The sequence below is a fragment of the Triticum dicoccoides genome, chromosome 2B (genome assembly GCF_002162155.2).
Source record: "Triticum dicoccoides isolate Atlit2015 ecotype Zavitan chromosome 2B, WEW_v2.0, whole genome shotgun sequence".
Lineage (NCBI taxonomy): Eukaryota > Viridiplantae > Streptophyta > Magnoliopsida > Poales > Poaceae > Triticum > Triticum dicoccoides.
The window spans coordinates 800,033,737-800,104,728 of NC_041383.1; the positions used below are offsets into that span (position 1 = coordinate 800,033,737).

General features: G+C 39.8%; 7 protein-coding genes and 3 pseudogenes across 7 annotated transcripts; all 10 read right to left on the bottom strand.

The window, feature by feature from the left end:
• Window positions 1-317: 317 nt before the first annotated feature.
• Window positions 318-1,998, bottom strand: LOC119368873 (probable indole-3-pyruvate monooxygenase YUCCA10). The gene is made up of 4 exons (XM_037634003.1): window positions 1,300-1,998; window positions 799-1,032; window positions 591-713; window positions 318-497 (listed from the first exon to the last, which is right to left on the bottom strand). The coding sequence occupies exons 1-4, from the start codon at window positions 1,996-1,998 to the stop codon at window positions 318-320; spliced, it is 1,236 nt and encodes a 411-aa protein (XP_037489900.1).
• A 4,677-nt stretch (window positions 1,999-6,675) lies between these two features.
• On the bottom strand, window positions 6,676-8,450 carry LOC119368874 (probable indole-3-pyruvate monooxygenase YUCCA10). The gene is made up of 4 exons (XM_037634004.1): window positions 7,752-8,450; window positions 7,251-7,484; window positions 7,043-7,165; window positions 6,676-6,949 (listed from the first exon to the last, which is right to left on the bottom strand). The coding sequence occupies exons 1-4, from the start codon at window positions 8,448-8,450 to the stop codon at window positions 6,770-6,772; spliced, it is 1,236 nt and encodes a 411-aa protein (XP_037489901.1). The 3' UTR covers window positions 6,676-6,769.
• A 4,617-nt stretch (window positions 8,451-13,067) lies between these two features.
• Window positions 13,068-14,905, bottom strand: LOC119368875 (probable indole-3-pyruvate monooxygenase YUCCA10). The gene is made up of 4 exons (XM_037634006.1): window positions 14,207-14,905; window positions 13,706-13,939; window positions 13,498-13,620; window positions 13,068-13,404 (listed from the first exon to the last, which is right to left on the bottom strand). Exons 1-4 carry the CDS (start codon window positions 14,903-14,905, stop codon window positions 13,225-13,227), a joined length of 1,236 nt encoding a protein of 411 aa, XP_037489903.1. The 3' UTR covers window positions 13,068-13,224.
• Window positions 14,906-19,510: 4,605 nt separating this feature from the next.
• LOC119368876 (probable indole-3-pyruvate monooxygenase YUCCA10) lies at window positions 19,511-21,348 on the bottom strand. Its single transcript, XM_037634007.1, has 4 exons — window positions 20,650-21,348; window positions 20,149-20,382; window positions 19,941-20,063; window positions 19,511-19,847 (listed from the first exon to the last, which is right to left on the bottom strand). The coding sequence occupies exons 1-4, from the start codon at window positions 21,346-21,348 to the stop codon at window positions 19,668-19,670; spliced, it is 1,236 nt and encodes a 411-aa protein (XP_037489904.1). The 3' UTR covers window positions 19,511-19,667.
• Window positions 21,349-26,034: 4,686 nt separating this feature from the next.
• LOC119368877 (probable indole-3-pyruvate monooxygenase YUCCA10) lies at window positions 26,035-27,809 on the bottom strand. Its single transcript, XM_037634008.1, has 4 exons — window positions 27,111-27,809; window positions 26,610-26,843; window positions 26,402-26,524; window positions 26,035-26,308 (listed from the first exon to the last, which is right to left on the bottom strand). The coding sequence occupies exons 1-4, from the start codon at window positions 27,807-27,809 to the stop codon at window positions 26,129-26,131; spliced, it is 1,236 nt and encodes a 411-aa protein (XP_037489905.1). The 3' UTR covers window positions 26,035-26,128.
• A 4,588-nt stretch (window positions 27,810-32,397) lies between these two features.
• LOC119368878 lies at window positions 32,398-34,235 on the bottom strand (annotated as a pseudogene).
• A 4,592-nt stretch (window positions 34,236-38,827) lies between these two features.
• LOC119368879 lies at window positions 38,828-40,223 on the bottom strand (annotated as a pseudogene).
• Window positions 40,224-45,248: 5,025 nt separating this feature from the next.
• Window positions 45,249-47,086, bottom strand: LOC119368880 (annotated as a pseudogene).
• Window positions 47,087-51,833: 4,747 nt separating this feature from the next.
• On the bottom strand, window positions 51,834-53,514 carry LOC119368881 (probable indole-3-pyruvate monooxygenase YUCCA10). The gene is made up of 4 exons (XM_037634009.1): window positions 52,816-53,514; window positions 52,315-52,548; window positions 52,107-52,229; window positions 51,834-52,013 (listed from the first exon to the last, which is right to left on the bottom strand). The coding sequence occupies exons 1-4, from the start codon at window positions 53,512-53,514 to the stop codon at window positions 51,834-51,836; spliced, it is 1,236 nt and encodes a 411-aa protein (XP_037489906.1).
• Window positions 53,515-58,189: 4,675 nt separating this feature from the next.
• On the bottom strand, window positions 58,190-59,962 carry LOC119368883 (probable indole-3-pyruvate monooxygenase YUCCA10). The gene is made up of 4 exons (XM_037634010.1): window positions 59,264-59,962; window positions 58,765-58,998; window positions 58,557-58,679; window positions 58,190-58,463 (listed from the first exon to the last, which is right to left on the bottom strand). The coding sequence occupies exons 1-4, from the start codon at window positions 59,960-59,962 to the stop codon at window positions 58,284-58,286; spliced, it is 1,236 nt and encodes a 411-aa protein (XP_037489907.1). The 3' UTR covers window positions 58,190-58,283.
• Between the last annotated feature and the right edge of the window lie 11,030 nt (window positions 59,963-70,992).

A 70,992-nucleotide genomic window follows, 5' to 3' on the forward strand; every position in this document is an offset into this window, starting at 1 on the left:
TAAACACGCCACAAGAGATTTTGGTATAGATAATAGAGTATTGAGCGCATGCCTTTTACACATGTAATTTCAAGTAAATAAAATATAATACACAGTTGTAGGTTCAACCAAAATTAGAAATCTCTTCGCGTAATAATAGTACAAAGCCCTTGATTATAGTATAATAGTACATCTCTCTTCGGGGCACATATGAATCTTAAAATAAACATAAATTTACTTGTCTAAAAGCTAGATAGAAAAGTGACACAATGGATATATTTCTCAAAGAATCAACCTTCTAGCATGCTTGCCATGGAAAACTACATGTAAAAGATGATTTAACTTGACATAGAGTCCATCACAGATTTGATGTCATTAGCGATATTCTTGGCGTCTGTTGCAATACCAGCTAATCCTCTCCTCGCCAACCCAGCACAGTAGAGCCCATTTTCACCTTTCCAATGATTCGGATATTTTTGGATGGGCAGTCCGTTGCCATTTAACATGCTCTCACCATCCTGGATTAAAAACACATAGACCTTGTTAGCAGATTTAATAATGGTTACACCAAGAAAACAAACTCAGACATGTTCAAACACAAGCTATATTACCTTGAGCCACATATTTGCCGTGCTTTTGTATCCAGTTGCAAACACAATTGCATCAAATGACATTCTTTTACTGCATTGAAATTTTACTATGTTGCCCTTGATCTTACTAATGCTCCCTTGAACCTTTAGGAGATAAAAATACATTGATAACTTGGCATATCAAATCAACATATGTTATAAATTTATGTCATGTCAATGACATACTTACTTTGATGATGCCTTTTTTGATCAATCCAACAGTCCCAACATCAATTACTGCAGATCGGCCTGTTTCTGATTTGAGGGTCATTGGACCCATTTTTGGCCTTGTGATGCCATGCTGTGACAGGTCTCCAAATATTAAATACGCTGCCATCACAAGGAGTTTATCCACTAGATTCAATGGAAGACGGTGAGCAAGTGTCATCCCCAACCGAATTAATTCCTTTGTCATTACATGAATCTGCAACAACAAAACACGTCACACCTCTTTTGAAGTATGCATGATAAATAAATTTTCATAGAATTTCATCTTTCAAGAAATAAATTTTTGTCATGTGGTTCCTCTAGTCTTTCAGTTGTTTGTGTGTGATATAAAATAGTCCATCTCTTTTTCTATGTGAAATACTTCCTATTAGTAAAACACTGAAAATTGCATCTCTTCTATTAATAACTATACTAAGAATTTGCGTTCATGCACCCAGTGAAAATATATAGTGCACGTATTTACCGGGCTTCGTATAACAATCGATGTGTTGGCACCATGGGTCGCAAGGTCATAAGCAATTTCCATCCCGGAGTTGCCAGATCCAATGACCAATACATTCTTGCCAGAGTAGCTCTTGCGTGACTTGTAGCTTGAGGAGTGGATAACATCACCTGGAAAGTTTTCCAATCCAGGGAACATTGGAATATTCTCTGCACTATTCTCACCACTTGCCACAACAAGAAACTTCGCCATGAACTTGACTGTGGTGCACTTTGACATGTCCTTTGCCACAATGGACCAACATTTTTCATCATTGTCATATGTGGATGACTCCACGCTGGTGAGATACTTTGGTTGAATGTTGAAACGCTCAACATAGTGATCCAAGTACTTCACAAACAAGGTTTTTGGTATGTATGTTGGTGCATCTACAGGGTATGACATGTGTGGCAACTCACAGAACTCCTTTGCGAGATGCAGCTTTACACGATCATACGCGCGGTTGCGCCAGAGTGACGCGCTACAGCTCTCGCGCTCGACGATGGCATAAGGAATTGAGAATTGGCTAAGGCATGCTGCCGTTGCGAGGCCTGCTGGCCCAGCACCAACAATCAACACTGTAACACCCTCCATTTCAAAGAGAAGACTTGACAAAGTTGTTGGATAAGTTCGGTGGTAGTCCAGTGTTTGTGTGTTTGCTCGATGAACTTTGGAGGACATGCTCGTGTATTGGGGCATATATATACTGGCATCCTTCATGGGCCAATCAGTTTCATGGATTGAGGGATGAAAAGGGTAAATATTTATTGAGGCCTAATCCTAGTGTGTAGGAGTATTTCCATCTAAAAATGGAGCCGTTGTTGGTTGTGAAAGCGTGTACTGATACAAAATAGGTAGGAAACACACCGTTGATCGATTGTTAGTATTGGAAACTTATCGACCATCTTTTTTATGTGTAGATTAAAGATTTTTCATGTTTGTTTCGTTTCGCATCGTCACCAATGACAATTACTACTCTAATAATATTCAAGTGTTTCTTCCTCTTTGTATATGATATAGGATATGATAAGGATAAGTCTGATTTCCAAACACACATTTATAGGCAAAGTCCTATTTCATTTTCTCTAGTTAATAATGTGGATGACAAAAGGAAACAATCATCTCAGAAGGATTTGTTACCAACCATGTTAACCGGTTTTGTCGGCTAGTTTTGCCTCCGGTTCAGTTGTAAGACAGTCAGTTTTGGTTTTGCCTCCGGTTGAGTTGACGACCATTGCCATACCTTTGGTGTCAACACAACGAGCCGTTCGATGTTGTGAACAAAAAAAGTGGAACTTTAGTTCAAATATTTGAAACCAGTTTTTTAAATATAAATTTGTTTCTATACTGAACACTCGTTTAATGTGAGGCCATATTTCGACTTTGGTATATTCATATTGTCCTATGCCTGAACATAATTGAACGCTCATTGTATTTTTAACTCTACACACCAGAGTGTGGATATATTTTGTTAAAAAGATAATAAACAAATTTACTGAAAATCAAAATTGTCAATCCTGTCTGGATGCGGTTTTGCAAACATGTCTGGTTCCAAACTGACTGACACAGATTAATCACAATTGTACGCAACTTCCATGCAAAACTGAACTGGAGAAGTGGATCACGTACAGTTCATCGGATTTTGATTTGCCTAACAGAATAATCCACTACCTTATGTGGCTTACATTTAGCATGGCGCAAACCGCAGACTGAACCTATCAAACATATGATTACATTCGATTTACAACCGTCGAGTCCAAATGATTTCAACATCTGCCAGACTACCACTCTGCCTCCTGCAGTTGGATCTTCTAAAGACTTGTCTGCTGGGTAGGTATATTCAGGCCTTCCTCACATGAAGGAGCATGTGGTACAGACAAGTAGCACCTTCTCTTCTTTCCAGATGGTCACTTCCCTTGGATCATTTTTGCTTGCGGAGGAACTCCCGCATTTCTCTGTGGAACTCCCCACTCACTATCAACCGCATCTTCTTCGCGTCCTCCCACAACAAGAACCAGTTATCCCTTGCGTGGTCACAACATTGGTCAAACATGTCCTACGCAAATAAGCGGCACCCAGATGTAAGTATAGTGGTAATCAGACTACTAGAGTATAGGTTTTCAAATGTGTCCAAGCACCGTCCATCCGCAAGGAGCTGGAAGGGTTTGATGGGTGAAGGGTTTATTAATCCAACAGTCCCAACTCAATGGTTGTGGGTCGGTTGGTTTCTAACTTGAGGGTCATTCGACCATTTTTGGTTTTGGGCCTTGTGACGCCATATACCTCGATCGATCTCCAAATATGACATTCGCCGCCGTCACAAAGAGGTCACCCACTAGATTTAGTGAAAGAAAGTGAGCAAGTGTCATCCCAACTAAATTAATTCTCTTGTCATCACATGAATATGCAACCAAAAGACATGTCATGCCTCTTTTGAAGCATTCCTGGTAGAACAAAATTTCATAGAATTTCTTCTTTCAATTGTTATTTTTTTGCCATGTAGTTCCTCTAGTCTTTTTGTTGTTTGTGCGTGATATAAAACAGTCCATCTCTTATATATGTGAAATACTTTCTATTAGTAACAATACTGAAAAAATGCATCTATTCTAGTGGTGACTATACTAAAAAAATGGTGTTCATGTACCTAATGAAAATATATAGTGCATGTAGTACATATCAGGCTCCGTATAATAATCGAAGTATTGGCACCATGGTCGCAAGGTCATAAGCAATTTATATCCAAGACTAGACGGATGGATACCTTGGATCTCAGCCGATGGAAAACTTACTGCATACTGCAAACCCTGGGCGCCTCGGGCACAACAAACTGTGTCCACAACATATAAGGATACAAGTATCATGTAACCACACATACACGTTCTAAATAGTAGTTTTCCGTCATATGGTGTTCTAACTTTTAGTTTTAAGTTTCTAAATCAGTTCACAGATATTTTTAATGATTTATTAGTACGTCAGCTAGCCCATGTAGTAGCACAGGTTGATAATTTGTGCCATTAGAAGACTGAATAGTACGTGGAGGATCTCCTCCTGCTGCTCCTGCTGCTGCTTGAGGGCCTTGCGGAGGATCTTGGCGCTGATGGAGGAGGGCATGAACTCCTCCTCCTCGGCCTGGTGGCGTTTGGCGGCGCCGGAGCGACGGCGCTTCCCGGTGTCAACCACCGCGTCGGCGTTGGCGCCGAGCGGCTGCCCTTGGGCTGCTTCTTGGAGGACTTGTGCTTCTTGCCGGTCATGGTCGCTGGCTCGGGCCTCGGTGGTGGTCTGCCGGGTAGGAGGCGGGGCGGCGGGGGACGAAGGTGGGGAGGGAGACGACAGCACTGTGTAGTAAAACCCTAGAGGAGGAAGGAGGATGGCGGATTGGCGGGTTTTGTTTCTGTGGACTTGTGGAGGCCTCGCTCGTCATTGCTGGGCCTGCTTGCTTCTTCTCCTCGCTTAAGGGGCCGGCCTATCATGTCATACTCAGGAGACTGGCCGAACAATGCCTCAGATTTTTTTTGAATGATTTGAAGATTGCGAACAATGCATCAGTTAAATGTGCTATTTTTTAAAAGGGAAAACAGAATACAGAGGTACACTCCGCCAATCCACGAGCATGTTAAGATCATATTTCAGTTACTGGTTATAGTTGTTTTTAGCTAATTCAAGTTTGGCATCAGCAATCTTTGCCATCCGAGTATATTTTGTCTTGGAAGTCAGTAAATTCCAATGAGTCATCGGTTGATACAAGTGATAGACAAAACTGGGAGAAGCTCATCCACTATATATGCTTTATTCCGTCAGTTCACATTGTAAAAAAGGGTACTTAGGATTTCTTATTGTCTTGATTCAAATGATGTTCTATATATCCCATTGAGACTTCTATAAATCCAATGTCGGTGTTTCTCCAAAAAGAAAACAAATGATTGCTTGTTATGCCTTCAAATATAATGAACATTCAGTATATATGCAAGTAGCCACCTTCTTCGTCATGTAAGTGCCTTATTTTTGAAATATATAATTGCGCATTTAAGTCAGATCTATATTATCTAGGTAGATGACTAGGATCTCTCTAGAAGCGCCAACTAGAAAACAAACCGACATTATGAGAGAAAAGGTCTACTTATTAGTTTCAACTATAAAAAATATGACTAATAAGGCAGATTCCTTCAAATATTCCAAATACTCTCTTGATGATTTTTTTATTAATCCAACAGTCCCAACATCAATCACTATGGATCGGTAGGTTTCTAACTTGAGGGTCATTGTGATCCATTTTTGGTTTTGGTCCTTGTGATGCCATGCCTCGATAGGTCTCCAAATATGAAATTCGCTGCAGTCACAAAGAGGTTATTCACTAGATTTAGTGAAAGATGGTGAGCAAGTGTCATCCCAACTGAATAAATTCTGTAGTCATTACACGAATCTGCAACCAAAAGACATGTCACACCTCTTCTGAAGCATGCATGATAAAACAAAATTTCATAGAATTTCTTCTTTCAAAAGTTAACTGTTTGTCATGTAGTTCCTCTAGTCGTTTGTTTGTTTGTGCGTCATATCAAACAGTCCATCTCTTATATATGTGAAAACTTTCTATTAGTAATAATACTAAAAAAATGGATCTCTTCCAGTGGTAACTATACTAAAAAATTGCGTTCATGTACCCAGTGAAAATATTTAGTGCAAGTAGTACATATGAGCCTTCGTATAACAATCGAAGTATTGGCACCATGGTCGCAAGGTAATAAGCAATTTATATCTAAGGCTATGCGGATGGATACCTTGGATCTCAGCCGATGGAAAACTTACTGCATACTGCAAACTCTGCGCTTCGGGCACAAAAAACTGTGTCCACAACAGTTAAGGATACGTGTATCACGTAACCACAAATACACGTTCTAAATAGTAGTTTTCCGTCATATTGTGTTCTAAGTTTTAGTTTTAAGTTTCAAAATATGTTCACAAATATTTTTAATGATTTATAGTATGTCAGCTACCCCCATGCAGATGCACGGGATGATAACTAGTGCCATACTAAGACTAAATAGCACCGCAGTACCGGCCATGGATGGATGTAGTGAACTATGCATTTATTTTAGGCTGATGTGATTACTACCTCCTACAGTTGTATGTTGATGGGGTAAACACGCCACAAGAGATTTTGGTATAGATAATAGAGTATTGAGCGCATGCCTTTTACACATGTAATTTCAAGTAAATAAAATATAATACACAGTTGTAGGTTCAACCAAAATTAGAAATCTCTCCACGTAATGATAGTATAAAGCCCTTGATTATAGTATAATAGTCCATCTCTCTTCGGGGCACATATGAAAGTTAAAATAAACATAAATTTACTTGTCTAAAAGCTAGATAGAAAGGTGACACAATGGATATATTTCTCAAAGAATCAACCTTCTAGCATGCTTGCCATGGTAAACTACATGTAAAAGATGATTTAACTTGACATAGAGTCCATCACAGATTTGATGTCATTAGCGATATTCTTGGCATCTGTTGCAATACCAGCTAATCCTCTCCTCGCCAACCCAGCACAGTAGAGCCCATTTTCACCTTTCCAATGATTCGGATATTTTTGGATGGGCAGTCCGTTGCCATTTAACATGCTCTCACCATCCTGGATTAAAAACACATAGACCTTGTTAGCAGATTTAATAATGGTTACACCAAGAAAACAAACTCAGACATGTTCAAAGACAAGCTATATTACCTTGAGCCACATATTTGCCGTGCTTTTGTATCCAGTTGCAAACACAATTGCATCAAATGACATTCTTTTACTGCATTGAAATTTAACTATGTTGCCCTTGATCTTACTAATGCTCCCTTGAACCTTTAGGAGATAAAAATACATTGATAACTTGGCATATCAAATCAACATATGTTATAAATTTATGTCATGTCAATGACATACTTACTTTGATGATGCCTTTTTTGATCAATCCAACAGTCCCAACATCAATAGCTGCAGATCGGCCTGTTTCTGATTTGAGGGTCATTGGACCCATTTTTGGCCTTGTGATGCCATGCTGTGACAGGTCTCCAAATATTAAATACGCTGCCATCACAAGGAGTTTATCCACTAGATTCAATGGAAGACGGTGAGCAAGTGTCATCCCCAAACGAATTAATTCCTTTGTCATTACATGAATCTACAACAACAAAACACGTCACACCTCTTTTGAAGTATGCATGATAAATAAATTTTCATAGAATTTCATCTTTCAAGAAATAAATTTTTGTCATGTGGTTCCTCTAGTCTTTCAGTTGTTTGTGTGTGATATAAAATAGTCCATCTCTTTTTCTATGTGAAATACTTCCTATTAGTAAAACACTGAAAATTGCATCTCTTCTATTAATAACTATACTAAGAATTTGCGTTCATGCACCCAGTGAAAATATATAGTGCACGTACGTACCGGGCTTCGTATAACAATCGATGTGTTGGCACCATGGGTCGCAAGGTCATAAGCAATTTCCATCCCGGAGTTGCCAGATCCAGTGACCAATACATTCTTGCCAGAGTAGCTCTTGCCTGACTTGTAGCTTGAGGAGTGGATAACATCACCTGGAAAGTTTTCCAGTCCAGGGAACATTGGAATATTCTCTGCACTATTCTCACCACTTGCCACAACAAGAAACTTCGCCATGAACTTGACTGTGGTGCACTTTGACATGTCCTTTGCCACAATGGACCAACATTTTTCATCATTGTCATATGTGGATGACTCCACGCTGGTGAAATACTTTGGTTGAATGTTGAAACGCTCAACATAGTGATCCAAGTACTTCACGAACAAGGTTTTTGGTATGTATGTTGGTGCATCTACAGGGTATGACATGTGTGGCAACTCACAGAACTCCTTTGCGAGATGCAACTTTAGACGATCATACGCGCGGTTGCGCCAGAGTGACGCGCTACAGCTCTCGCGCTCGACGATGGCATAAGGAATTGAGAATTGGCTAAGGCATGCTGCCGTTGCGAGGCCTGCTGGCCCAGCACCAACAATCAACACTGTAACACCCTCCATTTCAAAGAGAAGACTTGACAAAGTTGTTGGATAAGTTCGGTGGTAGTCCAGTGTTTGTGTGTTTGCTCGATGAACTTTGGAGGACATGCTCGTGTATGGGGGCATATATATACTGGCATCCTTCATGGGCCAATCTGTTTTATGGATTGAGGGATGAAAAAGGTAAATATTTATTGAGGCCTAATCCTAGTGTGTAGGAGTATTTCCATCTAAAAATGGAGCCGTTGTTGGTTGTGAAAGCGTGTACTGATACAAAATAGGTAGGAAACACACCGTTGATCGATTGTTGGTATTGGAAACTTATCGACCATCTTTTTTATGTGTAGATTAAAGATTTTTCATGTTTGTTTCCTTTCGCATCGTCACCAATGACAATTACTACTCTAATAATATTCAAGTGTTTCTTCCTCTTTGTATATGATATAGGATATGATAAGGATAAGTCTGATTTCCAAACACACATTTATAGGCAAAGTCCTATGTCATTTTCTCTAGTTAATATAATGTGGATGACAAAAGTAAACAATCATCTCAGAAGGATTTGCTACCAACCATGTTAACCGGTTTTGTCGGCTAGTTTTGCCTCCGGTTCAGTTGTAAGACAGTCAGTTTTGGTTTTGCCTCCGGTTGAGTTGACGACCATTGCCATACCTTTGGTGTCAACACAACGAGCCGTTCGATGTTGTGAACAAAAAAAGTGGAACTTTAGTTCAAATATTTGAAACCAGTTTTTTAAATATAAATTTGTTTCTATACTGAACACTCGTTTAATGTGAGGCCATATTTCAACTTTGGTATATTCATATTGTCCTATGCCTGAACATAATTGAACGCTCATTGTATTTTAACTCTACACACCAGAGTGTGGATATATTTTTTAAAAAAGATAATAAACAAATTTACTGAAAATCAAAATTGTCAATCCTGTCTGGATGCGGTTTTGCAAACATGTCTGGTTCCAAACTGACTGACACAGATTAATCACAATTGTACGCAACTTCCGTGCAAAACTAAACTAGAGAAGTGGATCACGTACAGTTCATCGGATTTTGATTTGCCTAACAGAATAATCCACTACCTTCTGTGGCTTACATTTAGCATGGCGCAAACCGCAGACTGAACCTATCAAACATATGATTACATTCGATTTACAACCGTCGAGTCCAAATGATTTCAACATCTGCCAGACTACCACTCTGCCTCCTGCAGTTGGATCTTCTAAAGACTTGTCTGCTGGGTAGGTATATTCAGGCCTTCCTCACATGAAGGAGCATGTGGTACAGACAAGTAGCACCTTCTCTTCTTTCCAGATGGTCACTTCCCTTGGATCATTTTTGCTTGCGGAGGAACTCCCGCATTTCTCTGTGGAACTCCCCACTCACTATCAACCGCATCTTCTTCGCGTCCTCCCACAACAAGAACCAGTTATCCCTTGCGTGGTCACAACATTGGTCAAACATGTCCTACGCAAATAAGCGGCACCCAGATGTAAGTATAGTGGTAATCAGACTAATAGAGTATAGGTTTTCAAATGTGTCCAAGCACCGTCCATCCGCAAGGAGCTGGAAGGGTTTGATGGGTGAAGGGTTTATTAATCCAACAGTCCCAACTCAATGGTTGTGGGTCGGTTGGTTTCTAACTTGAGGGTCATTCGACCATTTTTGGTTTTGGGCCTTGTGACGCCATATACCTCGATCGATCTCAAAATATGACATTCGCCGCCGTCACAAAGAGGTCACCCACTAGATTTAGTGAAAGAAAGTGAGCAAGTGTCATCCCAACTAAATTAATTCTCTTGTCATCACATGAATATGCAACCAAAAGACATGTCACGCCTCTTTTGAAGCATGCCTGATAGAACAAAATTTCATAGAATTTCTTCTTTCAATTGTTATTTTTTTGTCATGTAGTTCCTCTAGTCTTTTTTGTTGTTTGTGCGTGATATAAAACAGCCCATCTCTTATATATGTGAAATACTTTCTATTAGTAATAATACTGAAAAAATGCATCTATTCTAGTGGTGACTATACTAAAAAAATGGTGTTCATGTACCTAATGAAAATATATAGTGCATGTAGTACATATCAGGCTCCGTATAATAATCGAAGTATTGGCACCATGGCCGCAAGGTCATAAGCAATTTATATCCAAGACTAGACGGATGGATACCTTGGATCTCAGCCGATGGAAAACTTACTGCATACTGCAAACCCTGGGCGCCTCGGGCACAACAAACTGTGTCCACAACATATAAGGATACAAGTATCATGTAACAACAAATACACGTTCTAAATAGTAGTTTTCCGTCATATGGTGTTCTAACTTTTAGTTTTAAGTTTCTAAATCAGTTCACAGATATTTTTAATGATTTATTAGTACGTCAGCTAGCCCATGTAGTAGCACAGGTTGATAATTTGTGCCATTCGAAGACTGAATAGTACGTGGAGGATCTCCTCCTGCTGCTCCTGCTGCTGCTTGAGGGCCTTGTGGAGGATCTTGGCGCTGATGGAGGAGGGCATGAACTCCTCCTCCTCGGCCTGGTGGCGTTTGGCTGCGCCGGAGCGACGGCGCTTCCCGGTGTCGACCACCGCGTCGGCATTGGCGCCGAGCGGCTGCCCTTGGGCTGCTTCTTGGAGGACTTGTGCTTCTTGCCGGTCATGGCCGCTGGCTCGGGCCTCGGTGGTGGTCTGCCGGGTAGGAGGCGGGGCGGCGGGGGACGGAGGTGGGGAGGGAGATGGCAGCACTGTGTAGTAAAACCCTAGAGGAGGAAGGAGGATGGTGGATTGGCGGGTTTTGTTTCTGTGGACTTGTGGAGGCCTCGCTCGTCATTGCTGGGCCTGCTTGCTTCTTCTCCTTGCTTAAGGGGCCGGCCTATCATGTCATACTCAGGAGACTGGCCGAACAATGCCTCAGATATTTTTGAATGATTTGAAGATTGCTCGAACAATGCATCAGCTAAATGTGCTATTTCTTAAAAGGGAAAACAGAATACAGAGGTACACTCCGCCAATCCACGAGCGTGTTAAGATCATATTTCAGTTACTGGTTATAGTTGCTTTTAGCTAATTCAAGTTTGGCATCATCAATCTTTGCCATCCGAGTATATTTTGTCTTGGAAGTCAGTAAATTCCAATGAGTCATCGGTTGATACAAGTGATAGACAAAACTGGGAGAAGCTCATCCACTATATATGCTTTATTCCGTCAGTTCGCATTGTAAAAAAGGGTACTTAGGATTTCTTATTGTCTTGATTCAAATGATGTTCTATATATCCCATTGAGACTTCTATAAATCCAATGTCGGTGTTTCTCCAAAAAGAAAACAAATGATTGCTTGTTATGCCTTCAAATATAATGAACATTCAGTATATATGCAAGTAGCCACCTTCTTCGTCATGTAAGTGCCTTATTTTTGAAATATATAATTGCGCATTTAAGTCAGATCTATATTATCTAGGTAGATGACTAGGATCTCTCTAGAAGTGCCAACTAGAAAACAAACCGACATTATGAGAGAAAAGGTCTACTTATTAGTTTCAACTATAAAAATATGACTAATAAGGCAGATTCCTTCAAATATTCCAAATACTCTCTTGATGATTTTTTTTATTAATCCAACAGTCCCAACATCAATCACTATGGATCGGTAGGTTTCTAACTTGAGGGTCATTGTGATCCATTTTTGGTTTTGGTCCTTGTGATGCCATGCCTCGATAGGTCTCCAAATATGAAATTCGCTGCAGTCACAAAGAGGTTATTCACTAGATTTAGTGAAAGATGGTGAGCAAGTGTCATCCCAACTGAATAAATTCTGTAGCCATTACATGAATCTGCAACCAAAAGACATGTCACACCTCTTTTGAAGCATGCATGATAAAACAACATTTCATAGAATTTCTTCTTTCAAAAGTTAACTGTTTGTCATGTAGTTCCTCTAGTCGTTTGTTTGTTTGTGCGTCATATCAAATAGTCCATCTCTTATATATGTGAAAACTTTCTATTAGTAATAATACTAAAAAAATGGATCTCTTCCAGTGGTAACTATACTAAAAAATTGCGTTCATGTACCCAGTGAAAATATTTAGTGCAAGTAGTACATATCAGCCTTCGTATAACAATCGAAGTATTGGCACCATGGTCGCAAGGTAATAAGCAATTTATATCTAAGGCTATGCGGATGGATACCTTGGATCTCAGCCGATGGAAAACTTACTGCATACTGCAAACTCTGCGCTTCGGGCACAAAAAACTGTGTCCACAACAGTTAAGGATACGTGTATCACGTAACCACAAATACATGTTCTAAATAGTAGTTTTCTGTCATATGGTGTTCTAAGTTTTAGTTTTAAGTTTCAAAATATGTTCACAAATATTTTTAATGATTTATAGTATGTCAGCTACCCCCATGCAGATGCACGGGATGATAACTAGTGCCATACTAAGACTAAATAGCACCGCAGTACCGGCCATGGATGGATGTAGTGAACTATGCATTTATTTTAGGCTGATGTGATTACTACCTCCTACAGTTGTATGTTGATGGGGTAAACACGCCACAAGAGATTTTGGTATAGATAATAGAGTATTGAGCGCATGCCTTTTACACATGTAATTTCAAGTAAATAAAATATAATACACAGTTGTAGGTTCAACCAAAATTAGAAATCTCTCCGCGTAATGATAGTATAAAGCCCTTGATTATAGTATAATAGTACATCTCTCTTCGGGGCACATATGAATCTTAAAATAAACATAAATTTACTTGTCTAAAAGCTAGATAGAAAGGTGACACAATGGATATATTTCTCAAAGAATCAACCTTCTAGCATGCTTGCCATGGTAAACTACATGTAAAAGATGATTTAACTTGACATAGAGTCCATCACAGATTTGATGTCATTAGCGATATTCTTGGCATCTGTTGCAATACCAGCTAATCCTCTCCTCGCCAACCCAGCACAGTAGAGCCCATTTTCACCTTTCCAATGATTCGGATATTTTTGGATGGGCAGTCCGTTGCCATTTAACATGCTCTCACCATCCTGGATTAAAAACACATAGACCTTGTTAGCAGATTTAATAATGGTTACACCAAGAAAATAAACTCAGACATGTTCAAACACAAGCTATATTACCTTGAGCCACATATTTGCCGTGCTTTTGTATCCAGTTGCAAACACAATTGCATCAAATGACATTCTTTTACTGCATTGAAATTTAACTATGTTGCCCTTGATCTTACTAATGCTCCCTTGAACCTTTAGGAGATAAAAATACATTGATAACTTGGCATATCAAATCAACATATGTTATAAATTTATGTCATGTCAATGACATACTTACTTTGATGATGCCTTTTTTGATCAATCCAACAGTCCCAACATCAATTACTGCAGATCGGCCTGTTTCTGATTTGAGGGTCATTGGACCCATTTTTGGCCTTGTGATGCCATGCTGTGACAGGTCTCCAAATATTAAATACGCTGCCATCACAAGGAGTTTATCCACTAGATTCAATGGAAGACGGTGAGCAAGTGTCATCCCCAAACGAATTAATTCCTTTGTCATTACATGAATCTGCAACAACAAAACACGTCACACCTCTTTTGAAGTATACATGATAAATAAATTTTCATAGAATTTCTTCTTTCAAGAAATGAATTTTTGTCATGTGGTTCCTCTAGTCTTTCAGTTGTTTGTGTGTGATATAAAATGGTCCATCTCTTTTTCTATGTGAAATACTTCCTGTTAGTAAAACACTGAAAATTGCATCTCTTCTATTAATAACTATACTAAGAATTTGCGTTCATGCACCCAGTGAAAATATATAGTGCACATACGTACCGGGCTTCGTATAACAATCGATGTGTTGGCACCATGAATCGCAAGGTCATAAGCAATTTCCATCCCGGAGTTACCAGATCCAATGACCAATACATTCTTGCCAGAGTAGCTCTTGCCTGACTTGTAGCTTGAGGAGTGGATAACATCACCTGGAAAGTTTTCCAGTCCAGGGAACATTGGAATATTCTCCGCACTATTCTCACCACTTACCACAACAAGAAACTTCGCCATGAACTTGACTGTGGTGCACTTTGACATGTCCTTTGCCACAATGGACCAACATTTTTCATCATTGTCATATGTGGATGACTCCACGCTGGTGAGATACTTTGGTTGAATGTTGAAACGCTCAACATAGTCATCCAAGTACTTCACAAACAAGGTTTTTGGTATGTATGTTGGTGCATCTACAGGGTATGACATGTGTGGCAACTCACATAACTCCTTTGCGAGATGCAGCTTTAGACGATCATACGCGCGGTTGCGCCAGAGTGACGCGCTACAACTCTCGCGCTCGACGATGGCATAAGGCATTGATAATTGGCTAAGGCATGCTGCCGTTGCGAGGCCTGCTGGCCCAGCACCAACAATCAACACTGTAACACCCTCCATTTCAAAGAGAAGACTTGACAAAGTTGTGGGATAAGTTCGGTGGTAGTCCAGTGTTTGTGTGTTTGCTCGATGAACTTTGGAGGACATGCTCAAGTATGGGGGCATATATATACTGGCATCCTTCATGGGCCAATCTGTTTTATGGATTGAGGGATGAAAAAGGTAAATATTTATTGAGGCCTAATCCTAGTGTGTAGGAGTATTTCCATCTAAAAATGGAGCCGTTGTTGGTTGTGAAAGCGTGTACTGATACAAAATAGGTAGGAAACACACCGTTGATCGATTGTTGGTATTGGAAACTTATCGACCATCTTTTTTATGTGTAGATTAAAGATTTTTCATGTTTGTTTCCTTTCACATCATCACCAATGACAATTACTACTCTAATAATATTCAAGTGTTTCTTCCTCTTTGTATATGATATAGGATATGATAAGGATAAGTCTGATTTCCAAACACACATTTATAGGCAAAGTCCTATTTCATTTTCTCTAGTTAATATAATGTGGATGACAAAAGGAAACAATCATCTCAGAAGGATTTGTTACCAACCATGTTAACCGGTTTTGTCGGCTAGTTTTGCCTCCGGTTCAGTTGTAAGACAGTCAGTTTTGGTTTTGCCTCCGGTTGAGTTGACGACCATTGCCATACCTTTGGTGTCAACACAACGAGTCGTTCGATGTTGTGAAAAAAAAGTGGAACTTTAGTTCAAATATTTGAAACCAGTTTTTTAAATATAAATTTGTTTCTATACTGAACACTCGTTTAATGTGAGGCCATATTTCAACTTTGGTATATTCATATTGTCCTATGCCTGAACATAATTGAACGCTCATTGTATTTTTAACTCTACACACCAGAGTGTGGATATATTTTGTTAAAAAGATAATAAACAAATTTCTGAAAATCAAAATTGTCAATCCTGTCTGGATGCGGTTTTGCAAACATGTCTGGTTCCAAACTGACTGACACAGATTAATCACAATTGTACGCAACTTCCATGCCAAACTGAACTGGAGAAGTGGATCACGTACAGTTCATCGGATTTTGATTTGCCTAACAGAATAATCCACTACCTTCTGTGGCTTACATTTAGCATGGCGCAAACCGCAGACTGAACCTATCAAACATATGATTACATTCGATTTACAACCGTCGAGTCCAAATGATTTCAACATCTGCCAGACTACCACTCTGCCTCCTGCAGTTGGATCTTCTAAAGACTTGTCTGCTGGGTAGGTATATTCAGGCCTTCCTCACATGAAAGAGCATGTGGTACAGACAAGTAGCACCTTCTCTTCTTTCCAGATGGTCACTTCCCTTGGATCATTTTTGCTTGCGGAGGAACTCCCGCATTTCTCAGAGGAACTCCCCACTCACTATCAACCGCATCTTCTTCGCGTTCTCCCACAACAAGAACCAGTTATCCCTTGCGTGGTCACAACATTGGTCAAACATGTCCTACGCAAATAAGCGGCACCCAGATGTAAGTATAGTGGTAATCAGACTACTAGAGTATAGGTTTTCAAATGTGTCCAAGCACCGTCCATCCGCAAGGAGCTGGAAGGGTTTGATGGGTGAAGGGTTTATTAATCCAACAGTCCCAACTCAATGGTTGTGGGTCGGTTGGTTTCTAACTTGAGGGTCATTCGACCATTTTTGGTTTTGGGCCTTGTGACGCCATATACCCCGATCGATCTCCAAATATGACATTCGCCGCCGTCACAAAGAGGTCACCCACTAGATTTAGTGAAAGAAAGTGAGCAAGTGTCATCCCAACTAAATTAATTCTCTTGTCATCACATGAATATGCAACCAAAAGACATGTCACGCCTCTTTTGAAGCATGCCTGATAGAACAAAATTTCATAGAATTTCTTCTTTCAATTGTTATTTTTTTGTCATGTAGTTCCTCTAGCCTTTTTGTTGTTTGTGCGTGATATAAAACAGTCCATCTCTTGTATATGTGAAATACTTTCTATTAGTAATAATACTGAAAAAATGCATCTATTCTAGTGGTGACTATACTAAAAAAATGGTGTTCATGTACCTAATGAAAATATATAGTGCATGTAGTACATATCAGGCTCCGTATAATAATCGAAGTATTGGCACCATGGTCGCAAGGTCATAAGCAATTTATATCCAAGACTAGACGGATGGATACCTTGGATCTCAGCCGATGGAAAACTTACTGCATACTGCAAACCCTAGGCGCCTCGGGCACAACAAACTGTGTCCACAACATATAAGGATACAAGTATCATGTAACCACAAATACACGTTCTAAATAGTAGTTTTCCATCATATGGTGTTCTAACTTTTAGTTTTAAGTTTCTAAATCAGTTCACAGATAACTTTAATGAATTATTAGTACGTCAGCTAGCCCATGTAGTAGCACAGGTTGATTCGAAGACTGAATAGTACGTGGAGGATCTCCTCCTGCTGCTCTTGCTGCTGCTTGAGGGCCTTGCGGAGGATCTTGGCGCTGATGGAGGAGGGCATGAACTCCTCCTCCTCGGCCTGGTGGCGTTTGGCCGCGCCGGAGCGACGACGCTTCCCGGTGTCGGCCACCGCGTCGGCGTCGGTGCCGAGCGGCTGCCCTTGGGATGATTCTTGGAGGACTTGTGCTTCTTGCCGGTCATGGCCGCTGGCTCGGGCCTCGGTGGTGTTCTGCCGGGTAGGAGGCGGGGCGGCGGGGGACGGAGGTGGGGAGGGAGACGGCAGCACTGTGTAGTAAAACCCTAGAGGAGGAAGGAGGATGGCGGATTGGCGGGTTTTGTTTCTGTGGACTTGTGGAGGCCCCGCTCGTCATTGCTGGGCCTGCTTGCTTCTTCTCCTCGCTTAAGGGGCCGGCCTATCATGTCATACTCAGGAGACTGGCCGAACAATGCCTCAGATTTTTTTTTGAATGATTTGAAGATTGCTCGAACAATGCATCAGTTAAATGTGCTATTTTTTTAAAGGGAAAACAGAATACAGAGGTACACTCCGCCAATCCACGAGCGTGTTAAGATCATATTTCAGTTACTGGTTATAGTTGCTTTTAGCTAATTCAAGTTTGGCATCAGCAATCTTTGCCATCCGAGTATATTTTGTCTTGGAAGTCAGTAAATTCCAATGAGTCATCGGTTGATACAAGTGATAGACAAAACTGGGAGAAGCTCATCCACTATATATGCTTTATTCCGTCAGTTCACATTGTAAAAAAGGGTACTTAGGATTTCTTATTGTCTTGATTCAAATGATGTTCTATATATCCCATTGAGACTTCTATAAATCCAATGTCGGTATTTCTCCAAAAAGAAAACAAATGATTGCTTGTTATGCCTTCAAATATAATGAACATTCAGTATATATGCAAGTAGCCACCTTCTTCGTCATGTAAGTGCCTTATTTTTGAAATATATAATTGCGCATTTAAGTCAGATCTATATTATCTAGGTAGATGACTAGGATCTCTCTAGAAGTGCCAACTAGAAAACAAACCGACATTATGAGAGAAAAGGTCTACTTATTAGTTTCAACTATAAAAAATATGACTAATAAGGCAGATTCCTTCAAATATTCCAAATACTCTGTTGATGATTTTTTTTATTAATCCAACAGTCCCAACATCAATCACTATGGATTGGTAGGTTTCTAACTTGAGGGTCATTGTGATCCATTTTTGGTTTTGGTCCTTGTGATGCCATGCCTCGATAGGTCTCCAAATATGAAATTCGCTGCAGTCACAAAGAGGTTATTCACTAGATTTAGTGAAAGATGGTGAGCAAGTGTCATCCCAACTGAATAAATTCTGTAGTCATTACATGAATCTGCAACCAAAAGACATGTCACACCTCTTCTGAAGCATGCATGATAAAACAAAATTTCATAGAATTTCTTCTTTCAAAAGTTAACTGTTTGTCATGTAGTTCCTCTAGTCGTTTGTTTGTTTGTGCGTCATATCAAACAGTCCATCTCTTATATATGTGAAAACTTTCTATTAGTAATAATACTAAAAAAATGGATCTGTTCCAGTGGTAACTATACTAAAAAATTGCGTTCATGTACCCAGTGAAAATATTTAGTGCAAGTAGTACATATGAGCCTTCGTATAACAATCGAAGTATTGGCACCATGGTCGCGAGGTAATAAGCAATTTATATCTAAGGCTATGCGGATGGATACCTTGGATCTCAGCCGATGGAAAACTTACTGCATACTGCAAACTCTGCGCTTCGGGCACAAAAAACTGTGTCCACAACAGTTAAGGATACGTGTATCACGTAACCACAAATACACGTTCTAAATAGTAGTTTTCCGTCATATGGTGTTCTAAGTTTTAGTTTTAAGTTTCAAAATATGTTCACAAATATTTTTAATGATTTATAGTATGTCAGCTACCCCCATGCAGATGCACGGGATGATAACTAGTGCCATACTAAGACTAAATAGCACCACAGTACCGGCCATGGATGGATGTAGTGAACTATGCATTTATTTTAGGCTGATGTGATTACTACCTCCTACAGTTGTATGTTGATGGGGTAAACACGCCACAAGAGATTTTGGTATAGATAATAGAGTATTGAGCGCATGCCTTTTACACATGTAATTTCAAGTAAATAAAATATAATACACAGTTGTAGGTTCAACCAAAATTAGAAATCTCTTCGCGTAATAATAGTACAAAGCCCTTGATTATAGTATAATAGTACATCTCTCTTCGGGGCACATATGAATCTTAAAATAAACATAAATTTACTTGTCTAAAAGCTAGATAGAAAGGTGACACAATGGATATATTTCTCAAAGAATCAACCTTCTAGCATGCTTGCCATGGTAAACTACATGTAAAAGATGATTTAACTTGACATAGAGTCCATCACAGATTTGATGTCATTAGCGATATTCTTGGCATCTGTTGCAATACCAGCTAATCCTCTCCTCGTCAACCCAGCACAGTAGAGCCCATTTTCACCTTTCCAATGATTCGGATATTTTTGGATGGGCAGTCCGTTGCCATTTAACATGCTCTCACCATCCTGGATTTAAAACACATAGACCTTGTTAGCAGATTTAATAATGGTTACACCAAGAAAACAAACTCAGACATGTTCAAACACAAGCTATATTACCTTGAGCCACATATTTGCCGTGCTTTTGTATCCAGTTGCAAACACAATTGCATCAAATGACATTCTTTTACTGCATTGAAATTTAACTATGTTGCCCTTGATCTTACTAATGCTCCCTTGAACCTTTAGGAGATAAAAATACATTGATAACTTGGCATATCAAATCAACATATGTTATAAATTTATGTCATGTCAATGACATACTTACTTTGATGATGCCTTTTTTGATCAATCCAACAGTCCCAACATCAATTACTGCAGATCGGCCTGTTTCTGATTTGAGGGTCATTGGACCCATTTTTGGCCTTGTGATGCCATGCTGTGACAGGTCTCCAAATATTAAATACGTTGCCATCACAAGGAGTTTATCCACTAGATTCAATGGAAGACGGTGAGCAAGTGTCATCCCCAAACGAATTAATTCCTTTGTCATTACATGAATCTGCAACAACAAAACACGTCACACCTCTTTTGAAGTATGCATGATAAATAAATTTTCATAGAATTTCATCTTTCAAGAAATAAATTTTTGTCATGTGGTTCCTCTAGTCTTTCAGTTGTTTGCGTGTGATATAAAATAGTCCATATCTTTTTCTATGTGAAATACTTCCTATTAGTAAAACACTGAAAATTGCATCTCTTCTATTAATAACTATACTAAGAATTTGCGTTCATGCACCCAGTGAAAATATATAGTGCACGTACGTACCGGGCTTCGTATAACAATCGATGTGTTGGCACCATGGGTCGCAAGGTCATAAGCAATTTCCATCCCGGAGTTGCCAGATCCAATGACCAATACATTCTTGCCAGAGTAGCTCTTGCCTGACTTGTAGCTTGAGGAGTGGATAACATCACCTGGAGAGTTTTCCAGTCCAGGGAACATTGGAATATTCTCTGCACTATTCTCACCACTTGCCACAACAAGAAACTTCGCCATGAACTTGACTGTGGTGCACTTTGACATGTCCTTTGCCACAATGGACCAACATTTTTCATCATTGTCATATGTGGATGACTCCACGCTGGTGAGATACTTTGCTTGAATGTTGAAACGCTCAACATAGTGATCCAAGTACTTCACAAACAAGGTTTTTGGTATGTATGTTGGTGCATCTACAGGGTATGACATGTGTGGCAACTCACAGAACTCCTTTGCGAGATGCAGCTTTAGACGATCATATGCGCGGTTGCGCCAGAGTGACGCGCTACAGCTCTCGCGCTCGACGATGGCATAAGGAATTGAGAATTGGCTAAGGCATGCTGCCGTTGCGAGGCCTGCTGGCCCAGCACCAACAATCAACACTGTAACACCCTCCATTTCAAAGAGAAGACTTGACAAAGTTGTTGGATAAGTTTGGTGGTAGTCCAGTGTTTGTGTGTTTGCTCGATGAACTTCGGAGGACATGCTCGTGTATGGGGGCATATATATACTGGCATCCTTCATGGGCCAATCAGTTTTATGGATTGAGGGATGAAAAAGGTAAATATTTATTGAGGCCTAATCCTAGTGTGTAGGAGTATTTCCATCTAAAAATGGAGCCGTTGTTGGTTGTGAAAGCGTGTACTGATACAAAATAGGTAGGAAACACACCGTTGATCGATTGTTGGTATTGGAAACTTATCGACCATCTTTTTTATGTGTAGATTAAAGATTTTTCATGTTTGTTTCCTTTCGCATCATCACCAATGATAATTACTACTCTAATAATATTCAAGTCTTTCTTCCTCTTTGTATATGATATAGGATATGATAAGGATAAGTCTGATTTCCAAACACACATTTATAGGCAAAGTCCTATTTCATTTTCTCTAGTTAATATAATGTGGATGACAAAAGGAAACAATCATCTCAGAAGGATTTGTTACCAACCATGTTAACCGGTTTTGTCGGCTAGTTTTGCCTCCGGTTCAGTTGTAAGACAGTCAGTTTTGGTTTTGCCTCCGGTTGAGTTGATGACCATTGCCATACCTTTGGTGTCAACACAACGAGCCGTTCGATGTTGTGAACAAAAAAAGTGGAACTTTAGTTCAAATATTTGAAACCAGTTTTTTAAATATAAATTTGTTTCTATACTGAACACTCGTTTAATGTGAGGCCATATTTCAACTTTGGTATATTCATATTGTCCTATGCCTGAACATAATTGAACGCTCATTGTATTTTTAACTCTACACACCAGAGTGTGGATATATTTTGTTAAAAAGATAATAAACAAATTTACTGAAAATCAAAATTGTCAATCCTGTCTGGATGCGGTTTTGCAAACATGTCTCGTTCCAAACTGACTGACACAGATTAATCACAATTGTACGCAACTTCCATGCAAAACTGAACTGGAGAAGTGGATCACGTACAGTTCATCGGATTTTGATTTGCCTAACAGAATAATCCACTACCTTCTGTGGCTTACATTTAGCATGGCGCAAACCGCAGACTGAACCTATCAAACATATGATTACATTCGATTTACAACCGTCGAGTCCAAATGATTTCAACATCTGCCAGACTACCACTCTGCCTCCTGCAGTTGGATCTTCTAAAGACTTGTCTGCTGGGTAGGTATATTCAGGCCTTCCTCACATGAAGGAGCATGTGGTACAGACAAGTAGCACCTTCTCTTCTTTCCAGATGGTCACTTCCCTTGGATCACTTTTGCTTGCGGAGGAACTCCAGCATTTCTCAGTGGAACTCCCCACTCACTATCAACCGCATTTTCTTTGCGTCCTCCCACAACAAGAACCAGTTATCCCTTGCGTGGTCACAACATTGGTCAAACATGTCCTACGCAAATAAGCGGCACCCAGATGTAAGTGTAGTGGTAATCAGACTACTAGAGTATAGGTTTTCAAATGTGTCCAAGCACCGTCCATCCGCAAGGAGCTGGAAGGGTTTGATGGGTGAAGGGTTTATTAATCCAACAGTCCCAACTAAATGGTTGTGGGTCGGTTGGTTTCTAACTTGAGGGTCATTCGACCATTTTTGGTTTTGGGCCTTGTGACGCCATATACCTCGATCGATCTTCAAATATGACATTCGCCGCCGTCACAAAGAGGTCACCCACTAGATTTAGTGAGAGAAAGTGAGCAAGTGTCATCCCAACTAAATTAATTCTCTTGTCATCACATGAATATGCAACCAAAAGACATGTCACGCCTCTTTTGAAGCATGCGTGATAGAACAAAATTTCATAGAATTTCTTCTTTCAATTGTTAATTTTTTGTCATGTAGTTCCTCTAGTCTTTTTGTTGTTTGTGCGTGATATAAAATAGTCCATCTCTTATATATTTTAAATACTTTCTATTAGTAATAATACTGAAAAAATGCATCTATTCTAGTGGTGACTATACTAAAAAAATGGTGTTCATGTACCTAATGAAAATATATAGTGCATGTAGTACATATCAGGCTCCGTATAATAATCGAAGTATTGGCACCATGGTCGCAAGGTCATAAGCAATTTATATCCAAGACTAGACGGATGGATACCTTGGATCTCAGCCGATGGAAAACTTACTGCATACTGCAAACCCTGGGCGCCTCGGGCACAACAAACTGTGTCCACAACATATAAGGATACAAGTATCATGTAACCACAAATACACGTTCAAAATAGTAGTTTTCCGTCATATGGTGTTCTAACTTTTAGTTTTAAGTTTCTAAATCAGTTCACAGATATTTTTAATGATTTATTAGTACGTCAGCTAGCCCATGTAGTAGCACAGGTTGATAATTTGTGCCATTCGAAGACTGAATAGTACGTGGAGGATCTCCTCCTGCTGCTCCTGCTGCTGCTTGAGGGCCTTGCGGAGGATCTTGGCGCTGATGGAGGAGGGCATGAACTCCTCCTCCTCAGCCTGGTGGCGTTTGGCTGCGCCGGAGCGACGGCGCTTCCCGGTGTCGACCACCGCGTCGGCATTGGCGCCGAGCGGCTGCCCTTGGGCTGCTTCTTGGAGGACTTGTGCTTCTTGCCGGTCATGGCCGCTGGCTCGGGCCTCGGTGGTGGTCTGCCAGGTAGGAGGCGGGGCGGCGGGGGACGGAGGTGGGGAGGGAGACGGCAACCCTGTGTAGTAAAACCCTAGAGGAGGAAGGAGGATGGCGGATTGGCGGGTTTTGTTTCTGTGGACTTGTGGAGGCCTCGCTCGTCATTGCTGGGCCTGCTTGCTTCTTCTCCTTGCTTAAGGGGCCGACCTATCATGTCATACTCAGGAGACTGGCCGAACAATGCCTCAGATTTTTTTTGAATGATTTGAAGATTGCTCGAACAATGCATCAGTTAAATGTGCTATTTTTTAAAAGGGAAAACAGAATACAGAGGTACACTCCGCCAATCCACGAGCGTGTTAAGATCATATTTCAGTTACTGGTTATAGTTGCTTTTAGCTAATTCAAGTTTGGCATCAGCAATCTTTGCCATCCGAGTATATTTTGTCTTGGAAGTCAGTAAATTCCAATGAGTCATCGGTTGATACAAGTGATAGACAAAACTGGGAGAAGCTCATCCACTATATATGCTTTATTCCGTCAGTTCACATTGTAAAAAAGGGTACTTAGGATTTCTTATTGTCTTGATTCAAATGATGTTCTATATATCCCATTGAGACTTCTATAAATCCAATGTCGGTGTTTCTCCAAAAAGAAAACAAATGATTGCTTGTTATGCCTTCAAATATAATGAACATTCAGTATATATGCAAGCAGCCACCTTCTTCGTCATGTAAGTGCCTTATTTTTGAAATATATAATTGCGCATTTAAGTCAGATCTATATTATCTAGGTAGATGACTAGGATCTCTCTAGAAGTGCCAACTAGAAAACAAACCGACATTATGAGAGAAAAGGTCTACTTATTAGTTTCAACTATAAAAATATGACTAATAAGGCAGATTCCTTCAAATATTCCAAATACTCTCTTGATGATTTTTTTATTAATCCAACAGTCCCAACATCAATCACTATGGATCGGTAGGTTTCTAACTTGAGGGTCATTGTGATCCATTTTTGGTTTTGGTCCTTGTGATGCCATGCCTCGATAGGTCTCCAAATATGAAATTCGCTGCAATCACAAAGAGGTTATTCACTAGATTTAGTGAAATATGGAGAGCAAGTGTCATCCCAACTGAATAAATTCTGTAGTCATTACATGAATCTGCAACCAAAAGACATGTCACACCTCTTTTGAAGCATGCATGATAAAACAAAATTTCATAGAATTTCTTCTTTCAAAAGTTAACTGTTTGTCATGTAGTTCCTCTAGTCGGTTGTTTGTTTGTGCGTCATATCAAATAGTCCATCTCTTATATATGTGAAAACTTTCTATTAGTAATAATACTAAAAAAATGGATCTCTTCCAGTGGTAACTATACTAAAAAATTGCGTTCATGTACCCAGTGAAAATATTTAGTGCAAGTAGTACATATCAGCCTTCGTATAACAATCGAAGTATTGGCACCATGGTCTCAAGGTAATAAGCAATTTATATCTAAGGCTATGCGGATGGATACCTTGGATCTAAGGCTATACCGATGGAAAACTTACTGCATACTGCAAACTCTGCACTTCGGGCACAAAAAACTGTGTCCACAACAATTAAGGATACGTGTATCACGTAACCACAAATACACGTTCTAAATAGTAGTTTTCCGTCATATGGTGTTCTAAGTTTTAGTTTTAAGTTTCAAAATATGTTCACAAATATTTTTAATGATTTATAGTATGTCAGCTACCCCCATGCAGATGCACGGGATGATAACTAGTGCCATACTAAGACTAAATAGCACCACAGTATCGGCCATGGATGGATGTAGTGAACTATGCATTTATTTTAGGCCGATGTGATTACTACCTCCTACAGTTGTATGTTGATGGGGTAAACACGCCACAAGAGATTTTGGTATAGATAATAGAGTATTGAGCGCATGCCTTTTACACATGTAATTTCAAGTAAATAAAATATAATACACAGTTGTAGGTTCAACCAAAATTAGAAATCTCTCCGCGTAATGATAGTATAAAGCCCTTGATTATAGTATAATAGTACATCTCTCTTCGGGGCACATATGAAACTTAAAATAAACATAAATTTACTTGTCTAAAAGCTAGATAGAAAGGTGACACAATGGATATATTTCTCAAAGAATCAACCTTCTAGCATGCTTGCCATGGTAAACTACATGTAAAAGATGATTTAACTTGACATAGAGTCCATCACAGATTTGATGTCATTAGCGATATTCTTGGCATCTATTGCAATACCAACTAATCCTCTCCTCGCCAACCCAGCACAGTAGAGCCCATTTTCACCTTTCCAATGATTCGGATATTTTTGGATGGGCAGTCCGTTGCCATTTAACATGCTCTCACCATCCTGGATTAAAAACACATAGACCTTGTTAGCAGATTTAATAATGGTTACACCAAGAAAACAAACTCAGACATGTTCAAACACAAGCTATATTACCTTGAGCCACATATTTGCCGTGCTTTTGTATCCAGTTGCAAACACAATTGCATCAAATGACATTCTTTTACTGCATTGAAATTTAACTATGTTGCCCTTGATCTTACTAATGCTCCCTTGAACCTTTAGGAGATAAAAATACATTGATAACTTGGCATATCAAATCAACATATGTTATAAATTTATGTCATGTCAATGACATACTTACTTTGATGATGCCTTTTTTGATCAATCCAACAGTCCCAACATCAATTACTGCAGATCGGCCTGTTTCTGATTTGAGGGTCATTGGACCCATTTTTGGCCTTGTGATGCCATGCTGTGACAGGTCTCCAAATATTAAATACGCTGCCATCACAAGGAGTTTATCCACTAGATTCAATGGAAGACGGTGAGCAAGTGTCATCCCCAAACGAATTAATTCCTTTGTCATTACATGAATCTGCAACAACAAAACACGTCACACCTCTTTTGAAGTATGCATGATAAATAAATTTTCATAGAATTTCTTCTTTCAAGAAATGAATTTTTGTCATGTGGTTCCTCTAGTCTTTCAGTTGTTTGTGTGTGATATAAAATAGTCCATCTCTTTTTCTATGTGAAATACTTCCTGTTAGTAAAACACTGAAAATTGCATCTCTTCTATTAATAACTATACTAAGAATTTGCGTTCATGCACCCAGTGAAAATATATAGTGCACGTACGTACCGGGCTTCGTATAACAATCGATGTGTTGGTACCATGGGTCGCAAGGTCATAAGCAATTTCCATCCCGGAGTTGCCAGATCCAATGACCAATACATTCTTGCCAGAGTAGCTCTTGCCTGACTTGTAGCTTGAGGAGTGGATAACATCACCTGGAAAGTTTTCCAGTCCAGGGAAAATTGGAATACTCTCTGCACTATTCTCACCACTTGCCACAACAAGAAACTTCGCCATGAACTTGACTGTGGTGCACTTTGACATGTCCTTTGCCACAATGGACCAACATTTTTCATCATTGTCATATGTGGATGACTCCACGCTGGTGAGATACTTTGGTTGAATGTTGAAACGCTCAACATAGTCATCCAAGTACTTCACAAACAAGGTTTTTGGTATGTATGTTGGTGCATCTACAGGGTATGACATGTGTGGCAACTCACAGAACTCCTTTGCGAGATGCAGCTTGAGGCGATCATACGCGCGGTTGCGCCAGAGTGACGCGCTACAGCTCTCGCGCTCGACGATGGCATAAGGAATTGAGAATTGGCTAAGGCATGCTGCCGTTGCGAGGCCTGCTGGCCCAGCACCAACAATCAACACTGTAACACCCTCCATTTCAAAGAGAAGACTTGACAAAGTTGTGGGATAAGTTCGGTGGTAGTCCAGTGTTTGTGTGTTTGCTCGATGAACTTTGGAGGACATGCTCGTGTATGGGGGTATATATATACTGGCATCCTTCATGGGCCAATCAGTTTTATGGATTGAGGGATGAAAAAGGTAATATTTATTGAGGCCTAATCCTAGTGTGTAGGAGTATTTCCATCTAGAAATGGAGCCGTTGTTGGTTGTGAAAGCGTGTACTGATACAAAATAGGTAGGAAACACACCGTTGATCGATTGTTGGTATTGGAAACTTATCGACCATCTTTTTTATGTGTAGATTAAAGATTCTTCATGTTTCTTTCCTTTCGCATCGTCACCAATGACAATTACTACTCTAATAATATTCAAGTGTTTCTTCCTCTTTGTATATGATATAGGATATGATAAGGATAAGTCTGATTTCCAAACACACATTTATAGGCAAAGTCCTATTTCATTTTCTCTAGTTAATATAATGTGGATGACAAAAGGAAACAATCATCTCAGAAGGATTTGTTACCAACCATGTTAACCGGTTTTGTCGGCTAGTTTTGCCTCCGGTTCAGTTGTAAGACAGTCATTTTTGGTTTTGCCTCCGGTTGAGTTGACGACCATTGCCATACCTTTGGTGTCAACACAACGAGCCGTTCGATGTTGTGAACAAAAAAGTGGAACTTTAGTTCAAATATTTGAAACCAGTTTTTTAAATATAAATTTGTTTCTATACTGAACACTCGTTTAATGTGAGGCCATATTTCAACTTTGGTATATTCATATTGTCCTATGCCTGAACATAATTGAACGCTCATTGTATTTTTAACTCTACACACCAGAGTGTGGATATATTTTGTTAAAAAGATAATAAACAAATTTACTGAAAATCAAAATTGTCAATCCTGTCTGGATGCGGTTTTGCAAACATGTCTGGTTCCAAACTGACTGACACAGATTAATCACAATTGTACGCAACTTGAAGTGGATCACGTACAGTTCATCGGATTTTGATTTGCCTAACAGAATAATCCACTACCTTCTATGGCTTACATTTAGCATGGCGCAAACCGCAGACTGAACCAATCAAACATATGATTACATTCGATTTACAACCGTCGAGTCCAAATGATTTCAACATCTGCCAGACTACCACTCTGCCTCCTGCAGTTGGATCTTCTAAAGACTTGTCTGCTGGGTAGGTATATTCAGGCCTTCCTCACATGAAGGAGCATGTGGTACAGACAAGTAGCACCTTCTCTTCTTTCCAGATGGTCACTTCCCTTGGATCATTTTTGCTTGCGGAGGAACTCCCGCATTTCTCTGTGGAACTCCCCACTCACTATCAACCGCATCTTCTTCGCGTCCTCCCACAACAAGAACTAGTTATCCCTTGCGTGGTCACAACATTGGTCAAACATGTCCTACGCAAATAAGCGGCACCCAGATGTAAGTATAGTGGTAATCAGACTACTAGAGTATAGGATTTCAAATGTGTCCAAGCACCGTCCATCTGCAAGGAGCTGGAAGGGTTTGATGGGTGAAGGGTTTATTAATCCAACAGTCCCAACTCAATGGTTGTGGGTCGGTTGGTTTCTAACTTGAGGGTCATTCGACCATTTTTGGTTTTGGGCCTTGTGACGCCATATACCTCGATCGATCTCCAAATATGACAATCGCCGCCGTCACAAAGAGGTCACCCACTAGATTTAGTGAAAGAAAGTGAGCAAGTGTCATCCCAACTAAATTAATTCTCTTGTCATCACATGAATATGCAACCAAAAGACATGTCACGCCTCTTTTGAAGCATGCCTGATAGAACAAAATTTCATAGAATTTCTTCTTTCAATTGTTATTTTTTTGTCATGTAGTTCCTCTAGTCTTTTTGTTGTTTGTGCGCGATATAAAACAGTCCATCTCTTATATATGTGAAATACTTTCTATTAGTAATAATACTGAAAAAATGCATCTATTCTAGTGGTGACTATACTAAAAAATGGTGTTCATGTACCTAATGAAAATATATAGTGCATGTAGTACATATCAGGCTCCGTATAATAATCAAAGTATTGGCAGCATGGTCGCAAGGTCATAAGCAATTTATATCCAAGACTAGACGGATGGATACCTTGGATCTCAGCCGATGGAAAACTTACTGCATACTGCAAACCCTGGGCGCCTCGGGCACAACAAACTGTGTCCACAACATATAAGGATACAAGTATCATGTAACCACAAATACACGTTCTAAATAGTAGTTTTCCATCATATGGTGTTCTAACTTTTAGTTTTAAGTTTCTAAATCAGTTCACAGATATTTTTAACGATTTATTAGTACGTCAGCTAGCCCATGTAGTAGCACAGGTTGATAATTTGTGCCATTCGAAGACCGAATAGTACGTGGAGGATCTCCTCCTGCTGCTCCTGCTGCTGCTTGAGGGCCTTGCGGAGGATCTTGGCGCTAATGGAGGAGGGCATGAACTCCTCCTCCTCGGCCTGGTGGCGTTTGGCGGCGCCGGAGCGACGGTGCTTCCCGGTGTCGGCTACCGCGTCGGCGTCGGTGCCGAGCGGCTGCCCTTGGGCTGCTTCTTGGAGGACTTGTGCTTCTTGCCGGTCATGGCCGCTGGCTCGGGCCTCGGTGGTCTTCTGCCGGGTAGGAGGCGGGGCGGCGGGGGACGGAGGTGGGGAGGGAGACGGCAGCACTGTGTAGTAAAACCCTAGAGGAGGAAGGAGGATGGCGGATTGGCGGGTTTTGTTTCTATGGACTTGTGGAGGCCTCGCTCGTCATTGCTAGGCCTGCTTGCTTCTTCTCCTTGCTTAAGGGGCTGACCTATCATGTCATACTCAGGAGACTGGCCGAACAATGCCTCAGATTTTTTTTGAATGATTTGAAGATTGCTTGAACAATGCATCAGTTAAATGTGCTATTTTTAAAAGGGAAAACAGAATACAGAGGTACACTCCGCCAATCCACGAGCGTGTTAAGATCATATTTCAGTTACTGGTTATAGTTGCTTTTAGCTAATTCAAGTTTGGCATCACAAATCTTTGCCATCCGAGTATATTTTGTCTTGGAAGTCAGTAAATTCCAATGAGTCATCAGTTGATACAAGTGATAGACAAAATTGGGAGAAGCTCATCCACTATATATGCTTTATTCCGTCAGTTCACATTGTAAAAAGGGTACTTAGGATTTCTTATTGTCTTGATTCAAATGATGTTCTATATATCCCATTGACACTTCTATAAATCCAATGTCGGTGTTTCTCCAAAAAGAAAACAAATGATTGCTTGTTATGCCTTCAAATATAATGAACATTCAGTATATATGCAAGTAGCCACCTTCGTCATGTAAGTGCCTTATTTTTGAAATATATAATTGTGCATTTAAGTCAGATCTATATTATCTAGGTAGATGACTAGGATCTCTCTAGAAGTTCCAACTAGAAGACAAACCGACATTATGAGAGAAAAGGTCTACTTATTAGTTTCAACTATAAAAAATATGACTAATAAGGCAGATTCCTTCAAATATTCAAATACCCTGCTGATGATTTTTTTATTAATCCAACAGTCCCAACATCAATCACTATGGATCGGTAGGTTTCTAACTTGAGGGTCATTGTGATCCATTTTTGGTTTTTGTCCTTGTGATGCCATGCCTCGGTAGGTCTCCAAATATGAAATTCGCTGCAGTCACAAAGAGGTTATTCACTAGATTTAGTGAAAGATGATGAGCAAGTGTCATCCCAACTGAATAAATTCTGTAGTCATTACATGAATCTGCAACCAAAAGACATGTCACACCTCTTCTGAAGCATGCATGATAAAACAAAATTTCATAGAATTTCTTCTTTCAAAAGTTAATTGTTTGTCATGTAGTTCCTCTAGTCGTTTGTTTGTTTGTGCGTCATATCAAACAGTCCATCTCTTATATATGTGAAAACTTTCTATTAGTAATAATACTAAATAAATGGATCTCTTCTAGTGGTAACTATACAAAAAAATTGCGTTCATGTACCCAGTGAAAATATTTAATGCAAGTAGTACATATCAGCTATGTATAACAATCGAAGTATTGGCACCATGGTCGCGAGGTAATAAGCAATTTATATCTAAGGCTATGCGGATGGATATCTTGGATCTCAGCCGATGGAAAACTTACTGCATACTGCAAACCCTGCGCTTCGGGCACAAAAAACTGTGTCCACAACAGTTAAGGATACGTGTATCACGTAACCACAAATACACGTTCTAAATAGTAGTTTTCCGTCATATGGTGTTCTAAGTTTTAGTTTTAAGTTTCAAAATATGTTCACAAATATTTTTAATGATTTATAGTATGTCAGCTACCCCCATGCAGATGCACGGGATGATAACTAGTGCCATACTAAGACTAAATAGCACCACAATACCGGCCATGGATGGATGTAGTGAACTATGCATTTATTTTAGGCTGATGTGATTACTACCTCCTACAGTTGTATGTTGATGGGGTAAACACGCCACAAGAGATTTTGGTATAGATAATAGAGTATTGATCGCATGCCTTTTACACATGTAATTTCAAGTAAATAAAATATAATACACAGTTGTAGGTTCAACCAAAATTAGAAATCTCTCCGCGTAATAATAGTACAAAGCCCTTGATTATAGTATAATAGTACATCTCTCTTCGGGGCACATATGAATCTTAAAATAAACATAAATTTACTTGTCTAAAAGCTAGATAGAAAGGTGACACAATGGATATATTTCTCAAAGAATCAACCTTCTAGCATGCTTGCCATGGTAAACTACATGTAAAAGATGATTTAACTTGACATAGAGTCCATCACAGATTTGATGTCATTAGCGATATTCTTGGCATCTGTTGCAATACCAGTTAATCCTCTCCTCTCCAACCCAGCACAGTAGAGCCCATTTTCACCTTTCCAATGATTCGGATATTTTTGGATGGGCAGTCCGTTGCCATTTAACATGCTCTCACCATTCTGGATTAAAAACACATAGACCTTGTCAGCAGATTTAATAATGGTTACACCAAGAAAACAAACTCAGACATGTTCAAACACAAGCTATATTACCTTGAGCCACATATTTGCCGTGCTTTTGTATCCAGTTGCAAACACAATTGCATCAAATGACATTCTTTTACTGCATTGAAATTTAACTATGTTGCCCTTGATCTTACTAATGCTCCCTTGAACCTTTAGGAGATAAAAATACATTGATAACTTGGCATATCAAATCAACATATGTTATAAATTTATGTCATGTCAATGACATACTTACTTTGATGATGCCTTTTTTGATCAATCCAACAGTCCCAACATCAATTACTGCAGATCGGCCTGTTTCTGATTTGAGGGTCATTGGACCCATTTTTGGCCTTGTGATGCCATGCTGTGACAGGTCTCCAAATATTAAATACGCTGCCATCACAAGGAGTTTATCCACTAGATTCAATGGAAGACGGTGAGCAAGTGTCATCCCCAAACGAATTAATTCCTTTGTCATTACATGAATCTGCAACAACAAAACGCGTCACACCTCTTTTGAAGTATGCATGATAAATAAATTTTCATAGAATTTCATCTTTCAAGAAATAAATTTTTGTCATGTGGTTCCTCTAGTCTTTCAGTTGTTTGTGTGTGATATAAAATAGTCCATCTCTTTTTCTATGTGAAATACTTCCTATTAGTAAAACACTGAAAATTGCATCTCTTCTACTAATAACTATACTAGGAATTTGCGTTCATGCACCCAGTGAAAATATATAGTGCACGTACGTATCGGGCTTCGTATAACAATCGATGTGTTGGCACCATGGGTCGCAAGGTCATAAGCAATTTCCATCCCGGAGTTGCCAGATCCAATGACCAATACATTCCTGCCAGAGTAGCTCTTGCCTGACTTGTAGCTTGAGGAGTGGATAACATCACCTGGAAAGTTTTCCAGTCCAGGGAACATTGGAATATTCTCTGCACTATTCTCACCACTTGCCACAACAAGAAACTTCGCCATGATCTTGACTGTGGTGCACTTTGACATGTCCTTTGCCACAATGGACCAACATTTTTCATCATTGTCATATGTGGATGACTCCACGCTGGTGAGATACTTTGGTTGAATGTTGAAACGCTCAACATAGTCATCCAAGTACTTCACAAACAAGGTTTTTGGTATGTATGTTGGTGCATCTACAGGGTATGACATGTGTGGCAACTCACAGAACTCCTTTGCGAGATGCATCTTGTGGCGATCATACGCGCGGTTGCGCCAGAGTGACGCGCTACAGCTCTCGCGCTCGACGATGGCATAAGGAATTGAGAATTGGCTAAGGCATGCTGCCGTTGCGAGGCCTGCTGGCCCAGCACCAACAATCAACACTGTAACACCCTCCATTTCAAAGAGAAGACTTGACAAAGTTGTGGGATAAGTTCGGTGGTAGTCCAGTGTTTGTCTGTTTGCTCGATGAACTTTGGAGGACATGCTCGTGTATGGGGGCATATATATACTGGCATCCTTCATGGGCCAATCAGTTTTATGGATTGAGGGATGAAAAAGGTAAATATTTATTGAGGCCTAATCCTAGTGTGTAGGAGTATTTCCATCTAAAAATGGAGCCGTTGTTGGTTGTGAAAGCGTGTACTTATACAAAATAGGTAGGAAACACACCGTTGATCGATTGTTGGTATTGGAAACTTATCGACCATCTTTTTTATGTGTAGATTAAAGATTCTTCATGCTTCTTTCCTTTCGCATCGTCACCAATGACAATTACTACTCTAATAATATTCAAGTGTTTCTTCCTCTTTGTATATGATATAGGATATGATAAGGATAAGTCTGATTTCCAAACACACATTTATAGGCAAAGTCCTATTTCATTTTCTCTAGTTAATATAATGTGGATGACAAAAGGAAACAATCATCTCAGAAGGATTTGTTACCAACCATGTTAACCGGTTTTGTCCGCTAGTTTTGCCTCCGGTTCAGTTGTAAGACAGTCAGTTTTGGTTTTGCCTCCAGTTGAGTTGACGACCATTGCCATACCTTTGGTGTCAACACAATGAGCCGTTCGATGTTGTGAACAAAAAAAGTGGAACTTTAGTTCAAATATTTGAAACCAGTTTTTTAAATATAAATTTGTTTCTATACTGAACACTCGTTTAATGTGAGGCCATATTTCAACTTTGGTATATTCATATTGTCCTATGCCTGAACATAATTGAACGCTCATTGTATTTTTAACTCTACACACCAGAGTGTGGATATATTTTGTTAAAAAGATAATAAACAAATTTACTGAAAATCAAAATTGTCAATCCTGTCTGGATGCGGTTTTGCAAACATGTCTGGTTCCAAACTGACTGACACAGATTAATCACAATTGTACGCAACTTGAAGTGGATCACGTACAGTTCATCGGATTTTGATTTGCCTAACAGAATAATCCACTACCTTCTGTGGCTTACATTTAGCATGGCGCAAACCACAGACTGAACCTATCAAACATATGATTACATTCGATTTACAACCGTCGAGTCCAAATGATTTCAACATCTGCCAGACTACCACTCTGCCTCCTGTAGTTGGATCTTCTAAAGACTTGTCTGCTGGGTAGGTATATCAGGCCTTCCTCACATGAAGGAGCATGTGGTACATACAAGTAGCACCTTCTCTTCTTTCCAGATGCTCACTTCCCTTGGATCATTTTTGCTTGCGGAGGAACTCCCGCATTTCTCTGTGGAACTCCCCACTCACTATCAACCGCATCTTCTTTACGTCCTCCCACAACAAGAACTAGTTATCCCTTGCGTGGTCACAACACTGGTCAAACATGTCCTACGCAATTAAGCGGCACCCAGATGTAAGTATAGTGGTAATCAGACTACTAGAGTATAGGTTTTCAAATGTGTCCAAGCACCGTCCATCCGCAAGGAGCTGGAAGGGTTTGATGGGTGAAGGGTTTATTAATCCAACAGTCCCAACTCAGTGGTTGTGGGTCGGTTGGTTTCTAACTTGAGGGTCATTCGACCATTTTTGGTTTTGGGCCTTGTGACGCCATATACCTCGATCGATCTCCAAATATGACATTCGCCGCCATCACAAAGAGGTCACCCACTAGATTTAGTGAAAGAAAGTTAGCAAGTGTCATCCCAACTAAATTAATTCTCTTGTCATCACATGAATATGCAACCAAAAGACATGTCACGCCTCTTTTGAAGCATGCCTGATAGAACAAAATTTCATAGAATTTCTTCTTTCAATTGTTATTTTTTTGTCATGTAGTTCCTCTAGTCTTTTTGTTGTTTGTGCGTGATATAAAACAGTCCATCTCTTATATATGTGAAATACTTTCTGTTAGTAATAATACTGAAAAATGCATCTATTCTAGTGGTGACTATACTAAAAAATGGTGTTCATGTACCTAATGAAAATATATAGTGCATGTAGTACATATCAGGCTCCGTATAATAATCGAAGTATTGGCACCATGGTCGCAAGGTCATAAGCAATTTATATCCAAGACTAGACGGATGGATACCTTGGATCTCAGCCGATGGAAAACTTACTGCATACTGCAAACCCTGGGCGCCTCGGGCATAACAAACTGTGTCCACAACATATAAGGATACAAGTATCATGTAACCACAAATACACGTTCTAAATAGTAGTTTTCCATCATATGGTGTTCTAACTTTTAGTTTTAAGTTTCTAAATCAGTTCACAGATATTTTTAACGATTTATTAGTATGTCAGCTCGCCCATGTAGTAGCACAGGTTGATAATTTGTGCCATTCGAAGACCGAATAGTACGTGGAGGATCTCCTCCTGTTGCTCCTGCTGCGGCTTGAGAGCCTTGCGGAGGATCTTGGCGCTGATGGAGGAGGGCATGAACTCCTCCTCCTCGGCTTGGTGGCGTTTGGCGGCGCCGGAGAGACGACGCTTCCCGGTGTCGGCCACCGCGTCGGCGTCGGCGCCGAGCGGCTGCCCTTGGGCTGCTTCTTGGAGGACTTGTGCTTCTTGCTGGTCATGGCCGCTGGCTCGCGCCTCGGTGGTGGTCTGCCGGGTAGGAGGCGGGGCGGCGGGGGACGGAGGTGGGGAGGGAGACGGCAGCACTGTGTAGTAAAACCCTAGAGGAGGAAGGAGGATGGCGGATTGGCGGGTTTTGTTTCTGTGGACTTGTGGAGGCCTCGCTCGTCATTGCTAAGCCTGCTTGCTTCTTCTCCTTGCTTAAGGGGCCGACCTATCATGTCATACTCAGGAGACTGGCCGAACAATGCCTCAGATTTTTTGGAATGATTTGAAGATTGCTTGAACAATGCATCAGTTAAATGTGCTATTTTTAAAAGGGAAAACAGAATACAGAGGTACACTCCGCCAATCCACGAGCGTGTTAAGATCATATTTCAGTTACTGGTTATAGTTGCTTTTAGCTAATTCAAGTTTGGCATCAGCAATCTTTGCCATCCGAGTATATTTTGTCTTGGAAGTCAGTAAATTCCAATGAGTCATCGGTTGATACAAGTGATAGACAAAACTGGGAGAAGCTCATCCACTATATATGCTTTATTCCGTCAGTTCACATTGTAAAAAGGGTACTTAGGATTTCTTATTGTCTTGATTCAAATGATGTTCTATATATCCCATTGACACTTCTATAAATCCAACGTCGGTGTTTCTCCAAAAAGAAAACAAATGATTGCTTGTTATGCCTTCAAATATAATGAACATTCAGTATATATGCAAGTAGCCACCTTCTTCGTCATGTAAGTGCCTTATTTTTGAAATATATAATTGCGCATTTAAGTCAGATCTATATTATCTAGGTAGATGACTAGGATCTCTCTAGAAGTGCCAACTAGAAAACAAACCGACATTATAAGAGAAAAGGTCTACTTATTAGTTTCAACTATAAAAAATATGACTAATAAGGCAGATTCCTTCAAATATTCAAATACCCTGCTGATGACTTTTTTTATTAATCCAACAGTACCAACATCAATCACTATGGATCGGTAGGTTTCTAACTTGAGGGTCATTGTGATCCATTTTTGGTTTTGGTCCTTGTGATGCCATGCCTCGATAGGTCTCCAAATATGAAATTCGCTGCAGTCACAAAGAGGTTATTCACTAGATTTAGTGAAAGATGATGAGCAAGTGTCATCCCAACTGAATAAATTCTGTAGTCATTACATGAATCTGCAACCAAAAGACATGTCACACCTCTTCTGAAGCATGCATGATAAAACAAAATTTCATAGAATTTCTTCTTTCAAAAGTTAATTGTTTGTCATGTAGTTCCTCTAGTCGTTTGTTTGTTTGTGCGTCATATCAAACAGTCCATCTCTTATATATGTGAAAACTTTCTATTAGTAATAATACTAAAAAAATGGATCTCTTGCAGTGGTAACTATACTAAAAAATTGCGTTCATGTACCCAGTGAAAATATTTAGTGCAAGTAGTACATATCAGCCTTCGTATAACAATCAAAGTATTGGCACCATGGTCGCAAGGTAATAAGAAATTTATATCTAAGGCTATGCGGATGGATACCTTGGATCTCAGCCAATGGAAAACTTACTACATACTGCAAACCTTGTGCTTCGGGCACAAAAAACTGTGTCCACAACACTTAAGGATACGTGTATCACGTAACCACAAATACACGTTCTAAATAGTAGTTTTCCGTCATATGGTGTTCTAAGTTTTATTTTTAAGTTTCAAAATATGTTCACAAATATTTTTAATGATTTATAGTATGTCAGCTACCCCCATGCAGATGCACGGGATGATAACTAGTGCCATACTAAGACTAAATAGCACCACAGTACCGGCCATGGATGGATGTAGTGAACTATGCATTTATTTTAGGCTGATGTGATTACTACCTCCTACAGTTGTATGTTGATGGGGTAAACACGCCACAAGAGATTTTGGTATAGATAATAGAGTATTGATCGCATGCCTTTTACACATGTAATTTCAAGTAAATAAAATATAATACACAGTTGTAGGTTCAACCAAAATTAGAAATCTCTCCGCGTAATGATAGTATAAAGCCCTTGATTATAGTATAATAGTACATCTCTCTTCGGGGCACATATGAATCTTAAAATAAACATAAATTTACTTGTCTAAAAGCTAGATAGAAAGGTGACACAATGGATATATTTCTCAAAGAATCAACCTTCTAGCATGCTTGCCATGGTAAACTACATGTAAAAGATGATTTAACTTGACATAGAGTCCATCACAGATTTGATGTCATTAGCGATATTCTTGGCATCTATTGCAATACCAGCTAATCCTCTCCTCGCCAACCCAGCACAGTAGAGCCCATTTTCACCTTTCCAATGATTCGGATATTTTTGGATGGGCAGTCCGTTGCCATTTAACATGCTCTCACCATTCTGGATTAAAAACACATAGACCTTGTCAGCAGATTTAATAATGGTTACACCAAGAAAACAAACTCAGACATGTTCAAACACAAGCTATATTACCTTGAGCCACATATTTGCCGTGCTTTTGTATCCAGTTGCAAACACAATTGCATCAAATGACATTCTTTTACTGCATTGAAATTTAACTATGTTGCCCTTGATCTTACTAATGCTCCCTTGAACCTTTAGGAGATAAAAATACATAGATAACTTGGCATATCAAATCAACATATGTTATAAATTTATGTCATGTCAATGACATACTTACTTTGATGATGCCTTTTTTGATCAATCCAACAGTCCTAACATCAATTACGGCAGATCGGCCTGTTTCTGATTTGAGGGTCATTGGACCCATTGTTGGCCTTGTGATGCCATGCTGTGACAGGTCTCCAAATATTAAATACGCTGCCATCACAAGGAGTTTATCCACTAGATTCAATGGAAGACGGTGAGCAAGTGTCATCCCCAAACGAATTAATTCCTTTGTCATTACATGAATCTGCAACAACAAAACACGTCACACCTCTTTTGAAGTATGCATGATAAATAAATTTTCATAGAATTTCTTCTTTCAAGAAATAAATTTTTGTCATGTGGTTCCTCTAGTCTTTCAGTTGTTTGTGTGTGATATAAAATAGTCCATCTCTTTTTCTATGTGAAATACTTCCTATTAGTAAAACACTGAAAATTGCATCTCTTCTATTAATAACTATACTAAGAATTTGCGTTCATGCACCCAGTGAAAATATATAGTGCACGTACGTACCGGGCTTCGTATAACAATCGATGTGTTGGCACCATGGGTCGCAAGGTCATAAGCAATTTCCATCCCGGAGTTGCCAGATCCAATGACCAATACATTCTTGCCAGAGTAGCTCTTGCCTGACTTGTAGCTTGAGGAGTGGATAACATCACCTGAAAGTTTTCCAGTCCAGGGAACATTGGAATATTCTCTACACTATTCTCACCACTTGCCACAACAAGAAACTTCGCCATGAACTTGAATGTGGTGCACTTTGACATGTCCTTTGCCACAATGGACCAACATTTTTCATCATTGTCATATGTGGATGACTCCACGCTGGTGAGATACTTTGGTTGAATGTTGAAATGCTCAACATAGTCATCCAAGTACTTCACAAACAAGGTTTTTGGTATGTATGTTGGTGCATCTACAGGGTATGACATGTGTGTCAACTCACAGAACTCCTTTGCGAGATGCAGCTTGAGGCGATCATACACGCGGTTGCGCAAGAGTGACGCGCTACAGCTCTCCCGCACGATGATGGCATAAGAAATTGAGAATTGGCTAAGGCATGCTGCCGTTGCGAGGCCTGCTGGCCCAGCACCAACAATCAAGACTGTAACACCCTCCATTTCAAAGAGAAGACTTGACAAAGTTGTGGGATAAGTTCGGTGGTAGTCCAGTGTTTGTGTGTTTGCTCGCTGAACTTTGGAGGACATGCTCGTGTATGGGGGCATATATATACTGGCATCCTTCATGGGCCAATCAGTTTTATGGATTGAGGGATGAAAAAGGTAAATATTTATTGAGGCCTAATCCTAGTGTGTAGGAGTATTTCCATCTAAAAATGGAGCCATTGTTGGTTGTGAAAGCGTGTACTTATACAAAATAGGTAGGAAACACACCGTTGATCGATTGTTGGTATTGGAAACTTATCGACCATCTTTTTTATGTGTAGATTAAAGATTCTTCATGCTTCTTTCCTTTCGCATCGTCACCAATGACAATTACTACTCTAATAATATTCAAGTGTTTCTTCCTCTTTGTATATGATATAGGATATGATAAGGATAAGTCTGATTTCCAAACACACATTTATAGGCAAAGTCCTATTTCATTTTCTCTAGTTAATATAATGTGGATGACAAAAGGAAACAATCATCTCAGAAGGATTTGTTACCAACCATGTTAACCGGTTTTGTCGGCTAGTTTTGCCTCCGGTTCAGTTGTAAGACAGTCAGTTTTGGTTTTGCCTCCGGTTGAGTTGACGACCATTGCCATACCTTTGGTGTCAACACAATGAGCCGTTCGATGTTGTGCACAAAAAAAGTGGAACTTTAGTTCAAATATTTGAAACCAGTTTTTTAAATATAAATTTGTTTCTATACTGAACACTCGTTTAATGTGAGGCCATATTTCAACTTTGGTATATTCATAATGTCCTATGCCTGAACATAATTGAACGCTCATTGTATTTTTAACTCTACACACCAGAGTTTGGATATATTTTATTAGAAAGATAATAAACAAATTTACTGAAAATCAAAATTGTCAATCCTGTCTGGATGCGGTTTTGCAAACATGTCTGGTTCCAAACTGACTGACACAGATTAATGACAATTGTACGCAACTTGAAGTGGATCACGTACAGTTCATCGGATTTTGATTTGCCTAACAGAATAATCCACTACCTTCCGTGGCTTACATTTAGCATGGCGCAAACCGCAGACTGAACCTATCAAACATATGATTACATTCGATTTAGAACCGTCGAGTCCAAATGATTTCAACATCTGCCAGACTACCACTCTGCCTCCTTCAGTTGGATCTTCTAAAGACTTGTCTGCTGGGTAGGTATATTCAGGCCTTCCTCACATGAAGGAGCATGTGGTACAGACAAGTAGCACCTTCTCTTCTTTCCAGATGGTCACTTCCCTTGGATCATTTTTGCTTGCGGAGGAACTCCCGCATTTCTCTGTGGAACTCCCCACTCACTATCAACCGCATCTTCTTCGCGTCCTCCCACAACAAGAACTAGTTATCCCTTGCGTGGTCACAACATTGGTCAAACATGTCCTACGCAAATAAGCGGCACCCAGATGTAAGTATAGTGGTAATCAGACTACTAGAGTATAGGTTTTCAAATGTGTCCAAGCACCGTTCATCCGCAAGGAGCTGGAAGGGTTTGATGGGTGAAGGGTTTATTGAGCCAACAGTCCCAACTCAATGGTTGTGGGTCGGTTGGTTTCTAACTTGAGGGTCATTCGACCATTTTTGGTTTTGGGCCTTGTGACGCCATATACCTCGATCGATCTCCAAATATGACATTCGCCGCCGTCACAAAGAGGTCACCCACTAGATTTAGTGAAAGAAAGTGAGCAAGTGTCATCCCAACTAAATTAATTCTCTTGTCATCACATGAATATGCAACCAAAAGACATGTCACGCCTCTTTTGAAGCATGCCTGATAGAACAAAATTTCATAGAATTTCTTCTTTCAATTGTTATTTTTTTGTCATGTAGTTCCTCTAGTCTTTTTGTTGTTTTTGCGTGATATAAAACAGTCCATCTCTTATATATGTGAAATACTTTCTATTAGTAATAATACTGAAAAATGCATCAATTCTAGTGGTGACTATACTAAAAAATGGTGTTCATGTACCTAATGAAAATATATAGTGCATGTAGTACATATCAGGCTCCATATAATAATCGAAGTATTGGCACCATGGTCGCAAGGTCATAAGCAATTTATATCCAAGACTAGACGGATGGATACCTTGGATCTCAGCCGATGGAAAACTTACTGCATACTGCAAACCCTGGGCGCCTCGGGCACAACAAACTGTGTCCACAACATATAAGGATACAAGTATCATGTAACCACAAATACATGTTCTAAATAGTAGTTTTCCGTCATATGGTGTTCTAACTTTTAGTTTTAAGTTTCTAAATCAGTTCACAGATATTTTTAATGATTTATTAGTACGTCAGCTAGCCCATGTAGTAGCACAGGTTGATAATTTGTGCCATTCGAAGACTGAATAGTACATGGAGGATCTCCTCCTGCTGTTTGAGGGCCTTGCGGAGGATCTTGGCGCTGATGGAGGAGGGCACAAACTCCTCCTCCTCGGCCTGGTGGCGTTTGGCGGCGCCGGAGCGACGACGCTTCCCGGTGTCGGCCACCGTGTCGGCGTCGGCGCCGAGCGGCTTCCCTTGGGCTGCTTCTTGGAGGACTTGTGCTTCTTGCCGGTCATGGCCGCTGGCTCGGGCCTCGGTGGTGGTCTGCCGGGTAGGAGGCAGGGCGGCGGGGGATGGAGGTGGGGAGGGAGATGGCAGCACTGTGTAGTAAAACCCTAGAGGAGGAAGGAGGATGGCGGATTGGCGGGTTTTGTTTCTGTGGACTTGTGGAGGCCTCGCTCGTCATTCCTGGGCCTGCTTGCTTCTTCTCCTTGCTTAAGGGGCCGGCCTATCATGTCATACTCAGGAGACTGGCCGAATAATGCCTCAGATTTTTTTTGAATGATTTGAAGATTGCTCGAACAATGCATCAGTTAAATGTGCTATTTTTTAAAAGGGAAAACATAATACAGAGGTACACTCCGCCAATCCACGAGCGTGTTAAGATCATATTTCAGTTACTGGTTATAGTTGCTTTTAGCTAATTCAAGTTTGGCATCAGCAATCTTTGCCATCCGAGTATATTTTGTCCTGGAAGTCAGTAAATTCCAATGAGTCATCGGTTGATACAAGTGTTAGAAAAAACTGGGAGAAGCTCATCCACTATATATGCTTTATTCCATCAGTTGACATTGTAAAATAGGGTACTTAGGATTTCTTATTGTCTTGATTCAAATGATGTTCTATATATCCCATTGACACTTCTATAAATCCAATGTCGGTGTTTCTCCAAAAAGAAAACAAATGATTGCTTGTTATGCCTTCAAATATAATGAACATTCAGTATATATGCAACTAGCCACCTTCTTTGTCATGTAAGTGCCTTATTTTTGAAATATATAATTGTGCATGTAAGTCAGATCTATATTATCTAGGTAGATGACTAGGATCTCTCTAGAAGTGCCAACTAGAAAACAAACCGACATTATGAGAGAAAAGGTGTACTTATTAGTTTCAACTATAAAAAATATGACTAATAAGGCAGATTCCTTCAAATATTCCAAATACTCTGCTGATGATTTTTTTATTAATCCAACAGTCCCAACATCAATCACTATGGATCGGTAGGTTTCTAACTTGAGGGTCATTGTGATCCATTTTTGGTTTTGGTCCTTGTGATGCCATGCCTCGATAGGTCTCCAAATATGAAATTCGCTGCAGTCACAAAGAGGTTATTCACTAGATTTAGTGAAAGATGGTGAGCAAGTGTCATCCCAACTGAATAAATTCTGTAGTCATTACATGAATCTGCAACCAAAAGACATGTCACACCTCTTCTGAAGCATGCATGATAAAACAAAATTTCATAGAATTTCTTCTTTCAAAAGTTAATTGTTTGTCATCTAGTTCCTCTAGTCGTTTGTTTGTTTGTGCGTCATATCAAACAGTCCATCTCTTATATATGTGAAAACTTTCTATTAGTAATAATACTAAAAAAATGGATCTCTTCCAGTGGTAACTTCACTAAAAAATTGCGTTCATGTACCCAGTGAAAATATTTAGTGCAAGTAGTACATATCAGCCTTCGTATAACAATCGAAGTATTGGCACCATGGTCGCGAGGTAATAAGCAATTTATATCTAAGGCTATGCAGATGGATACCTTGGATCTCAGCCGATGGAAAACTTACTGCATACTGCAAACCCTGCGCTTCGGGCACAAAAAACTGTGTCCACAACAGTTAAGGATACGTGTATCACGTAACCACAAATACACGTTCTAAATAGTAGTTTTCCGTCATACGGTGTTCTAAGTTTTAGTTTTAAGTTTCAAAATATGTTCACAAATATTTTTAATGATTTATAGTATGTCAGCTACCCCCATGCAGATGCACGGGATGATAACTAGTGCCATACTAAGACTAAATAGCACCACAGTACCGGCCATGGATGGATGTAGTGAACTATGCATTTATTTTAGGCTGATGTGATTACTACCTCCTACAGTTGTATGTTGATGGGGTAAACACGCCACACGAGATTTTGGTATAGATAATAGAGTATTGAGCGCATGCCTTTTACACATGTAATTTCAAGTAAATAAAATATAATACACAGTTGTAGGTTCAACCAAAATTAGAAATCTCTCCGCGTAATAATAGTACAAAGCCCTTGATTATAGTATAATAGTACATCTCTCTTCGGGGCACATATGAATCTTAAAATAAACATAAATTTACTTGTCTAAAAGCTAGATAGAAAGGTGACACAATGGATATATTTCTCAAAGAATCAACCTTCTAGCATGCTTGCCATGGTAAACTACATGTAAAAGATGATTTAACTTGACATAGAGTCCATCACAGATTTGATGTCATTAGCGATATTCTTGGCATCTGTTGCAATACCAGCTAATCCTCTCCTCGCCAACCCAGCATAGTAGAGCCCATTTTCACCTTTCCAATGATTCGGATATTTTTGGATGGGCAGTCCGTTGCCATTTAACATGCTCACACCATCCTGGATTAAAAACACTTAGACCTAGTTAGCAGATTTAATAATGGTTACACCAAGAAAACAAACTCAGACATGTTCAAACACAAGCTATATTACCTTGAGCCACATATTTGCCGTGCTTTTGTATCCAGTTGCAAACACAATTGCATCAAATGACATTCTTTTACTGCATTGAAATTTAACTATGTTGCCCTTGATCTTACTAATGCTCCCTTGAACCTTTAGGAGATAAAAATACATTGATAACTTGGCATATCAAATCAACATATGTTATAAATTTATGTCATGTCAATGACATACTTACTTTGATGATGCCTTTTTTGATCAATCCAACAGTCCCAACATCAATTACTGCAGATCGGCCTGTTTCTGATTTGAGGGTCATTGGACCCATTTTTTGGCCTTGTGATGCCATGCTGTGACAGGTCTCCAAATATTAAATACGCTGCCATCTCAAGGAGTTTATCCACTAGATTCAATGGAAGACGGTGAGCAAGTGTCATCCCCAAACGAATTAATTCCTTTGTCATTACATGAATCTGCAACAACAAAACACGTCACATCTCTTTTGAAGTATGCATGATAAATAAATTTTCATAGAATTTCATCTTTCAAGAAATAAATTTTTGTCATGTGGTTCCTCTAGTCTTTCAGTTGTTTGTGTGTGATATAAAATAGTCCATCTCTTTTTCTATGTGAAATACTTCCTATTAGTAAAACACTGAAAATTGCATCTCTTCTATTAATAACTATACTAAGAATTTGCGTTCATGCACCCAGTGAAAATATATAGTGCACGTACGTATCGGGCTTCGTATAACAATCGATGTGTTGGCACCATGGGTCGCAAGGTCATAAGCAATTTCCATCCCGGAGTTGCCAGATCCAATGACCAATACATTCTTGCCAGAGTAGCTCTTGCCTGACTTGTAGCTTGAGGAGTGGATAACATCACCTGGAAAGTTTTCCAGTCCAGGGAACATTGGAATATTCTCTGCACTATCCTCACCACTTGCCACAACAAGAAACTTCGCCATCAACTTGACTGTGGTGCACTTTGACATGTCCTTTGCCACAATGGACCAACATTTTTCATCATTGTCATATGTGGATGACTCCATGCTGGTGAGATACTTTGGTTGAATGTTGAAATGCTCAACATAGTCATCCAAGTACTTCACAAACAAGGTTTTTGGTATGTATTTGGTGCATCTACAGGGTATGACATGTGTGGCAACTCACAGAACTCCTTTGCGAGATGCAGCTTGAGGCGATCATACGCGCGGTTGCGCCAGAGTGACGCGCTACAACTCTCGCGCTCGACGATGGCATAAGGAATTGAGAATTGGCTAAGGCATGCTGCCGTTGCGAGGCCTGCTGGCCCAGCACCAACAATCAACACTGTAACACCCTCCATTTCAAAGAGAAGACTTGACAAAGTTGTGGGATAAGTTCGGTGGTAGTCCAGTGTTTGTGTGTTTGCTCGATGAACTTTGGAGGACATGCTCGTGTATGGGGGCATATATATACTGGCATCCTTCATGGGCCAATCAGTTTTATGGATTGAGGGATGAAAAAGGTAAATATTTATTGAGGCCTAATCCTAGTGTGTAGGAGTATTTCCATCTAAAAATAGAGCCGTTGTTGGTTGTGAAAGCGTGTACTGATACAAAATAGGTAGGAAACACACCGTTGATCGATTGTTGGTACTGGAAACTTATCGACCATCTTTTTTATGTGTAGATTAAAGATTCTTCATGTTTCTTTCCTTTCGCATCGTCACCAATGACAATTACTACTCTAATAATATTCAAGTGTTTCTTCCTCTTTGTATATGATATAGGATATGATAAGGATAAGTCTGATTTCCAAACACACATTTATAGGCAAAGTCCTATTTCATTTTCTCTAGTTAATATAATGTGGATGACAAAAGGAAACAATCATCTCAGAAGGATTTGTTACCAACCATGTTAACCGGTTTTGTCGGCTAGTTTTGCCTCCGGTTCAGTTGTAAGACAGTCAGTTTGGTTTTGCCTCCGGTTGAGTTGACAACCATTGCCATACCTTTGGTGTCAACACAACGAGCCGTTCGATGTTGTGAACAAAAAAAGTGGAACTTTAGTTCAAATATTTGAAACCAGTTTTTAAATATAAATTTGTTTCTATACTGAACACTCGTTTAATGTGAGGCCATATTTCAACTTTGGTATATTCATATTGTTCTATGCCTGAACATAATTGAACACTCATTGTATTTTTAACTCTACACACCAGAGTGTGGATATATTTTGTTAAAAAGATAATAAACAAATTTACTGAAAATCAAAATTGTCAATCCTGCCTGGATCCGGTTTTGCAAACATGTCTGGTTCCAAACCGACTGACACAGATTAATCACAATTGTACGCAACTTGAAGTGGATCACATACAGTTCATCGGATTTTGATTTGCCTAACAGAATAATCCACTACCTTCTGTGGCTTACATTTAGCATGGCGCAAACCGCAGACTGAACCTATCAAACATATGATTACATTCGATTTACAACCGTCGAGTCCAAATGATTTCAACATCTGCCAGACTACCACTCTGCCTCCTGCAGTTGGATCTTCTAAAGACTTGTCTGCTGGGTAGGTATATTCAGGCCTTCCTCACATGAAGGAGCATGTGGTACAGACAAGTAGCACCTTCTCTTCTTTCCAGATGGTCACTTCCCTTGGATCATTTTTGCTTGCGGAGGAACTCCCGCATTTCTCTGTGGAACTCCCCACTCACTATCAACCGCATCTTCTTCGCGTCCTCCCACAACAAGAACCAGTTATCCCTTGCGTGGTCACAACATTGGTCAAACATGTCCTACGCAAATAAGCGGCACCCAGATGTAAGTATAGTGGTAATCAGACTACTAGAGTATAGGTTTTCAAATGTGTCCAAGCACCGTCCATCCGCAAGGAGCGGGAAGGGTTTGATGGGTGAAGGTTTATTAATCCAACAGTCCCAACTCAATGGTTGTGGGTCGGTTGGTTTCTAACTTGAGGGTCATTCGACCATTTTTGGTTTTGGGCCTTGTGACGCCATATACCTCGATCGATCTCCAAATATGACATTCGCCGCCGTCACAAAGAGGTCACCCACTAGATTTAGTGAAAGAAAGTGAGCAAGTGTCATCCCAACTAAATTAATTCTCTTGTCATCACATGAATATGCAACCAAAAGACATGCCACGCCTCTTTTGAAGCATGCCTGATAGAACAAAATTTCATAGAATTTCTTCTTTTAATTGTTATTTTTTTGTCATGTAGTTCCTCTAGTCTTTTTGTTGGTTGTGCGTGATATAAAACAGTCCATCTCTTATATATGTGAAATACTTTCTATTAGTAATAATACTGAAAAAAGCATCTATTCTAGTGGTGACTATACTAAAAAATGGTGTTCATGTACCTAATGAAAATATATAGTGCATGTAGTACATATCAGGCTCCGTATAATAATCGAAGTATTGGCACCATGGTCGGAAGGTCATAAGCAATTTATATCCAAGACTAGACGGATGGATACCTTGGATCTCAGCCGATGGAAAACTTACTGCATACTGCAAACCCTGGGCGCCTCGGGCACAACAAACTGTGTCCACAACATATAAGGATAGAAGTATCATGTAACCACAAATACACATTCTAAATAGTAGTTTTCCGTCGTATGGTGTTCTAACTTTTAGTTTTAAGTTTCTAAATCAGTTCACAGATATTTTTAATGATTTATTAGTACGTCAGCTAGCCCATGTAGTAGCACATGTTGATAATTTGTGCCATTCGAAGACTGAATAGTACGTGGAGGATCTCCTCCTGTTGCTCCTACTGCTACTTGAGGGCCTTGCGGAGGATCTTGGCGCCGATGGTGGAGGGCATGAACTCCTCCTCCTCGGCCTGGTGGCGTTTGGCGGCGCCGGAGCAACGGCGCTTCCCGGTGTCGGCCACCGCGTCGGCGTCGGCGCCGAGCGGCTGCCCTTGGGCTGCTTCTTGGAGGACTTGTGCTTCTTGCCGGTCATGGCCGCTGGCTCGGGCCTCGGTGGTGGTCTGCCGGGTAGGAGGCGGGGCAGCGGGGGACGGATGTGGGGAGGGAGACGGCAGCACTGTGTAGTAAAACCCTAGAGGAGGAAGGAGGATGGCGTATTGGCGGGTTTTGTTTCTGTGGACTTGTGGAGGCCTCGCTCGTCATTGCTGGGCCTGCTTGCTTCTTCTCCTTGCTTAAGGGGCCGGCCTATCATGTCATACTCAGGAGACTGGCCGAACAATGGCTCAGATTTTTTTGAATGATTTGAAGATTGCTTGAACAATGCATCAGTTAAATGTGTATTTTTTAAAAGGGAAAACAGAATACAGAGGTACACTCCGCCAATCCACGAGCGTGTTAAGATCATATTTCTGTTACTGGTTATAGTCGCTTTTAGCTAATTCAAGTTTGGCATCAGCAATCTTTGCCATCCGAGTATATTTTGTCTTGGAAGTCAGTAAATTCCAATGAGTCATCGTTTGATACAAGTGATAGACAAAACTGGGAGAAGCTCATCCACTATATATGCTTTATTCCGTCATTTCACATTGTAAAAAAGGGTACTTAGGATTTATTATTGTCTTGATTCAAATGATGTTCTATATGTCCCATTGACACTTCTATAAATCCAATGTCGGTGTTTCTCCAAAAAGAAAACAAATGATTGCTTGTTATGCCTTCAAATATAATGAACATCCAGTATATATGCAAGTAGCCACCTTCTTTGTCATGTAAGTGCCTTATTTTTGAAATATATAATTGCGCATTTACGTCAGATCTATATTATCTAGGTAGATGACTAGGATCTCTCTAGAAGTGCCAACTAGAAAACAAACCGACATTATGAGAGAAAAGGTCTACTTATTAGTTTCAACTATAAAAAATGTGACTAATAAGGCAGATTCCTTCAAATATTCCAAATACTCTGCTGATGATTTTTTTATTAATCCAACAGTCCCAACATCAATCACTATGGATCGGTAGGTTTCTAACTTGATGGTCATTGGGATCCATTTTTGGTTTTGGTCCTTGTGATGCCATGCCTCGATAGGTCTGCAAATATGAAATTCGCTGCAGTCACAAAGAGGTTATTCACTAGATTTAGTGAAAGATGGTGAGCAAGTGTCATCCCAACTGAATAAATTCTGTAGTCATTACATGAATCTGCAACAAAAAGACATGTCACACCTCTTTTGAAGCATGCATGATAAAACAAAATTTCATAGAATTTCTTCTTTCAAAAGTTTATTGTTTGTCATGTAGTTCCTCTAGTCGTTTGTTTGTTTGTGCGTCATATCAAACAGTCCATCTCTTATATATGTGAAAACTTTCTATTAGTAATAATACTAAAAAAATAGATCTCTTCCAGTGGTAACTATACTAAAAAATTGCGTTCATGTACCCAGTGAAAATATTTAGTGCAAGTAGTACATATCAGCCTTCGTATAACAATCGAAGTATTGGCACCATGGTCGCGAGGTAATAAGCAATTTATATCTAAGGCTATGCGGATGGATACCGTGGATCTCAGCCGATGGAAAACTTACTGCATACTGCAAACCCTGCGCTTCGGGCACAAAGAACTGTGTCCACAACAGTTAAGGATACGTGTATCACGTGACCACAAATACACGTTCTAAATAGTAGTTTTCCGTCATCTGGTGTTCTAAGTTTTAGTTTTAAGTTTCAAAATATGTTCACAAATATGTTTAATGATTTATAGTATGTCAGCTACCCCCATGCAGATGCACGGGATGATAACTAGTGCCATACTAAGACTAAATAGCACCACAGTACCGCCATGGATGGATGTAGTGAACTATGCATTTATTTTAGGCTGATGTGATTACTACCTCCTACAGTTGTATGTTGATGGGGTAAACACGCCACAAGAGATTTTGGTATAGATAATAGAGTATTGAGTGCATGCCTTTTACACATGTAATTTCAAGTAAATAAAATATAATACACAGTTGTAGGTTCAACCAAAATTAGAAATCTCTCCGCGTCATAATAGTACGAAGCCCTTGATTATAGTATAATAGTACATCTCTCTTCGGGGCACATATGAATCTTAAAATAAACATAAATTTACTTGTCTAAAAGCTAGATAGAAAGGTGACACAATGGATATATTTCTCAAAGAATCAACCTTCTAGCATGCTCGCCATGGTAAACTACACCTAAAAGATGATTTAACTTGACATAGAGTCCATCGCAGATTTGATGTCATTAGCGATATTCTTGGCATCTGTTGCAATACCAGCTAATCCTCTCCTCGCCAACCCAACACAGTAGAGCCCATTTTCACCTTTCCAATGATTCGGATATTTTTGGATGGGCAGTCCGTTGCCATTTAACATGCTCTCACCATCCTGGATTAAAAACACATAGACCTTGTTAGTAGATTTAATAATGGTTACACCAAGAAAACAAACTCAGACATGTTCAAACACAAGCTATATTACCTTGAGCCACATATTTGCCGTGCTTTTGTATCCAGTTGCAAACACAATTGCATCAAATGACATTCTTTTACTGCATTGAAATTTAACTATGTTGCCCTTGATCTTACTAATGCTCCCTTGAACCTTTAGGAGATAAAAATACATAGATAACTTGGCATATCAAATCAACATATGTTATAAATTTATGTCATGTCAATGACATACTTACTTTGATGATGCCTTTTTTGATCAATCCAACAGTCCTAACATCAATTACGGCAGATCGGCCTGTTTCTGATTTGAGGGTCATTGGACCCATTGTTGGCCTTGTGATGCCATGCTGTGACAGGTCTCCAAATATTAAATACGCTGCCATCACAAGGAGTTTATCCACTAGATTCAATGGAAGACGGTGAGCAAGTGTCATCCCCAAACGAATTAATTCCTTTGTCATTACATGAATCTGCAACAACAAAACACGTCACACCTCTTTTGAAGTATGCATGATAAATAAATTTTCATAGAATTTCTTCTTTCAAGAAATAAATTTTTGTCATGTGGTTCCTCTAGTCTTTCAGTTGTTTGTGTGTGATATAAAATAGTCCATCTCTTTTTCTATGTGAAATACTTCCTATTAGTAAAACACTGAAAATTGCATCTCTTCTATTAATAACTATACTAAGAATTTGCGTTCATGCACCCAGTGAAAATATATAGTGCACGTACGTACCGTGTTTCGTATAACAATCGATGTGTTGGCACCATGGGTCGCAAGGTCATAAGCAATTTCCATCCCGGAGTTGCCAGATCCAATGACCAATACATTCTTGCCAGAGTAGCTCTTGCCTGACTTGTAGCTTGAGGAGTGGATAACATCACCTGGAAAGTTTTCCAGTCCAGGGAACATTGGAATATTCTCTGCACTATTCTCACCACTTGCCACGATAAGAAACTTCGCCATGAACTTGACTGTGGTGCACTTTGACATGTCCTTTGCCACAATGGACCAACATTTTTCATCATTGGCATATGTGGATGACTCCACGCTGGTGAGATACTTTGGTTGAATGTTGAAATGCTCAACATAGTCATCCAAGTACTTCACAAACAAGGTTTTTGGTATGTATGTTGGTGCATCTACAGGGTATGACATGTGTGGCAACTCACAGAACTCCTTTGCGAGATGCAGCTTGAGGCGATCATACGCGCGGTTGCGCCAGAGTGACGCGCTACAACTCTCGCGCTCGACGATGGCATAAGGAATTGAGAATTGGCTAAGGCATGCTGCCGTTGCAAGGCCTGCTGGCCCAGCACCAACAATCAACACTGTAACACCCTCCATTTCAAAGAGAAGACTTGACAAAGTTGTGGGAGAAGTTCGGTGGTAGTCCAGTGTTTGTGTGTTTGCTCGATGAACTTTGGAGGACATGCTCGTGTATGGGGGCATATATATACTGGCATCCTTCATGGGCCAATCAGTTTTATGGATTGAGGGATGAAAAAGGTAAATATTTATTGAGGCCTAATCCTAGTGTGTAGGAGTATTTCCATCTAAAAATGGAGCCGTTGTTGGTTGTGAAAGCGTGTACTGATACTTAATAGGTAGGAAACACACCGTTGATCGATTTTTGGTATTGGAAACTTATCGACCATCTTTTTTATGTGTAGATAAAAGATTCTTCATGTCTCTTTCCTTTCGCATCGTCACCAATGACAATTACTATTCTAATAATATTCAAGTATTTCTTCCTCTTTGTATATGATATAGGATATGATAAGGATAAGTCTGATTTCCAAACACACATTTATAGGCAAAGTCCTATTTCATTTTCTCTAGTTAATATAATGTGGATGACAAAAGGAAACAATCATCTCAGAAGGATTTGTTACCAACCATGTTAACCGGTTTTGTCGGCTAGTTTTGCCTCCGGTTCAGTTGTAAGACAGTCAGTTTTGGTTTTGCCTCTGGTTGAGTTGACGACCATTGCCATACCTTTGGTGTCAACACAACGAGCCGTTCGATGCTGTGAACAAAAAAAGTGGAACTTTAGTTCAAATATTTGAAACCAGTTTTTTAAATATAAATTTGTTTTTATACTGAACACTCGTTTAATGTGAGGCCATATTTCAACTTTGGTATATTTATATTGTCCTATGCCTGAACATAATTGAACGCTCATTGTATTTTTAACTCTACACACCAGAGTGTGGATATATTTTGTTAAAAAGATAATAAACAAATTTACTGAAAATCAAAATTGTCAATCCTGTCTGGATGCGGTTTTGCAAACATGTCTGGTTCCAAACTGACTGACACAGATTAATCACAATTGTACGCAACTTCCATGCAAAGCTGAACTGGAGAAGTGGATCACGTACAGTTCATCGGATTTTGATTTGCCTAACAGAATAATCCACTACCTTCTGTGGCTTACATTTAGCATGGCGCAAACCACAGACTGAACCTATCAAACATATGATTACATTCGATTTACAACCGTCGAGTCCAAATGATTTCAACATCTGCCAGACTACCACTCTGCCTCCTGCAGTTGGATCTTCTAAAGACTTGTCTGCTGGGTAGGTATATTCAGGCCTTCCTCACATGAAGGAGCATGTGGTACAGACAAGTAGCACCTTCTCTTCTTTCCAGATGGTCACTTCCCTTGGATCATTTTTGCTTGCGGAGGAACTCCCGCATTTCTCTGTGGAACTCCCCACTCACTATCAACCGCATCTTCTTCGCGTCCTCCCACAACAAGAACCAGTTATCCCTTGCGTGGTCACAACATTGGTCAAACATGTCCTACGCAAATAAGCGGCACCCAGATGTAAGTATAGTGGTAATCAGACTACTAGAGTATAGGTTTTCAAATGTGTCCAAGCACCGTCCATCCGCAAGGAGCTGGAAGGGTTTGATGGGTGAAGGGTTTATTAATCCAACAGTCCCAACTCAATGGTTGTGGGTCGGTTGGTTTCTAACTTGAGGGTCATTCGACCATTTTTGGTTTTGGGCCTTGTGACGCCATATACCTCGATCGATCTCCAAATATGACATTCGCCGCCGTCACAAAGAGGTCACCCACTAGATTTAGTGAAAGAAAGTGAGCAAGTGTCATCCCAACTAAATTAATTCTCTTGTCATCACATGAATATGCAACCAAAAGACATGTCACGCCTCTTTTGAAGCATGCCTGATAGAACAAAATTTCATAGAATTTCTTCTTTCAATTGTTATTTTTTTGTCATGTAGTTCCTCTAGTCTTTTTGTTGTTTGTGCGTGATATAAAACAGTCCATCTCTTATATATGTGAAATACTTTCTATTAGTAATAATACTGAAAAAATGCATCTATTCTAGTGGTGACTATACTAAAAAAATGGTGTTCATGTACCTAATGAAAATATATAGTGCATGTAGTACATATCAGGCTCCGTATAATAATCGAAGTATTGGCACCATGGTCGCAAGGTCATAAGCAATTTATATCCAAGACTAGACGGATGGATACCTTGGATCTCAGCCGATGGAAATCTTACTGCATACTGCAAACCCTGGGCGCCTCGGGCACAACAAACTGTGTCCACAACATATAAGGATACAAGTATCATGTAACCACAAATACACGTTCTAAATAGTAGTTTCCGTCATATGGTGTTCTAACTTTTAGTTTTAAGTTTCTAAATCAGTTCACAGATATTTTTAATGATTTATTAGTATGTTAGCTAGCCCATGTAGTAGCACAGGTTGATAATTTGTGCCATTCGAAGACTGAATAGTACGTGGAGGATCTCCTCCTGCAGCTCCTGCTGCTGCTTGAGGGCCTTGCGGAGGATCTTGGCGCTGATGGAGGAGGGCATTAACTCCTCCTCGGCCTGGTGGCGTTTGGCGGCGCCGGAGCGACGGCGCTTCCCGGTGTCGGCCACCGCGTCGGCGTCGGCGCCGAGCGGCTGCCCTTGGGCTGCTTCTTGGAGGACTTGTGCTTCTTGCCGGTCATGGCCGCTGGCTCAGGCCTTGGTGGTGGTCTGCCGGGTAGGAGGCGGGGCGGCGGGGGACGGAGGTGGGGAGGGAGACGACAACACTGTGTAGTAGAACCCTAGACGAGGAAGGAGGATGGCGGATTGGCGGGTTTTGTTTCTGTGGACTTGTGGAGGCCTCGCTCGTCATTGCTGGGCCTGCCTGCTTCTTCTCCTTGCTTAAGGGGCCGGCCTATCATGTCATACTCAGGAGACTGGCCGAACAATGCCTCAGATTTTTTTGAATGATTTGAAGATTGCTCGAAATATGCATCAGTTAAATGTGCTATTTTTTAAAAGGGAAAACAGAATACAGAGGTACACTCCGCCAATGCACGAGCGTGTTAAGATCATATTTCAGTTACTGGTTATAGTTGCTTTTAGCTAATTCAAGTTTGGCATCGGCAATCTTTGCCATCCGAGTATATTTTGTCTTGGAAGTCAGTAAATTCCAATAAGTCATCGGTTGATACAAGTGATAGACAAAACTGGGAGAAGCTCATCCACTATATATGCTTTATTCCGTCAGTTCACATTGTAAAAAAGGGTACTTAGGATTTCTTATTGTCTTGATCCAAATGATGTTCTATATATCCCATTGACACTTCTATAAATCCAATGTCGGTGTTTCTCCAAAAAGAAAATAAATGATTGCTTGTTATGCCTTCAAATAAAATGAACATTCAGTATATATGCAAGTAGCCACCTTCTTCGTCATGTAAGTGCCTTATTTTTGAAATATATAATTGCGCATTTAAGTCAGATCTATATTATCTAGGTAGATGACTAGGATCTCTCTAGAAGTGCCAACTAGAAAACAAACCGACATTATGAGAGAAAAGGTCTACTTATTAGTTTCAACTATAAAAAATATGACTAATAAGGCAGATTCCTTCAAATATTCCAAATACTCTGCTAATGATTTTTTTATTAATCCAACAGTCCCAACATCAATCACTATGGATCGGTAGGTTTCTAACTTGAGGGTCATTGTGATCCATTTTTGGTTTTGGTCCTTGTGATGCCACGCCTCGATAGGTCTCCAAATATGAAATTCGCTGCAGTCACAAAGAGGTTATTCACTAGATTTAGTGAAAGATGGGGAGCAAGTGTCATCCCAACTGAATAAATTCTGTAGTCATTACATGAATCTGCAACCAAAAGACATGTCACACCTCTTTTGAAGCATGCATGATAAAACAAAATTTCATAGAATTTCTTCTTTCAAAAGTTAATTGTTTGTCATGTAGTTCCTCTAGTCGTTTGTTTGTTTGTGCGTCATATCAAACAGTCCATCTCTTATATATGTGAAAACTTTCTATTAGTAAAATACTAAAAAAATGGATCTCTTCCAGTGGTAACTATACTAAAAAATTGCGTTCATGTACCCAGTGAAAATATTTAGTGCAAGTAGTACATATCAGCCTTCGTATAACAATCTAAGTATTGGCACCATGGTCGCAAGGTAATAAGCAATTTATATCTAAGGCTATGCGGATGGATACCTTGGATCTCAGCCGATGGAAAACTTACTGCATACTGCAAACCCTGCGCTTCAGGCGCAAAAAACTGTGTCCACAACAGTTAAGGATACGTGTATCACGTAACCACAAATACACGTTCTAAATAGTAGTTTTCCATCATATGGTGTTCTAAGTTTTAGTTTTAAGTTTCAAAATATGTTCACAAATATTTTTAATGATTTAAAATATGTCAGCTACCCCCATGCAGATGCACGGAATGATAACTAGTGCCATACTAAGACTAAATAGCACCACAGTACCGGCCATGGATGGATGTAGTGAACTATGCATTTATTTTAGGCTGATGTGATTAGTACCTCCTACAGTTGTATGTTGATGGGGTAAACAATCCACAAGAGATTTTGGTATAGATAATAGAGTATTGAGCGCATGCCTTTTACACATGTAATTTCAAGTAAATAAAATATAATACACAGTTGTAGGTTCAACCAAAATTAGAAATATCTCCGCGTAATAATAGTACAAAGCCCTTGATTATGGTATAATAGTACATCTCTCTTTGGGGCACTTATGGATCTTAAAATAAACATAAATTTACTTGTCTAAAAGCTAGATAGAAAGGTGACACAATGGATATATTTCTCAAAGAATCAACCTTCTAGCATGCTTGCCATGGTAAACTACATGTAAAAGATGATTTAACTTGACATAGAGTCCATCACAGATTTGATGTCATTAGCGATATTCTTGGCATCTGTTGCAATACCAGCTAATCCTCTCCTCGCCAACCCAGCACAGTAGAGCCCATTTTCACCTTTCCAATGATTCGGATATTTTTGGATGGGCAGTCCATTGCCATTTAACATGCTCTCACCATCCTGGATTAAAAACATATAGACCTTGTTAGCAGATTTAATAATGGTTACACCAAGAAAACAAACTCAGACATGTTCAAACACAAGCTATATTACCTTGAGCCACATATTTGCCGTGCTTTTGTATCCAGTTGCAAACACAATTGCATCAAATGACATTCTTTTACTGCATTGAAATTTAACTATGTTGACCTTGATCTTACTAATGCTCCCTTGAACCTTTAGGAGATAAAAATACATTGATAACTTGGCATATCAAATCAACATATGTTATAAATTTATGTCATGTCAATGACATACTTACTTTGATGATGCCTTTTTTGATCAATCCAACAGTCCCAACATCAATTACTGCAGATCGGCCTGTTTCTGATTTGAGGGTCATTGGACCCATTTTTGGCCTTGTGATGCCATGCTGTGACAGGTCTCCAAATATTAAATACGCTGCCATCACAAGGAGTTTATCCACTAGATTCAATGGAATACGGTGAGCAAGTGTCATCCCCAAATGAATTAATTCCTTTGTCATTACATGAATCTGCAACAACAAAACACGTCACACCTCTTTTGAAGTATGCATGATATAAATTTTCATAGAATTTCTTCTTTCAAGAAATAAATTTTTGTCCTGTGGTTCCTCTAGTCTTTCAGTTGTTTGTGTGTGATATAAAATAGTCCATCTCTTTTTCTATGTGAAATACTTCCTATTAGTAAAACACTGAAAATTGCATCTCTTCTATTAATAACTATACTAAGAATTTGCGTTCATGCACCCAGTGAAAATATATAGTGCACGTACGTACCGGGCTTCGTATAACAATCGATGTGTTGGCACCATGGGTCACAAGGTCATAAGCAATTTCCATCCCGGAGTTGCCAGATCCAATGACCAATACATTCTTGCCAGAGTAGCTCTTGCCTGACTTGTAGCTTGAGGAGTGGATAACATCACCTGGAAAGTTTTCCAGTCCAGGGAACATTGGAATATTCTCTGCACTATTCTCACCACTTGCCACAACAAGAAACTTCGCCATGAACTTGACTGTGGTGCACTTTGACATGTCCTTTGCCACAATGGACCAACATTTTTCATCATTGTCATATGTGGATGACTCCACGCTGGTGAGATACTTTGGTTGAATGTTGAAACGCTCAACATAGTCATCCAAGTACTTCACAAACAAGGTTTTTGGTATGTATGTTGGTGCATCTACAGGGTATGACATGTGTGGCAACTCACATAACTCCTTTGCAAGATGCAGCTTGAGGCGATCATACGCGCGGTTCCGCCAGAGTGACGCGCTACAGCTCTCGCGCTCGACGATGGCATAAGGAATTGAGAATTGGCTAAGGCATGCTGCCGTTGTGAGGCCTGCTGGCCCAGCACCAACAATCAACACTGTAACACCCTCCATTTCAAAGAGAAGACTCAACAAAGTTGTGGGATAAGTTCGGTGGTAGTCCAGTGTTTGTGTATTTGCTCGATGAACTTTGGAGGACATGCTCGTGTATGGGGGCATATATATACTGGCATCCTTCATGGGCCAATCTGTTTTATGGATTGAGGGATGAAAAAGGTAAATATTTATTGAGGCCTAATCCTAGTGTGTAGGAGTATTTCCATCTAAAAATGGAGCCGTTGTTGGTTGTGAAAGCGTGTACTGATACAAAATAGGTAGGAAACACACCGTTGATCGATTGTTGGTATTGGAAACTTATCGACCATCTTTTTAATGTGTAGATTAAAGATTCTTCATGTTTCTTTCCTTTCGCATCGTCACCAATGACAATTACTACTCTAATAATATTCAAGTGTTTCTTCCTCTTTGTAGATGATATAGGATATGATAAGGATAAGTCTGATTTCCAAACACACATTTATAGGCAAAGTCCTATTTCATTTTCTCTAGTTAATATAATGTGGATGACAAAAGGAAAGAATCATCTCAGAAGGATTTGTTACCAACCATGTTAAACGGTTTTGTCGGCTAGTTTTGCCTCCGGTTCAGTTGTAAGAGGGTCAGTTTTGGTTTTGCCTCCGGTTGAGTTGACGACCATTGCCATACCTTTGGTGTCAACACAACGAGCCGTTCGATGTTGTGAACAAAAAAGTGGAACTTTAGTTCAAATATTTGAAACCAGTTTTTTAAATATAAATTTGTTTCTATACTGAACACTCGTTTAATGTGAGGCCATATTTCAACTTTGGTATATTCATATTGTCCTATGCCTGAACATAATTTAACGCTCATTGTATTTTTAACTCTACACACCAGAGTGTGGATATATTTTGTTAAAAAGATAATAAACAAATTTATTGAAAATCAAAATTGTCAATCCTGTCTGGATGCGGTTTTGCAAACATGTCTGGTTCCAAACTGACTGACATAGATTAATCACAATTGTACGCAACTTCCATGCAAAACTAAACTGGAGAAGTGGATCACGTACAGTCATCGGATTTTGATTTGCCTAACAGAATAATCCACTACCTTCTGTGGCTTACATTTAGCATGGCGCAAACCGCAGACTGAACCTATGAAACATATGATTACATTCGATTTATAACCGTGGAGTCCAAATGATTTCAACATCTGCCAGACTACCACTCTGCCTCCTGCAGTTGGATCGTCTAAAGACTTGTCTGCTGGGTATGTATATTTAGGCCTTCCTCACATGAAGGAGCATGTGGTACAAACAAGTAGCACCTTCTCTTCTTTCCAGATGGTCACTTCCCTTGGATCATTTTTGCTTGCGGAGGAACTCCCGCATTTCTCTGTGGAACTCCCCACTCACTATCAACCGCATCTTCTTCGCGTCCTCCCACATCAAGAACCAGTTATCCCTTGCGTGGTCACAACATTGGTCAAACATGTCCTACGCAAATAAGCGGCACCCAGATGTAAGTATAGTGGTAATCAGACTACTAGAGTACATGTTTTCAAATGTGTCCAAGCACCGTCCATCCGCAAGGAGCTGGAAGGGTTTGATGGGTGAAGGGTTTATTAATCCAACAGTCCCAACTCAATGGTTGTGGGTCGGTTGGTTTCTAACTTGAGGGTCATTCGACCATTTTTTGTTTTGGGCCTTGTGACGCCATATACCTCGATCGATCTCCAAATATGACATTCGCCGCCATCACAAAGAGGTCACCCACTAGATTTAGTGAAAGAAAGTGAGCAAGTGTCATCCCAACTAAATTAATTCTCTTGTCATCACATGAATATGCAACCAAAAGACATGTCACGCCTCTTTTGAAGCATGCCTGATAGAACAAATTTCATAGAATTTCTTCTTTCAATTGTTATTTTTTTGTCATGTAGTTCCTCTAGTCTTTTTGTTGTTTTTGCGTGATATAAAACAGTCCATCTCTTATATATGTGAAATACTTTCTATTAGTAATAATACTGAAAAATGCATCTAATCTAGTGGTGACTATACTAAAAAAATGGTGTTCATGTACCTAATGAAAATATATAGTGCATGTAGTACATATCAGGCTCCGTATAATAATCGAAGTATTGGCACCATGTCGCAAGGTCATCAGCAATTTATATCCAAGACTAGACGGATGGATACCTTGGATCTCAGCTGATGGAAAACTTACTGCATACTGCAAATCCTGGGCGCCTCAGGCACAACAAACTGTGTCCACAACATATAAGGATACAAGTATCATGTAACCACAAATACACGTTCTAAATAGTAATTTTCCGTCATATGGTGTTCTAACTTTTAGTTTTAAGTTTCTAAATTAGTTCACATATATTCTTAATGATTTATTAGTACGTCAGCTAGCCCATGTAGTAGCACAGGTTGATAATTTGTGCCATTCGAAGACTGAATAGTACCTGGAGGATCTCCTCCTGCTGCTCCTGCTGCTGCTTGAGGGCCTTGCGGAGGATCTTAGCGCTGATGGAGGAGGGCATGAACTCCTCCTCCTTGGCCTGGTGGCGTTTGGCGGCGCCGGAGCGACGGCGCTTCCCGGTGTCGGCCACCGCGTCGGCGTCGGCGCCGAGCGGCTGCCCTTGGGCTGCTTCTTGGAGGACTTGTGCTTCTTGCCGGTCATGGCCGCTGGCTCGGGCCTCGGTGGTGGTCTGCCGGGTAGGAGGCGGGGCGGCGGGGGACGGAGGTGGGGAGGGAGATGGTAGCGCTGCATAGTAAAACCCTAGAGGAGGAAGGAGGATGGCGGATTGGCGGGTTTTGTTTCTGTGGACTTGTGGAGGCCTCGCTCGTCATTGCTGGGCTTGCTTGCTTCTTCTCCTTGCTTAAGGGGCCGGCCTATCATGTCATAGTCAGGAGACAGGCCGAACCATGCCTCAGATTTTTTTTGAATGATTTGAAGATTGCTCGAACAATTCATCAGTTAAATGTGCTATTTTTTAAAAGGGAAAAGAGAATACAGAGGTACACTCCACCAATCCACGAGCGTGTTAAGATCATATTTCAGTTACTGGTTATAGTTGCTTTTAGCTAATTCAAGTTTGGCATCGGCAGTCTTTGCCATCCGAGTATATTTTGTCTTGGAAGTCAGTAAATTCCAATGAGTCATCGGTTGATACAAGTGATAGACAAAACTGGGAGAAGCTCATCCACTATATATGCTTTATTCCGTCAGTTCACATTGTAAAAAAGGGTACTTAGGATTTCTTATTGTCTTGATTCAAATGATGTTCTATATATCCCATTGACACTTCTATAAATCCAATGTCGGTGTTTCTCCAAAAAGAAAACAAATGATTGCTTGTTATGCCTTCAAATATAATGAACATTCAGTATATATGCAAGTAGCCACCTTCTTCGTCATGTAAGTGCCTTATTTTTGAAATATATAATTGCGCATTTAAGTCAGATATATATTATCTAGGTAGATGACTAGGATCTCTCTAGAAGTGCCAACTAGAAAACAAACCGACATTATGAGAGAAAAGGTCTACTTATTAGTTTCAACTATAAAAAATATGACTAATAAGGCAGATTCCTTCAAATATTCCAAATACTCTGCTGATGATTTTTTATTAATCCAATAGTCCCAACATCAATCACTATGGATCGGTAGGTTTCTAACTTGAGGGTCATTGTGATCCATTTTTGGTTTTGGTCCTTGTGATGCCATGCCTCTATAGGTCTCCAAATATGAAATTCGCTGCAGTCACAAAGAGGTTATTCACTAGATTTAGTGAAAGATGGTGAGCAAGTGTCATCCCAACTAAATAAATTCTGTAGTCATTACATGAATCTGCAACCAAAAGACATGTCACACCTCTTCTGAAGCATGCATGATAAAACAAAATTTCATAGAATTTCTTCTTTCAAAAGTTAATTGTTTGTCATGTAGTTCCTCTAGTCGTTTGTTTGTTTGTGCGTCATATCAAACAGTCCATCTCTTATATATGTGAAAACTATCTATTAGTAATAATACTAAAAAATGTATTTCTTCCAGTGGTAACTATACTAAAAAATTGCGTTCATGTACCCAGTGAAAATATTTAGTGCAAGTAGTACATATCAGCCTTCGTATAACAATCGAAGTATTGGCACCATGGTCGCAAGGTAATAAGCAATTTATATCTAAGGCTATGCGGATGGATACCTTGGATCTCAGCCAATGGAAAACTTACTGCATACTGCAAACCCTGCGCTTCGGGCACCAAAAACTGTGTCCACAACAGTTAAGGATACGTGTATCACGTAACCACAAATACACGTTCTAAATAGTAGTTTTCCGTCGTATGGTGTTCTAAGTTTTAGTTTTAAGTTTCTAAATATGTTCACAAATATTTTTAATGATTTATAGTATGTCAGCTACCCCCATGCAGATGCACGGGATGATAACTAGTGCCATACTAAGACTAAATAGCACCACAGTACCGGCCATGGATGGATGTAGTGAACTATGCATTTATTTTAGGCTGATGTGATTACTACCTCCTACAGTTGTATGTTGATGGGGTAAACACGCCACAAGAGATTTTGGTATAGATAATAGAGTATTGAGCGCATGCCTTTTACACATGTAATTTCAAGTAAATAAAATATAATACACAATTGTAGGTTCAACCAAAATTAGAAATCTCTTCGCGTAATAATAGTACAAAGCCCTTGATTATAGTATAATAGTACATCTCTCTTCGGGGCACATATGAATCTTAAAATAAACATAAATTTACTTGTCTAAAAGCTAGATAGAAAGGTGACACAATGGATATATTTCTCAAAGAATCAACCTTATAGCATGCTTGCCATGGTAAACTACACATAAAAGATGATTTAACTTGACATAGAGTCCATCGCAGATTTCATGTCATTAGCGATATTCTTGGCATCTGTTGCAATACCAGCTAATCCTGTCCTCGCCAACCCAGCACAGTAGAGCCCATTTTCACCTTTCCAATGATTCGGATATTTTTCGATGGGCAGTTCGTTGCCATTTAACATGCTCTCACCATTCTGGATTAAAAACACATAGACCTTGTTAGCAGATTTAATCTTGGTTACACCAAGAAAACAAACTCAGACATGTTCAAACACAAGCTATATTACCTTGAGCCACATATTTGCCGTGCTTTTGTATCCAGTTGCAAACACAATTGCATCAAATGACATTCTTTTACTGCATTGAAATTTAACTATGTTGCACTTGATCTTACTAATGCTCCCTTGAACCTTTAGGAGATAAAAAATACATTGATGACTTGGCATATCAAATCAACATATGTTATAAATTTATGTCATGTCAATGACATACTTACTTTGATGATGCCTTTTTTGATCAATCCAACAGTCCCAACATCAATTACTGCAGATCGGTCCTGTTTCTGATTTGAGGCTCATTGGACCCATTTTTGGCCTTGTGATGCCATGGTGTGACAGGTCTCCAAATATTAAATACGCTACCATCACAAGGAGTTTATCCACTAGATTCAATGGAAGACGGTGAGCAAGTGTCATCCCCAAACGAATTAATTCCTTTGTCATTACATGAATCTGCAACAACAAAACACGTCACACCTATTTTGAAGTATGCATGATAAATAAATTTTCATAGAATTTCTTCTTTCAAGAAATAAATTTTTGTCATGTGGTTCCTCTAGTCTTTCAGTTGTTTGTGTGTGATATAAAACAGTCCATCTCTTTTTCTATGTGAAATACTTCCTATTAGTAAAACACTGAAAATTGCATCTCTTCTGTTAATAACTATACTAAGAATTTGTGTTCATGCACCTAGTGAAAATATATAGTGCACGTACGTACCGGGCTTCGTATAACAATCGATGTGTTGGCACCATGGGTCGCAAGGTCATAAGCAATTTCCATCCCGGAGTTGCCAGATCCAATGACCAATACATTATTGCCAGAGTAGCTCTTGCCTGACTTGTAGCTTGAGGAGTGGATAACATCACCTGGAAAGTTTTCCAGTCCAGGGAACATTGGAATATTCTCTGCACTATTCTCACCACTTGCCACAACAAGAAACTTCGCCATGAACTTGACTGTGGTGCACTTTGACATGTCCTTTGCCACAATGGACCAAATTTTTTCATCATTGTCATATGTGGATGACTCCACGCCGGTGAGATACTTTGGTTGAATGTTGAAATGCTCAACATAGTCATCCAAGTACTTCACAAACAAGGTTTTTGGTATGTATGTTGGTGCATCTACAGGGTATGACATGTGTGGCAACTCACAGAACTCCTTTGCGAGATGCACCTTGAGGCGATCATACGCACGGTTGCGCCAGAGTGACGCGCTACAGCTCTAGCGCTCGACGATGGCATAAGGAATTGAGAATTGGCTAAGGCATGCTACCGTTGCGAGGCCTGCTGGCCCAGCACCAACAATCAACACTGTAACACCCTCCATTTCAAAGAGAAGACTTGACAAAGTTGTGGGATAACTTCGGTGGTAGTCCAGTGTTTGTGTGTTTGCTCGATGAACATTGGAGGACATGCTCGTGTATGGGGGCATATATATACTGGCATCCTTCATGGGCCAATCTGTTTTATGGATTGAGGGATGAAAAAGGTAAATATTTATTGAGGCCTAATCCTAGTGTGTAGGAGTATTTCCATCTAAAAATGGAGCCGTTGTTGGTTGTGAAAGCGTGTACTGATACAAAATAGGTAGGAAACACACTGTTGATCGATTGTTGGTATTGGAAACTTATCGACCATCTTTTTTATGTGTAGATTAAAGATTCTTCATGTTTCTTTCCTTTCGCATCGTCACTAATGACAATTACTACTCTAATAATATTCAAGTGTTTCTTCCTCTTTGTATATGATATAGGATATGATAAGGATAAGTCTGATTTCCAAACACACATTTATAGGCAAAGTCCTATTTCATTTTCTCTAGTTAATATAATGTGGATGACAAAAGGAAACAATCATCTCATAAGGATTTGTTACCAACCATGTTAACCGGTTTTGTCGGCTAGTTTTGCCTCCGGTTCAGTTGTAAGACAATCAGTTTTGGTTTTGCCTCCGGTTGAGTTGACGACCATTGCCATACCTTTGGTGTCAACACAACAAGACGTTCGATGTTGTGAACAAAAAAAGTGGAACTTTAGTTCAAATATTTGAAACCAGTTTTTTAAATATAAATTTGTTTCTATACCGAACACTCGTTTAATGTGAGGCCATATTTCAACTTTGGTATATTCATACTGTCCTATGCCTGAACATAATTGAACGCTCATTGTATTTTTAACTCTACACACCAGAGTGTGGATATATTTTTTTAAAAAGATAATAAATAAATTTACTGAAAATCAAAATTGTCAATCCTGTCTGGATGTGGTTTTGCAAACATGTCTGGTTCCAAACTGACTGACACAGATTAATCACAATTGTACGCAACTTCCATGCAAAACTGAACTGGAGAAGTGGATCACGTACAGTTCATCGGATTTTGATTTGCCTAACAGAATAATCCACTACCTTCTGTGGCTTACATTTAGCATGGCGCAAACCGCAGACTGAACCTATCAAACATATGATTACATTCGCTTTACAACCGTCGAGTCCAAATGATTTCAACATCTGCTAGACTACCACTCTACCTCCTGCAGTTGGATCTTCTAAAGACTTGTCTGCTGGGTAGGTATATTCAGGCCTTCCTCACATGAAGGAGCATGTGGTACAGACAAGTAGCACCTTCTCTTCTTTCCAGATGGTCACTTCCCTTGGATCATTTTTGCTTGCGGAGGAACCCCCGCATTTCTCTGTGGAACTCCCCACTCACTATCAACCGCATCTTCTTCGCGTCCTCCCACAACAAGAACCAGTTATCCCTTGCGTGGTCACAACATTGGTCAAACATGTCCTACGCAAATAAGCGGCACCCAGATGTAAGTATAGTGGTAATCAGACTACTAGAGTACAGGTTTTCAAATGTGTCCAAGCACCGTCCATCCGCAAGGAGCTGGAAGGGTTTGATGGGTGAAGGGTTTATTAATCCAACAGTCCCAACTCAATGGTTGTGGGTCGGTTGGTTTCTAACTTGAGGGTCATTCGACCATTTTTGGTTTTGGGCCTTGTGACGCCATATACCTCGATCGATCTCCAAATATGACATTCGCCGCCATCACAAAGAGGTCACCCACTAGATTTAGTGAAAGAAAGTGAGCAAGTTTCATCCCAACTAAATTAATTCTCTTGTCATCACATGAATATGCAACCAAAAGACATGTCACGCCTCTTTTGAAGCATGCCTGATAGAACAAAATTTCATAGAATTTCTTCTTTCAATTGTTATTTTTTTGTCATGTAGTTCCTCTAGTCTTTTTGTTGTTTGTGCGTGATATAAAACAATCCATCTCTTATATATGTGAAATACTTTCTATTAGTAATAAAACAGAAAAATGCATCTATTCTAGTGGTGACTATACTAAAAAATGGTGTTCATGTACCTAATGAAAATATATAGTGCATGTAGTACATATCAGGCTCCGTATAATAATCGAAGTATTGGCACCATGGTCGCAAGGTCATAAGCAATTTATATCCAAGACTAGACGGATGGATACCTTGGATCTCAGCCGATGGAAAACTTACTGCATACTGCAAACCTAGGGCGCCTCAGGCACAACAAACTGTGTCCACAACATATAAGGATACAAGTATCATGTAACCACAAATACACGTTCTAAATAGTAGTTTTCCGTCATATGGTGTTCTAACTATTAGTTTTAAGTTTCTAAATCAGTTCACATATATTTTTAATGATTTATTAGTACGTCAGCTAGCCCATGTAGTAGCACAGGTTGATAATTTGTGCCATTCGAAGACTGAATAGTACGTGGAGGATCTCCTCCTGCTGCTCCTGCTGCTGCTTGAGGGCCTTGCGGAGGATCTTGGCGCTGATGGAGGAGGGCATGAACTCCTCTTCGTCGGCCTGGTGGCGTTTGGCAGCGCCGGAGCGACGGCGCTTCCTGGTGTCGGCCACCGCGTCGGCGTCGGTGCCGAGCGGCTGCCCTTGGGCTGCTTCTTGGAGGACTTGTGCTTCTTGCCGGTCATGGCCGCTGGCTCGGGCCTCGGTGGTGGTCTGCCGGGTAGGAGGCGGGGCGGCGGGGGACGGAGGTGGGGAGGGAGACGGCAGCACTGTGAGGTAAAACCCTAGAGGAGGAAGGAGGATGGCAGATTGGCGGGTTTTGTTTCTGTGGACTTGTGGAGGCCTCGCTCGTCATTGCTGGGTCTGCTTGCTTCTTCTCCTTGCTTAAGGGGCCGGCCTATCATGTCATACTCAGGAGACTAGCCGAACAATGCCTCAGATTTTTTTGAATGATTTGAAGATTGCTCGAACAATGCATCAGTTAAATGTGCTATTTCTTAAAAGGGAAAACAGAATACAGAGATACACTCCGCCAATCCACGAGCGTGTTAAGATCATATTTCAGTTACTGGTTATAGTTGCTTTTAGCTAATTCAAGTTTGGCATCATCAATCTTTGCCATCCGAGCATATTTTGTCTTGGAAGTCAGTAAATTCCAATGAGTCATCGGTTGATACAAGTGATAGACAAAACTGGGAGAAGCTCATCCACTATATATGCTTTATTCCGTCAGTTCACATTGTAAAAAATGGTACTTAGGATTTCTTATTGTCTTGATTCAAATGATGTTCTATATATCCCATTGACACTTCTATAAATCCAATGTCGGTGTTTCTCCAAAATGAGAACAAATGATTGCTTGTTATGCCTTCAAATATAATGAACATTCAGTATATATGCAAGTAGCCACCTTCTTCGTCATGTAAGTGCCTTATTTTTGAAATATATAATTGCGCATTTAAGTCAGATCTATATTATCTAGGTAGATGACTAGGATCTCTCTAGAAGTGCCAACTAGAAAACAAACCGACATTATGAGAGAAAAGGTCTACTTATTAGTTTCAACTTTAAAAAATATGACTATTAAGGCAGATTCCTTCAAATATTCCAAATACTCTGCTGATGATTTTTTTATTAATCCAACAGTCCCAACATCAATCATTATGGATCGGTAGGTTTCTAACTTGAGGGTCATTGTGATCCATTTTTGGTTTTGGTCCTTGTGATGCCATGCCTCGATAGGTCTCCAAATATGAAATTCGCTGCAGTCACAAAGAGGTTATTCACTAGATTTAGTGAAAGATGGTGAGCAAGTGTCATCCCAACTAAATAAATTCTGTAGTCATTACATGAATCCGCAACCAAAAGACATGTCACACCTCTTCTGAAGCATGCATGATAAAACAAAATTTCTTCTTTCAAAAGTTAATTGTTTGTCATGTAGTTCCTCTAGTCGTTTGTTTGTTTGTGCGTCATATCAAACAGTCCATCTCTTATATATGCGAAAACTTTCTATTAGTAATAATACTAAAAAAATGGATCTCTTCCAGTGGTAACTATACTAAAAAATTGCGTTCATGTACCCAGTGAAATTTTTTAGCGCAAGTAGTACATATCAGCCTTCGTATAACAATCGAAGTATTGGCACCATGGTCGCAAGGTAATAAGCAATTTATATCTAAGGCTATGCGGATGGATACCTTGGATCTCAGCCGATGGAAAACTTACTGCATACCGCAAACCCTGCGCTTCGGGCACAAAAAACTGTGTCCACAACAGTTAAGGATATGTGTATCACGTAACCACAAATACACGTTCTAAATAGTAGTTTTCCGTCATATGGTGTTCTAAGTTTTAGTTTTAAGTTTCAAAATATGTTCACAAATATTTTTAATGATTTATAGTATGTCAGCTACCCCCATGCAGATGCACGGGATGATAACTAGTGCCATACTAAGACTAAATAGCACCACAGTACCGGCCATGGATGGATGTAGTGAACTATGCATTTATTTTAGGCTGATGTGATTACTACCTCCTACAGTTGTATGTTGATGGGGTAAACACGCCACAAGAGATTTTGGTATAGATAATAGAGTATTGAGCGCATGCCTTTTACACATGTAATTTCAAGTAAATAAAATATAATACACAGTTGTAGGTTCAACCAAAATTAGAAATCTCTCCGCGTAAT

Coding starts and splice junctions, on each gene's coding strand:
- LOC119368873 (XM_037634003.1), bottom strand. CDS start 1,998: ATGTCCTCCAAAGTTCATCGAGCAAACACACAAACACTGGACTACCAC. Junction 714..798: donor TCAAAAAAGGCATCATCAAA/GTAAGTATGTCA, acceptor TATCTCCTAAAG/GTTCAAGGGAGCATTAGTAA. Junction 498..590: donor CGGCAAATATGTGGCTCAAG/GTAATATAGCTT, acceptor TTTTTAATCCAG/GATGGTGAGAGCATGTTAAA.
- LOC119368874 (XM_037634004.1), bottom strand. CDS start 8,450: ATGTCCTCCAAAGTTCATCGAGCAAACACACAAACACTGGACTACCAC. Junction 7,166..7,250: donor TCAAAAAAGGCATCATCAAA/GTAAGTATGTCA, acceptor TATCTCCTAAAG/GTTCAAGGGAGCATTAGTAA. Junction 6,950..7,042: donor CGGCAAATATGTGGCTCAAG/GTAATATAGCTT, acceptor TTTTTAATCCAG/GATGGTGAGAGCATGTTAAA.
- LOC119368875 (XM_037634006.1), bottom strand. CDS start 14,905: ATGTCCTCCAAAGTTCATCGAGCAAACACACAAACACTGGACTACCAC. Junction 13,940..14,206: donor CGATTGTTATACGAAGCCCG/GTACGTATGTGC, acceptor TTGTTGTTGCAG/ATTCATGTAATGACAAAGGA. Junction 13,621..13,705: donor TCAAAAAAGGCATCATCAAA/GTAAGTATGTCA, acceptor TATCTCCTAAAG/GTTCAAGGGAGCATTAGTAA.
- LOC119368876 (XM_037634007.1), bottom strand. CDS start 21,348: ATGTCCTCCGAAGTTCATCGAGCAAACACACAAACACTGGACTACCAC. Junction 20,383..20,649: donor CGATTGTTATACGAAGCCCG/GTACGTACGTGC, acceptor TTGTTGTTGCAG/ATTCATGTAATGACAAAGGA. Junction 19,848..19,940: donor CGGCAAATATGTGGCTCAAG/GTAATATAGCTT, acceptor TTTTAAATCCAG/GATGGTGAGAGCATGTTAAA.
- LOC119368877 (XM_037634008.1), bottom strand. CDS start 27,809: ATGTCCTCCAAAGTTCATCGAGCAAACACACAAACACTGGACTACCAC. Junction 26,844..27,110: donor CGATTGTTATACGAAGCCCG/GTACGTACGTGC, acceptor TTGTTGTTGCAG/ATTCATGTAATGACAAAGGA. Junction 26,309..26,401: donor CGGCAAATATGTGGCTCAAG/GTAATATAGCTT, acceptor TTTTTAATCCAG/GATGGTGAGAGCATGTTAAA.
- LOC119368881 (XM_037634009.1), bottom strand. CDS start 53,514: ATGTCCTCCAAAGTTCATCGAGCAAACACACAAACACTGGACTACCAC. Junction 52,549..52,815: donor CGATTGTTATACGAAACACG/GTACGTACGTGC, acceptor TTGTTGTTGCAG/ATTCATGTAATGACAAAGGA. Junction 52,014..52,106: donor CGGCAAATATGTGGCTCAAG/GTAATATAGCTT, acceptor TTTTTAATCCAG/GATGGTGAGAGCATGTTAAA.
- LOC119368883 (XM_037634010.1), bottom strand. CDS start 59,962: ATGTCCTCCAAAGTTCATCGAGCAAATACACAAACACTGGACTACCAC. Junction 58,680..58,764: donor TCAAAAAAGGCATCATCAAA/GTAAGTATGTCA, acceptor TATCTCCTAAAG/GTTCAAGGGAGCATTAGTAA. Junction 58,464..58,556: donor CGGCAAATATGTGGCTCAAG/GTAATATAGCTT, acceptor TTTTTAATCCAG/GATGGTGAGAGCATGTTAAA.